General features: G+C 43.0%; 3 protein-coding genes and 1 long non-coding RNA gene across 7 annotated transcripts in view; 2 read left to right on the top strand and 2 right to left on the bottom strand.

Annotated features, from left to right (window-relative positions):
* Positions 1-23,243: 23,243 nt before the first annotated feature.
* Positions 23,244-24,329, bottom strand: LOC131723208 (uncharacterized). The gene is made up of 3 exons (XR_009320170.1): positions 24,301-24,329; positions 23,945-24,010; positions 23,244-23,343 (listed from the first exon to the last, which is right to left on the bottom strand). It is a non-coding gene; the product is annotated as an uncharacterized LOC131723208 (long non-coding RNA).
* A 297-nt stretch (positions 24,330-24,626) lies between these two features.
* LOC117432789 (E3 ubiquitin-protein ligase TRIM47-like) lies at positions 24,627-32,108 on the bottom strand. The gene is made up of 5 exons (XM_059016431.1): positions 31,460-32,108; positions 25,488-25,583; positions 25,098-25,331; positions 24,756-24,942; positions 24,627-24,631 (listed from the first exon to the last, which is right to left on the bottom strand). Exons 1-5 carry the CDS (start codon positions 32,039-32,041, stop codon positions 24,627-24,629), a joined length of 1,104 nt encoding a protein of 367 aa, XP_058872414.1. The 5' UTR covers positions 32,042-32,108.
* A 3,688-nt stretch (positions 32,109-35,796) lies between these two features.
* Positions 35,797-46,171, top strand: LOC131723192 (probable endonuclease 4). 3 transcript variants are annotated; one of them, XM_059016712.1, is made up of 10 exons: positions 35,797-35,913; positions 38,718-38,887; positions 39,061-39,234; positions 40,329-40,511; positions 40,971-41,180; positions 42,022-42,204; positions 42,340-42,471; positions 42,761-42,865; positions 43,752-43,945; positions 44,939-46,167. In XM_059016712.1, exons 4-10 carry the CDS (start codon positions 40,463-40,465, stop codon positions 44,942-44,944), a joined length of 879 nt encoding a protein of 292 aa, XP_058872695.1. In that variant the 5' UTR covers positions 35,797-35,913; positions 38,718-38,887; positions 39,061-39,234; positions 40,329-40,462; the 3' UTR covers positions 44,945-46,167. The 3 variants fall into 3 exon arrangements, with proteins under 3 accessions (XP_058872695.1, XP_058872696.1, XP_058872697.1); XM_059016713.1 differs by having other exon boundaries at positions 43,752-43,881; positions 44,939-46,162; XM_059016714.1 differs by lacking the exon at positions 42,761-42,865 and having other exon boundaries at positions 44,939-46,171.
* Positions 46,172-60,785: 14,614 nt separating this feature from the next.
* Positions 60,786-71,631, top strand: part of LOC117965749 (intermediate conductance calcium-activated potassium channel protein 4-like) — a 14,661-nt gene continuing 3,815 nt past the window's right edge. For both annotated transcript variants that reach the window (XM_059016684.1, XM_059016682.1), the window contains exons 1-5: positions 60,786-61,120; positions 63,944-64,039; positions 65,084-65,541; positions 66,136-66,271; positions 67,564-67,674. In XM_059016684.1, coding sequence (XP_058872667.1) covers positions 60,875-61,120; positions 63,944-64,039; positions 65,084-65,541; positions 66,136-66,271; positions 67,564-67,674 — 1,047 coding nt within the window. In that variant the 5' untranslated portion in view covers positions 60,786-60,874. The remainder of the gene's footprint in view (positions 61,121-63,943; positions 64,040-65,083; positions 65,542-66,135; positions 66,272-67,563; positions 67,675-71,631) is intronic.

Raw genomic sequence — 71,631 nt, 5'->3', positions numbered from 1 at the left:
TGTTCCATTTGCTTGTGTTGAAAGAATGTTCAAAATGTTTATAAATGCTATATTAATTGTGCTTTGGTACAAAATGAAGAAACACTCACTCCATTTCCATGCAGGCAGTATTTGGATAGTTGAGTATTCAGAATAGCAGCATTCACAATGCAACATTGTTTCCATGAGTGTAGGAATAGCTATTCCAAACGTATTCCACTGCGTTTACATGATGCTTCGTTCACAGTAGAAAACATAGCCTACTCCACACATGCATACACAGCAATACAAAATATATAGCAGCTTTCGCTAGCAATTTGTTGTTAAGAATTAAAAATGTATAAATTCTTCAGAGCTGTTTAAAGTATTGTAGTGTTATTCAGTGCATACAGCACATCAGCAGCAACAACTAGAAAATTGCCACAGAGGAATTCTGTATGCGAGTGGTAGCTACAAGTAGCCTGTTGTAAAAAAAAAAATAGGAAGATGTTGCCGGAGGGTGGAGGTGTATCTGGACTATGAGGAGGGGGAGATCTCCTTCTACAATGCAGACACCAGAGCTTACATCCACACTCTCACTGACACCTTCACCGAGATTCTCTATCCATTCTTCTACACCAGTCACAAAGGAGAAGGTGAATCTGCACCATTGATCATCTGCCCTGTCAGTGCTGGAGCTGAATCTGGAGTCAGTGCCTCATCACAACAGAATCAAAACAGAGGGGCTGGGGGGAGTTTAATAAACACACACCTGTTCATCTAGCTCCTGATCTCCCCATCATCATCATGTTCAATAATATCTATCTATAATGTTCAATTCCGTGCTTCAGGTCAAACCCCAGAACACCATTGACTGGAAATCAAATCCAGTTTATTAATGAGGAATGCAGGGAAGGAAACTCATCTGTCATTTCACCTGCTGGGATTGAAGATCTCCTACCTGGCCGCTGCAACAGGGTGAGAGGGGCGGGAGGAGGGTTTGTGAAAATGAAAAGTGAAATGCAGGGGGAGTACACAGTGGATTTATACTAGTGCTGATTAAACGATAAGGAAATCCTGAGGTGAGCATTCCATTTGGTGACGTAGCCAATGGGGGTGTGTCCATCTCCCCAAACCTAGTTCTCAATAAACCGGACAAAAATAAGGTTCAAATCTTGAAACAAAAGCTCTGTTACTTGTGACGTGGTTGGTGCAGTCCTCGTGTTCTTGAGTTAAGAAACGTGTTTGTTACATATGTTAGCAATGTTGTTCTGTTTTTTTATACTGCGTATTAGAAATGACATTTAAATAACAGGCGGCGCGTGTTACATATGGTGTCAATAATTACACTACAAGAAAATGATAATCTATATGCTGAAAATGAACATTTGTACATCCAGAATGCAGTCATTATTTGAAATTGATTGATAATATATTAATGTACGAGTTCTCATTACATAGAATGAATTCTTATACAAAATAAAAAAAATATTTGAAATAACTCCTCGCTGTCGGTGTCAATGTAACACATGAATATATTATGTAAGTGAAAGGATTTTCATCCAAAAAGAAAAAAATGGACCAGTATTGCTAACAGAAAGAGTTTTGTGAGTGCACTTGGTTGCAGACAACAAATAAATCGATACCAGCAACTCTCTGTCTTTGTAAACATTGTTGTCTATACGTTAAATAGGCTTCACTGCATGCACCCGGGCAGCTGTTTCTGAAAGCTTAAAATAGAAAACTGCACTGAGATCTGCCTGTTGTATTTCTACAACACTTAAGTTGGTGTCGATATAACAAGACAAATATTACGACCAGGTAGTGTTTGCGACATTATATAGAAACGCTACTTGTATAGTATAGTCTGCTCCCGACATCGTACTTGCCCGATACGCTTTCGTAAGTAAATATAGAACCGAGCCGCAGGACCCTGGAGCTGTGAGGCAGCAGCTCTAACCACCGTGCAGAGGTTTTCTATTTGCGAGGAAAATCTCAGACACACAATTTGAATGATTACACTGTGTAACAATTTTTTTTTTTGGTTCCTGGGTAGTAAGTGTTATTTCCTAATTGCTTATGCCTCAAAAGTATAGAAAATGGCTATTATTCCCCACAAACTTTGCTTTTGTGACCAGGACAGTGATATTTTGAAATTTACCTATTTTCCAGAACATTTCAGATAGATTCAGTGCTGAGTAAACTTGGAGTAACTTCTAGAACTTTCTAGAACTTTCCAGTAATATAAATAGTAGTATAAATACAGGGGCCTTAAGCCCACCAGTTCAGTTTAGTTCCAGCTGCCTAAGTGGATACATATCTGCATTTTTCTGAGATGGCATCAAGAGGCTACAAGCATCCGGCAGACGCATTTTGCTATGTCTGCGGCCAATTTATCAAGACAAGAGCAAAAAAGTACTCTGTGGAAGCATCTGCTAAGATGTGTGAGGCCTACAAGGCATATTTCGGCATGCCTGTCGGGGATCAAGACAAACCCTGGGCACCTCATTTCACCTGCGAGCACTGCAAAAAAACTCTGGAAGGTAAGATGGGCAATTGTTGCTCGGAATTTTATGTTATAAAATTTGTTAACATTTTTAAAATTGTAAAAGTTTTTAATTTTAAAATGTTTTACAATTTTCAATGTTATTGAAAAAATATATCATATATGAAAAATGTTGCGAGAATCTCTTACACATTAGTCATGGGTGAAATAAATGTATTTTTGTAGGATGGTACAGAGGGGAAAAGAAAGCCATGAAGTTCGCTATCCCAAGAATTTGGCGGGAACCCACTGACCACTCAAGCAACTGCTACTTCTGCGTGGTGGACCCTTCCAAACGTCGGACTGGCAAGAATGAACCTGCTATCATATGGGGCGCAGTTTGTGTCATGCACAATTTTGTCCACGAAAGGGCTTTTGTGCACAAAATACATTACAACATGTATTTCGTCCCACAAAACGAAAAACAAATGCATATAATATTGTCCACAAAAGGCAAAAGACAGTTTTTATTTTGTGGAAAAAAAGGTAAAAGAGAGTTTTCATTTTGTCGACAAAATGAAATTGAATGTTTTCATTTTGTGCACAAAATACACTTTTTCTTAGATCATTTTGTGGACATAATGAACAGTCAAGTATACATTCTGTCCACGAAAAGCAAAGTAAGTTTTCAGTTGCGTCCACAAAATCATTTAAGATAAAATTATCGTTTTGTGGGACAAAATGCTTATTTTGTGGGGCTAAAACTAATTTTGTGGGACGAAATACATATTATGTGTGACGAAATGCTAATTCTGTGCCACGAAATACAATTTTGTCGGACGAAATGATAATTATGTGCACAAAATACTCTATGTCGGACAAAATGCTAATTCTGTCCACAAAATACAATTTTGTGGGACGAAATACACATTTTGTGAGACGAAATGCTAATTCTGTGCACAAAATACAATTTTGTGGCACATAATACTCATTCTGTGGGACAAAATGCACTTTTGTGGGTCACATGACTTTCTATTTGTGACGTCACCATGGCGCACTGTCACATGAAAAGTGTTGCCCAATGTGCACACTGCTTTGTGGCGCGCATGCTTTTCTATGGAAATATACGTAATTTTATTCCAGACAAGACAGTAACTATGGCTGACGCTGCTGGTCGTGTGTTCATCGCCAGGTCTTCAATACAGAGTCTTGTTGATGGGATCAGCAGCCTAACAAGACTCGTTCAATTGTTAGCTGAGCCTCGAACTAGCGGTGTACAACAACCTGCTGTACAGCATGCCATTGCGAGTCCACTGGTACAAGTTCAACTGTCTGATGATAGGCAGCGGCCCAGCAGTGAATCACCTCTGCCACGGGTAAGTCTGATGAACGTTAGTTTATTTTATTTTTTTTAAGTCTCTCCCCCACCTTTTCGTCCGACTTTTCTCCTCCTCTTACAAATTCAATTGATGATTATTGGGTCATTAGTGTCTCAACGACAAAGCAGAAATGTGTTATTTCTGTGCTGTTATGTTTCACATCGTGTTTTTTTTTTCAAAATGTAACTTTGCTGTATCTTGCATGACACAATTTTGTTGTTTATATCCCATTTAAAAAAATCTTCTTCTGAATAGTTGAGTTATATAGTTTACATTAAATAAATACATATAAACACGACAAACTTTGATTAGCGTTCCCACAGTTCATACATCAGTCGAGAGACAAACGCATTTGAATCACGTTTAAAATGGAAATATATAATAAGATTCCACCTAATTTAACTCCTGCCACAGTTCACACATTTCTCCATTTTAATCTAGAAACAAAAACACATTTTTGGTGCTGTCAGGTCATTTTAAAAGACGACTAGGTAACCACTGGGAAATCATAAACTCTGGAACTTAGGGCTGCTAGTAAAACTTTGCTGTAAAGCGCGTTTGTTTCAGCATATGTGCAGATGTTGACAAATGCTGCTATCACGTTGTTTCAAATGGGAATTTTAAAAGGCAATTTTACAAAAAAAAAAGGTCTTGTGCATTAACATGTCTTGTGCATATATGTATATATATATATATCCTTTTTTAACCACTTAAATGATACATTTGTTGTGTTTTATTTGATTTAGATGCAGATTGGAGAACGACCTGAGCCCAATTTCTCACCTGAACCTGATGTAAGTCATTTATAAGTGTTACTTTATGTCTAAACTGATTTCCATTGATAAGCCACTGTCAGCTTCTCTGTTGTGCAGGTCATAATATTTTGGTCCTCGATATTAAAGATGTGGAAAGCTGTATCAGTTCGTATATTTTTTACATTTGACTACTGTGTATTACAACTACTGTAGTAATGTTATAGTGTATTATAAAGAATCAAATATAATTTACATAATTAATCTTTGAGGAATTATAAATCAGCTGTATTAACTTAATAGTGCACAGACAATATAAAGAAAGAACTGTCATTTGTTGGCCTAGCTTATTTATAATAGTCATTATTTTAAGAGTTGTAAAGGTGTGTGTGTAAAGAATAGATGGATGGATAGGTACTTATGTATTATCAATTATTTTTATTTTCCCAAATTCTCCGTAGGATGCTGATGACCTGGTTTCATCTATTGAAGACTTGCTCGCTCTTCATGTCAACATTGTTGATATAGCATGTCACCTAAACATAAGCCGTAGCACAGTGTATCAAATAATTCATTATCATAATATCCCATATAAACGTTTTACAGATATCTCTGATAATGATTTAAAGAAAGCAATTCAGGACATCAAAGAAAACCATCCACATGCAGGAGAGGTATATCTTCTGGGGCATCTTAGGTCACGTGACATATATGTACCTCGGAGCAGACTCGGAGATATTATTCATGCAGTTGATCAAGCTGGCATTTCCATGAGACAGAGTTCTGTTATCAACAGACGAGTATATTGGTCCCCATGCCCAAATTTTGTTTGGCACTTAGATGGACTACACAAAATGGTGCGTTGGAAGTTTGTGGTGCATGGTGGGATAGATGGTTACAGTAGGCTTATTGTCTTTCTCTCGTGTGCAACTAATAACAGGGCATTCACGGTACTTGAGCAGTTTAACACAGCCGTTGAGCATTATGGATGGCCATTGCATGTCCGCACAGATCATGGTGGTGAAAATTCACAAGTTTTGCATGCCATGACACATCACAATACAGAGAGGTCTGTAATTGCAGGTAGTTCTGTCCACAATGAACGCATTGAAAGAATGTGGCGTGACATAAATAGGATAGTCTCATCACAGTTTTGTGAAATGTTTTACCACCTTGAATCAGAGGGTACCCTAGATCCACTAAATGAAGCAGACCTGTTTTGTTTACATTGGGTGTACTCTGACCTCATTAACAAAATACTCTCAGAACATACAAGAGCACACAATCACCATGGGGTATCAACTGAGGGAAACTTCACACCTATGCAGCTCAATCATGCTAACATACACTTGATGGAATTTCACAGACATCAGAATGGAAGTCATATATCTCACATCCAGGACCGTTTAAGCCGTGGCACTACAGATATTGAACATGTTAGATTTCAGCCACCAAGCTCACTTCTGCAGCAGCTTAGACAAGAGATGCCATGTGATGAAGTCACAATGGCAAATGCTGTTGAAATGTACAGGAAAGCAGTTCATTTTGTAGGTACATACCTCTTGGAAAATCAGGGTTAGGTATTAATGTGAAGTGCAGTGGAGGGTTTCTGCAGCAATTCTTTGCTCTCTTCCAGGATTATTTTTAATTGCAATTTCTGGTCTAAGTGGTGGAAGCCAGGAATCTTGCTGGTGAATCTAGAGTAGGAAATGTTTTTGACTGTTGTATTTGCTGCAGTCTAGAGCAAAGTGTTTCTCTGTTTCTACCTCCCCACTATTGCACTGGCCAGATAGGTGCCTATCTCTTGATCTCCAGGTCTGCCTGTCAACCAGTTTCCTCTTCAAGATTGTAGTCGCTCATCCTGTATTTTGTCAGGGTCGGTTTCATTTTAGGGTCTTTTATTTCAGTTAGATATTCAGCAATGGAATCATTTGTTTAACATTTTGTAGCATTCTAGAGGTTTTTTTGTATTTATTTGGTCAGTCTAATAGTTAATATAATTGTTTGTGTGTTTGTTTTGTGGTGGTAGGAATCAGGGTCACTCTGTTTTAAATGTACCCAGTAGCAGAGTACTTTTTTTTCTTCTTTTTTTGATTTTGAGAAAAAGTGGTCATTGTCCAAGCTCTGCTCGACAGCCACTGTTTGCGGCATTTCTGTGGAGGTTCAGTAAGTTTTTGCAAAACTAAGTTTTTTGGGGGAAAATAAAACCTTTTGTTTTTTCTAAGTTTACCTCCATAGCCCAGGTTTTCAAATATTGTTTGAGTATGGCCAGTTTCTGTTGCAAGCCCTGCCCTGTGGGAGACAGTAAGAGCAGGTCCTCAGCATAGAGCAGGCACTTTAGATGTCATCTAGAGCAAATCCAGGAGTGGAGGACTCTTCTAGTTCTGTAGCCAGCTGGTTGATATAAATGTGTGATTAACTGCTTATTCATGGCTGTGGAGGCTACAAGCCTGTTAAGGGTTAACTATTATGAGTCTCAAGACAAGTGGTTATAGGTGTCTTCCTGAGGTGTAAGCATCTATATGTTAATCAGCCTCTTATGTTAATTGCCCACACACAAAACCTGTTTCAAGGTGTATGAGTTACTGTGGGAGGTACGAGCTGAATAATGGCTATTAAAGGGACTGGAGAAGAGAAGTTATTTCTATTTGCTTGTCTGGCTGTACCCGGCTACTTGGATCTGTACTAGTAAGTTGTGAACTATATTATTTACTCCAATAAACTTAATTAACCGGAATTGTCATTCCTGTGTACATTGATTTGATATCATACACCTTGCCTCCTATACCACTCTGGAGGATTTTAAGATAGAGCTCTGGGTGCCAGATTGAAGTCTTTTTGAAGTCAACAAAGCAGGCAAAGATTTTTCCTTTCTTTTTGAGAGATGTGTTGATTAATCAGGGTGTGGCTGTGATCTGCAGTGCAGTGTTTAGGGTGGCTTTTACACAGGACACTGTGCTCCTGTAGGCTCCTGAAGGGTAGTATTTGGCTATTCATGATGCTACACAACAGCTTCCCCAGGTTATTGTTATTATTATTATATATTTCTTATCAGACGCCCTTATCCAGGGCGACTTACAATTGTTACAAGATAGCACATTATACATTATTTCACATTATACAGATATCACATTATTTTACATACAATTACCCATTTATAGAGTTGGGTTTTTACTGGAGCAATCTAGGTAAAGTACCTTGCTCAAGGGTACAACAGCAGTGTCCCCCACTGGGGATTGAACCCACGACCCTCCGGCCAAGAGTCCAGAGCCCTGACCACTACTCCACACTGCTGCCCATCTTCAAAAATGTTTACATCATCATGCTCCGTGACTATGCTATTAAATAAACTGAGAGAACAAGTTTAACGTTTTTCAAATATTACACAGAGAAATAAGTGTTCTTGCAAAAAAAAAAAAAAAACACACCACTACACACTTATAGCAATGGTTCTCAACCCCGTTCCTGGTTCTCATTCCATTGGAGTGCTCAATTGAACCCTTAACTGAATTAACTTTAAATAAAGAACATCTAATCAATTACTTTTGTTCAATGAAGGTTTTACTGAAATGATTGAGAGATCAGCTGGAATGAAAACCTGAAGACAATGTGTCCCACCCTTTAAACAAAACAAAAAACACACTATAGAATGAGAATTGAACAATAAAATATTTATTACAGGGGCTCCTGAGTGGCTTAGCGGATAAAGTCACTCTGCCCGTTGTGCAAGGTGTGCGATATTGCCAGCTTTGGCCGGGAGTTTTGGGGCGTCATTTATTATTATTATATATTTCTTCGCAGACGCCCTTATCCAAGGCGACTTACAATTGTTACAAGATATCACATTATTTTTTACATACAATTACCCATTTATACAGTTGGGTTTTTACTGGAGCAAGCTAGGTAAAGTACCTTGTTCAAGGGTACAGCAGCAGTGTCCCCCACTGGGGATTGAACCCACGACCCTCCGGTCAAGAGTCCAGAGCCCTAAACACTACTCCACACTGCTGCGTCAGCACTCCCTAGCTATGTATAGACTCCGCCAAATGATACAAGAGCTGCAGGATACACACAGTGGACCTGCAGTGTGAAAAATATCCGACTTGGCAGGTGTGTGTCGCAGGGCATGGGCTGCCTTCCCGAATGGGGGTGCAGGGGGTTGTGTGATCCTCCACGGCGACCATAAAAAATGGTCCTTTACAAATTAGGTGAAAAAAAAAAAAAAAAAAAAGTATCCCATTTCAAAGTCTGCATTGCACATTGCTTACATATTCTTTACCCAACCATTTGGTGGTAATTAAATGTGGGATTCCTGGTAGCCCACCCCACTTACTGCCTTTCCCCTACATTCTTCATTGATCAATTGCAGCTAAAATATGCTTGTAGTAACACTAGACTGTCATATCATAGGAGCTATACCAACTAACCTCTCCATTAGAAATAATGTACACAAACATTTCACATTACCTTTCAGCACTGACTACTGGAGTTCTATGATGTAGTACATTCTGCAAGACCAAAAATGTACTCCCATTAATACATAAAACACTGTTTGTATAACCTACTGTAACTGGTAAGTCAAACTGAGAACAGCACCACAAGAAAAGTAACTAGTGTTTAAAGTGTGCAGTGTGGTTATTTAGCATGTATTGTGCCTGTTAAATCCTACAAAAGGATCTCACCTGATCAGTTTATTAAACCACTATTCCCCTTTTTCAGGAACTTAATTGCCTGGAATTAGTGATCCTGTATATATTATAGTTTTTGTTTTCCATAAGCGAAGAGTTTAACATCTAAGACCAGGTTACTAAACCCAATATGATGCAACAAGACTGAAGAGAGCAATAAATAACAGGGGTACTAATAAATATGTTTAACATCTCCTGTCCCTTATCTGTTCTAGCTGCTGAACATCATTTTCAAGATTTATTTGATGGGTCAATGAATTGGTAGAACTGAGGAAAGACAGAGTCTCCATATTTGGTGATTCATGTCCCAGAAACAAATATTTTAAGCAAGCTGTCAGGTATTTGTATTAAGCAACATTTCTTTCAAATGAAGGGATTACTGGAAAGGTGTAGACAGCAAGCCTCAATATGACGTTGTCCTTTATTCACATTTACACAAATATTAACTTGGTTTAATGTAGATGTTGCACTTGATGAGTACTTCATTGTACATATTTGTAGGTACAGTTATTGTTCCCAAAACAAGTAAAATTTACCTCACTTTCTGGCAAGTTGTGGTGACTAAGAATGTCCAGAGCTCCTTGTCCTGCAAGACTAATGACTTTGGCACCATTCCAAGAAAAACTGACAGAGGTGTTGGGTTTGATCAGTTTCCTTCCACCTGGCAAACACTAAAAACAGTTCAGAAACTTATAAATGCATGGAGTTGAAATTAAATTGTTCTGAAGGAAATAAGAGTAGGCTTATGTCAAGAAACTACTTAAAATAGAGGAAGATGTGTAGATAAACACTTACCTGTAAAAATGAAAAGACAAACTTCACCATCTGCGCAGAACGTTGTTTGGAAGAGTGATCGAATTTCATGTTGCACCTCCTGAGAATTCCATGTAGAGTCCAGGTTAAGTTTGCCTGTCAGCCCGACAGAAGCCAATTTCTCTTTGTCCTGACCTCTTGGTGCTTTCCAAGAATTATCCTCTTGCTGAGGTGTACGAAATGGCATACATAGTATGTCTCTAATCACCACCCGGGCCCTTCCAGCTACAGTTCTTCGCTTGGTAGAAGTATTTTGAGGCCTTGTTCTGCCACAAAACGCCGAGAGTAGGGATAGAACTCTCTGCAGAGAATGAAATGGTTAAAAAAAATCTGACTCTTAAACATAACTTTCTTGATTAATATTTTTTAGCAGACAAATACTGGTACCCAAGGCTGCACAACAGAGAAGCTGACAGTGGCTTATCAATGGAAATCAGTTTAGACATAAAGTAACACTTATAAATGACTTACATCAGGTTCAGGTGAGAAATTGGGCTCAGGTCATTCTCCAATCTGCATCTAAATAATCAAATAAAATACAAGAAATGTATCATGCACACGTACACACCATTTACCTGCAACAAACAAAGTAAACCACACAGGATAAATACAGCACTCACATTTTGACTGCTCGGGAACAGAGTGCACCTTCTGCTCCCTTCTACTCAGCAGCCCCGAGCAGACTGACTGCTGATCTTAAATACCCTGCCCCGGTTCCATATTACAATTGCCCCCAGGTGCAGGTGATAATTACCAACAAAGTAATTAAAGAAACGTGCATTCGCACATGTTTTTGGCAGGGAGGATATTAACCCCCTCCCTGCCGTATTACAATATATGCATAAGACTAATGTTTTGGGGTTTTTTTGTAAGAGTTTGTAAAATTGCCATTTAAAATTCCCACTTGAAACAACGTGATAGCAGCATTTGTCAACATCTGCACATATGCTGAAACAAACGCGCTTTACAGCAAAGTTTTACTAGCAGCCCTAAGTTCCAGAGTTTATGATTTCCCCATGGTTACCTAGTCGTCTTTTAAAATGACCTGACAGCACCAAAAATGTGTTTTTGTTTCTAGATTAAAATGGAGAAATGTGTGAACTGTGGCAGGAGTTAAATTAGGTGGAATCTTATTATATATTTCCATTTTAAACGTGATTCAAATGCGTTTGTCTCTCGACTGATGTATGAACTGTGGGAACGCTAATCAAAGTTTGTCGTATTAATATGTATTTATTTAATGTAAACTATATAACTCAATGTGACAGAAATACAATGAGTTCTGGTGATAAATCTTCCTCCCGACCTGTGAGGGCACTAAAGAACGGGAGGAGAAGTATCTGGAAGGGCTGGCCTGACAGTTCGTTTCCGGGACCGGAAAGTGGGTCAGCCTGGAAGGAAGCGAGACTCTGTTGTAAGACCGTATTGATTTGACAGGTAAACGAGGGGCAGCTGCAAGTAATAAGGCAGCTGCAACCGTTTACCTAGATATCATGCGGGATTACATATAGGGGCCAGGGTAACGCTGTTCTTTTCCTTCGTTTGGGTTAAGCCAAGGACCGAGAAGGACGTAATAACTGTATTACTCTGCAAAGAGTTGTGTGTGTGTGGGTTTGTGTTTGTTCGTCTCTGTAAACTAACTGTCTGTGTCTTTGAAATCACTAGACAGCTAAACGCACATCCGGAGCTGTCGCCTTGGGCAGCACAAGCCGGATCACCACTTCACGAACTGTCACGGAATAAAGTATATTCACGCACCACCATCACGACTGCACGCACCCGAGACGGGTGACCGTGTTTTTGTTTCCTTTGTCAGGACTGCAACCTGTGTTCTTCAGCCCCGAGCTTTACACATCGTTGTGTATTGCCGGGGCTTATTATTTGTGGTCACTAGACCAGGATTGAAAATAAAAGCTTGTTTCCTGGATTACAGTTGTCTGCCCGTCATTCCTGCACCGCATCACTGCTACACCTGTTCCCCCTACCACCCACTTTGCCACACGTGGTGTCAGAAACGGGACCATGGACCGCAACGCGCTGGCGGAGCTGCTGCAGGCACTGGAGAGCAGACGGGACGCAGAGGAGAGAAGGAGGGAGGAGCGCTATACAGCGCTCATTGAACGGGTAGGACTGGCCGTGGCTGCAGTAACGACCCCGACTACAACACCGTTGATGTCGCCCCCAAAGGCACGGGCGATGAAGATGTCGGCGGAGGATGACCCGGAGGCGTACTTGGTGGCATTCGAGCGGCTGGCTACCGCGGCGGCTTGGCCGCGGGAGTTCTGGGCCAGCCAATTGGGACCCTGCCTGATTGGGGAGGCTCAGGCAGCTTACCAGGCTATGAGCGACCAGCACGCCACCGAGTATGACCTAGTCAAGCAGGCTATCCTCCGCCGGCTCAACATTACTACCGAGACCCACCGGGCGCGGTTTCGGGAGTACCGGAGAGCCCCGGAGACACGCCCCAGGGTGGTTGCGGAGAGGTTGTGCGACCACATGGTGCATTGGCTGACCCCCGGGAAGAAGACCGCCCAGCAGATGGGGGAAGCCATTGTGGTAGAACAGTTCTGCCATGTGGTCGGCGCCGAAACCCAGGCGTGGATACGGCGCCACAACCCCGACACCCTGGAGGAGGCGGTCAAATTGGCCGAAGATTTTGAGGACTCCCTGACCTCTGCCCGGATTGGGATCCTGTCCGCCCCTGCCCTTCGGAGCAGCCGCGCTCTCTCTCCCTCTCCTCCAACATCATCACCACCACCCCCCTCGTTCCAGGGACCCAGACCTCCCAGAGCACCGACCCCATTGGGCCCCCTTGCCTCCCCCCCATGGAGACCAAGGTTGGCCCCCAGCTGGGGTAGAGGTGCTGCCCCTGCCCCGTTGCCATACCAGCAGCGGGACAGATTTCTAACCCATGCCCCCTCTGTCCCTCCTATCTGTTTTAGGTGCCACCAGCCGGGACATCTGGCCAGGTCATGCCCCGCTGCCATGGAGTGTGACGTGGCCGCGTGCAATTGGGCACCTGAGACTGGTAAGCGTGGGGAAAATGGTCGGGAGGGGCCTTGTCTGATTAATGTGGTGTTAGGGAATGTGAAAACCCATGCGTTAGTGGACACAGGGTGTGAGCAAACCTTGATTAGGACAGCTCTCCTGGGCGGTGTGTCGTGGCGGCCACGAGGTCATGTGGCCATCTCCTGTATCCATGGAGACACGGCGGCATACCCCACATTAAAAGTATATTTATCGGTAGGACCGATAAAACGTCACCTGGTAGTTGGGGTGGCGGAAAGGTTGCCACGCCCAGTTATTCTGGGCCGAGACTGGCCAAAATTCAAAGAATTGATGAAAAAAATGGCAGTCTCAGCCACACACGTAAACGTGGCAGAAAAAAAAAAAAGGAACGGATTGGTGATGTGTTTCCTTTTCACACTGAAATGTTTTCCCCTCTTTTCCGTCCTAGAAAAACGAATAAGGAGAGACGGACCGCAAAATGGGAGGGAGCGTTGTTGAGACAAGGCTGGGGTCTGGTGGGAGAGTGCTGCAATGGTAACAAACGCCAGTCGAAGGGAGTGGGAACGCAGTGTGACCGAGAGAGCGAGGTTACTGGACCGACTAGAGCAGATGTTATTCCAGCCCCTCTCAATGTACCGGACCCGTGGTACTCAAGCGCGGACCTAGTGTGGGGCCAACAAAACGACCCGTCACTGGTGCACGCTTGGGGACAGGTCCGGTCCATTGAAGGTAAGGATGTTGACGGCGCTGGGGCGCTGGTATATCCACACTTCAGTATCAAGGGGCAATTACTGTATAGGGTAAACCTAGCCGCGGGCACAGGACAGCCTGTAACACAATTATTGGTTCCCCCGTCTTGTCGGCTGGAGGTCATGAGGCTGGCGCATGATATCCCTTTTTCGGGGCACCTCGGAGCCGAGAAGACGAGGGAACGGATATTGGCTCGATTCTATTGGGTAGGTCTTCATACTGATGTGTCGAAATATGTAGCCACATGCCCAGACTGCCAGCGAGTAGCGCCGGGTCGAGTGCGCCCCGCCCCTTTGGTCCCACTGCCGATTATTTCCACTCCTTTCGAGCGCATTGCAATGGACATAGTCGGCCCTTTTCTACCTTCTGACTCCGGGTATACGCAGATTTTAGTAGTGGTGGATTATGCAACGCGATACCCGGAGGCAGTTCCATTGAGGTCCACTAGTGCCGCTGCAATAGCCACCGAGTTAGCACAGATTATGGCCAGAGTAGGGATCCCCAAGGAGATTTTGACCGATCACGGAACTAATTTTTTGTCCAATACGTTACAGCAGGTGTACAAAATATTAAAAATACGTCCCATCAGGACGTCCGTTTATCATCCACAATCGGACGGTCTGGTGGAACGTTTTAATCAGACCTTAAAGTCGATGCTGAGGCGATTTGTAACACAAGAGCAGAAACATTGGGCATCACTTCTCCCCTACCTCCTTTTTGCAGTGAGAGAAGTGCCGCAGAGTTCAACGGGGTTCTCCCCCTTTGAGCTCCTGTACGGCCGGCAGCCTCGCGGCATTCTCGACCTGCTGAGAGAGGGGTGGGAGGAGCACAAAGGCTCGTCTAAAAATGTAGTGAAGTATGTGCTCCTACTCAGAGATCGCCTGGATTTGGTCGGTCGTTTGGCCCAAGACAACCTCAGATCGGCTCAGCACCGACAAGAGCAGCATTATAACAAAAATGCACGGATTCGAACCTTTCGACCAGGGGATAAGGTAATGCTGCTACTTCCCTCATCAGAGTCAAAACTGTGTGCTAAATGGCTGGGGCCGTATGAGGTGATTCGGGCTATAGGGAAAGTAAATTATGAAATTAGACAGCCCGATCGCCGGAATGAACGTGAAATTTGCCACATTAATTTGTTGAAGCCCTGGCAGGCAAGAGAGGTCTTATTTATAGCCCCAGGCAATATGGAGGATGATTTAGGTCCCTGTCCAGAGACCCCGAGCACAAGAGCGATTTCAATGGGGGAACAATTAGTTCCGGATCAGCAAAGAGAGCTGCGTAAGCTTATTGAGGAGTTCAGCGATGTTTTTTCTGATGTGCCCGGCAGGACGAACTTAGTTGAATATGACATTATCTCTCCTCCAGGTGTCACAGTGCGAGAGAGACCGTACCGGATCCCGGAAAGTCGACGAAGCGGCGTTCGCAAAGAGGTACGGGATATGCTCGAGCTTGGAGTGATTGAACCTTCCAGGAGTGAGTGGTGCAGTCCTATTGTAATAGTGGCTAAGAAGGACGGCACCAACCGCTTCTGCGTAGATTTCAGAAAGGTGAATGCTATTGCCAAGTTCGATGCGTATCCCATGCCTCGGGTCGACGAACTTTTAGACAGACTGGGAAAAGCGAGGTTTATTTCCACTCTGGACCTGACGAAGGGATACTGGCAAATCCCTCTAACCCGCAGCTCCAGAGAGAAAACCGCATTTTCAACACCAGAGGGGCTGTTCCACTTTAAAACCATGCCATTTGGGCTACATGGTGCGCCCGCTGCCTTTCAGAGACTGATGGACCAGGTTTTACGCCCACATCATGAATATGCAGCAGCGTATATTGATGACGTGGTGATTTACAGCTCCACCTGGCGAGAGCATTTGGCTAGGGTTGCAGCCGTTCTTCAGTCTCTAAGAGCAGCCCGGCTGACAGCTAACTTGAGGAAATGTGCGTTTGCCAAGACAGAGACTCAATATTTGGGATTTTTAATGGGAAATGGAAGGGTGAGACCTGTGGTCACCAAAATCCAGGCTTTGGTTGATGCAGCGATCCCCAAAACCAAGACTCAGGTGAGGTCACTACTGGGCTTAGCCGGTTATTACCGCCGCTTCATCCCCGAGTACGCCACAGTGGTTAACCCGTTAGTCGACCTCACCAAAAAGAGTGCGCCAAATTTAATGAAATGGTCAGCTGAGTGTCAGGGGGCGTTTGATACGATTAAGCGTAAACTTTGCCAGGCCCCCACTCTTATTACCCCAGATTTCACCAAGAGATTCATCCTCCACACCGACGCCTCGGATGTAGGGTTGGGTGCAGTCTTGTCCCAAAAAGTAGCTGGAGTAGAACACCCGATATTGTACCTGAGCAAAAAATGTTACCTCGGGAGCGTAACTACTCCGTAGTCGAAAAAGAGTGTTTGGCCATTAAATGGGCTACTCACTCTTTACGATACTACCTGCTGGGACACTCATTTGATCTTGTCACAGACCACGCCCCACTCAAGTGGTTAAGCACAATGAAGGACAGCAATGCCCGGATAACTCGGTGGTATCTGGCATTGCAGCCCTTCATGTACCATATGGTACACCGTGCGGGGAAAGACCACCAAAATGCGGATTATTTTTCCCGGGAGGGGGAAGCAATGGGAAAGGTAGATTTAGCCGAGTGTTCCTTCGGCTCCACTCTGAGCGGTGGGATATGTGACAGAAATACAATGAGTTCTGGTGATAAATCTTCCTCCCGACCTGTGAGGCCGCTAAAGAACGGGAGGTGAAGTATCTGGAAGGGCTGGCCTGACAGTTCGTTTCCGGGACCGGAAAGTGGGTCAGCCTGGAAGGAAGCGAGACTCTGTTGTAAGACCGTATTGATTTGACAGGTAAACGAGGGGCAGCTGCAAGTAATAAGGCAGCTGCAACCGTTTACCTAGATATCATGCGGGATTACATATAGGGGCCAGGGTAACGCTGTTCTTTTCCTTCGTTTGGGTTAAGCCAAGGACCGAGAAGGACGTAATAACTGTATTACTCTGCAAAGAGTTGTGTGTGTGTGGGTTTGTGTTTGTTCGTCTCTGTAAACTAACTGTCTGTGTCTTTGAAATCACTAGACAGCTAAACGCACATCCGGAGCTGTCGCCTTGGGCAGCACAAGCCGGATCACCACTTCACGAACTGTCACGGAATAAAGTATATTCACGCACCACCATCACGACTGCACGCACCCGAGACGGGTGACCGTGTTTTTGTTTCCTTTGTCAGGACTGCAACCTGTGTTCTTCAGCCCCGAGCTTTACACATCGTTGTGTATTGCCGGGGCTTATTATTTGTGGTCACTAGACCAGGATTGAAAATAAAAGCTTGTTTCCTGGATTACAGTTGTCTGCCCGTCATTCCTGCACCGCATCACTGCTACACCTGTTCCCCCTACCACCCACTTTGCCACACTCAACTATTCAGCAGAAGATTTTTTTAAATGGGATATAAACAACAAAATTGTGTCATGCAAAATACAGCAAAGTTACATTTTGAAAAAAAAAACACGATGTGAAACATAACAGCACAGAAATAACACATTTCTGCTTTGTCGTTGAGACACTAATGACCCAATAATCATCAATTGAATTTGTAAGAGGAGGAGAAAAGTCAGACGAAACGGGGGGGGGGGAGAGACTTAAAAAAAATAAAATAAACTAACGTTCATCAGACTTACCCGTGGCAGAGGTGATTCACTGCTGGGCCGCTGCCTATCATCAGACAGTTGAAGTTGTACCAGTGGACTCGCAATGGCATGCTGTACAGCAGGTTGTTGCTACACCGCTAGTTCGAGGCTCAGCTAATGATTGAACGAGTCTTGTTAGGCTGCTGACCCCATCAACAAGACTCTGTATTGAAGAACCGGCAATGAACACACGACCAGCAGCGTCAGCCATAGTTACTGTCTTGTCTGGAATAAAATTACGTATATTTCCATAGAAAAGCATGCGCGCCACAAAGCAGTGTGCACATTGGGCAACACTTATCATGTGACAGTGCGCCATGGTGACGTCAGAAATAGAAAGTCATGTGACCCACAAAAGTGCATTTTGTCCGACAAAATGGGATTTTGTCCCACAGAATGAGTATTATGTGCCACAAAATTGTATTTTGTTCACAGAATTAGCATTTCGTCTCACAAAATGTGTATTTCGTCCCACAAAATTGTATTTTGTGGACAGAATTAGCATTTTGTCCGACATAATGAGTATTTTGTGCACATAATTATCATTTTGTCCGACATAATTGTATTTCGTGGCACAGAATTAGCATTTCGTCCCACATAATATGCATTTTGTCCCACAAAACGATAATTTTATCTTAAATGATTTTGTGGACGCAACTGAAAACTTACTTTGCTTTTCGTGGACAGAATGTATACTTGACTTCATTATGTCCACAAAATGATCTAAGAAAAGTGTATTTTGTGCACAAAATGAAAACATTCAATTTCATTTTGTCGACAAAATGAAAACTCTCTTTTACCTTTTTGTCCACAAAATGAAAACTGTCTTTTGCCTTTTGTGGACAATATCATATGCATTTGTTTTTCGTTTTGTGGGACGAAATACATTTTGTAATGTATTTTGTGCACAAAAGCCCTTTCGTGGACAAAATTGTGCATGACACAAACGGCGCCCCATACTATCACTTATCCGGACCTTCCTTCATCCATCGCCCCGGTGCCACACTGCCATGAGCTCCCCGTATCCACTCCTCCGGAGAGAGAGCAGCCGTCTTTAGAAGAGAGCAGCAAGTCAGAGAGCGAGGAAGACGTTGTAGATCCAGATGACAATTTCAGAGGTGGAGCTGAGGAGAGAAATCCCTACTACCCCAACCAAAAAGACCTCAACGACTTGATTAGAGATCTTGGTCTCACCAAGTCCAATGCCGAGCTTTTGACGTCTAGGCTCAAGCAGTGGAACTTGTTGGATGAAAGTGTGCAAGTCGCAGATCAGAGGAAGCGTCACCAACCTTTTTCCAGCTTCTTCATCTGTCAAGATGGGCTCTGCTTCTGCCACAATGTGACCAGTCTGTTCGAGACAATCGGAATCGCCTGTAACCAGAATGAGTGGCGCCTCTTCATTGACAGCTCATCCAGGAGCCTCAAAGCCGTGCTGTTCCATAATGGTAACAAGTACCCGTCTCTTCCCCTGGCTCACTCGGTGCACCTCAAAGAGGATTACAACATCATCAAGACCTTGCTGGACGCCTTGAAGTATGATGAGTACGGCTGGGAGGTCATAGGAGACTTCAAAATGGTGGCATTCCTGATGGGTCTCCAAGGCGGTTTTACCAAGTTTGGCCACTAATGAACCCCCGGAAGGTGCTTATGCCACCACTGCACATCAAATTGGGCCTTATGAAACAATTTGTCAGAGCTCTAGATAAGGAGTCGGCAGCCTTCAAGTACCTTCAAGACTTATTCCCTAAGCTGTCTGAGGCAAAGGTCAAAGCCGGTGTCTTCGTCGGACCACAGATAAAGAAGATCCTGGAGTGCAATGAATTCCCCAAGAAGCTCACTAGTAAGGAGAAAGTGGCTTGGAACAGCCTTGTCGCAGTGGTTCGGGGCTTCCTGGGCAATCACAAGGCCGAAAACTATGTGGAGCTGGTTGAGACTCTGGTGAAGAACTACGGCACAATGGGCTGTAGGATGTCCCTCAAAGTCCATATCCTTGATGCTCATTCTTGATAAATTCAAGGAGAACATGGGAGCGTACTCGGAGGAGCAAGGCGAGCGCTTCCACCAGGATATACTGGACTTTGAACGCCGCTACCAAGGACAGTATAACGAGAACATGATGGGAGACTACATTTGGGGGCTGATTCATGAAAGTGATTTACAGTATAATCGTAAATCTCGAAAAACTACTCACTTCTAAATCTTTTGTAGTCATTTTTGTATTACTTTAGTATAAATACATGTTAATTTGGATTCATATGTTGTTTTTTTCTGACTTTATGTGAACGAAAAGACACAAATTTGCCTGTTTTTTCATTGGAAATAGGTACATTTCAAAATATCACTGTCCTGGTCACAAAAGCAAAGTTTGTGGGGAATAATAGCCATTTTCTATACTTTTGAGGCATAAGCAATTAGGAAATAACACTTACTACCCAGGAACAAAAATTGTGTTACATAGTGTAATAATAATAACATGACTAAAAGGCATCTTGTACCTATTGCTTGCCTGTATAAAGGTATGTCTGAAGCCCCAGGGCTTATAGATTTGTCAGATGAACCTAGATCCCAAATAGTTCAGCTATAGACTATAAATATCTATAAATATCCATTTGATAGACAAAATCCAATTCGAAACAAGAACATGGTTTTCTGAGAACCTTGCCCATCATGTTTTTCAAACCTGCACATTTGAGACCTATGTAGCCAATGGAAGTGCAATATAGGAACACATTGTGGAATTATTAAGTTAGCTACAATCACATTAAGAGATACTTATCAGTACTTGCTGTGGGAATTCTAGCACTGTGCAGAGATGCCAACTAAGTCACCACTTGTTGCTTTTTATGTGTTTGTAATCAATAAATACTCAGGACATATTAAACATTTTATGCTGAAACACCTGTCCAGTTGTGAGTGTTTACAATTACAAAAACACTAACCTGACAGAGATTAAACAGTAAAAATGAGGCTGCCTGGACCCGAAGTGTAAAAACAAATAATTCATCTCGTTTCACTGCAGGTGGCGCCGTTTTACCCCCTAACTTTCATACAAAGTTTTGTCAGATTGAACATTCCCTTCACCCGAGGAGTTGAGAGGACAGACAGGGAGTTCAATACAAAGGTTTTTAAAACACAAAACAGTTTAGTTCAGCTGGCAGATTGTTACAGAGGAATCATAACAATGAAGCCTAAACCCAGGATAGAGCGGCTCAGTGAATGTGGTTTGGAATCTGTGCAAGAGAAGAGGATGGTTAGAGGAGAGATGGTTAGAAAAGTCAAATCACTGAGAAAACCTCCCTGCTCCCTTCTCCCTCTTCCCTGCTCAATCCTCCCTCCTCCCTGCTCCCTGGTCTCTGCTTCCACCTTCCTGGTCCTTCCTCCATGCTCCCTTCTCCACCCTCCCTCCTATATGCTACCTCTTCCTTCCTCCCTACTCCCTACTCCATATTCCTGGCTCCCTCCTGCTTCCACCTCCCTGCTGCCTCCTCCCACTTCCCTACTGTTCCTCCCTCCTCCCTCCTCATTGCTCCCTGCTCCCTCCTTCCTTCTCTCTCCTTCCTCCTTCATCCCTTCTCTCTGCTCCCTCCTCACTCCTTCCTGCTCCCTCCCTCCTCACTGCTCCCTCCTCACTCTTACACACTCCCTCCCCGATGCTCACTACTCTGCCTGCTCTGACCTGTGATGTTTAAGGTTGATAATCAATAGATTTGTTCTATAATTTTGACTTTGGATAAGTCTTCTCTTTTTATTTTTCTGTCTTCAATAAACTGCTGCTATTAATTAAACCCTCTTGCTGTTTGCTTGTTTTGTTCATTATGATTCCTTGATCTTATCAAACTTCTTTGATTGGAACTAATCAAATGCAGCTCTGCATACAATTACAGTTCACTTAATGTTCCTACAGGGTATGTGTTGCCATTTTACCCACTCAGACCCCTTGCTTACTAAATATCTTCAATAGAATATCATCCACTCTTCAAATATCTGTCTAATATTTTAATGAGCAATCCATCCCACAAGTGCAATGATACTGCAATATACATTTACTACCAGCACAGGATGACTGGGAGGGATAGCTGTTCATTTTACCCCACAACTGGTTTCACATGCATTGTACATGTATTAAAAGATGGGATGATTATCTATTCAGGGATACCAAGATATTTAGGGAGAGAAAGGTCTGAGTGGAAAAACAGACAACAAATGTCCCTTCCCCAGTCATTCTGCATGTATTCATCTGAACCAATACTTGTTGGAGAGGAGTGTAGATTAATGGCTTCACAATTACTAATAAATAATAATAATTGTTGCCCTCAAGCTCCACACCTCCCTGTTCTGTAGTGTTAGTGCCACACACACTAGTAGAAAGACAACCAGGTGACTATAGCATTCACAATTTGACTGCTCAATTTAAAACTTGTCTTTCTCTCTTCCCACAGGAACTTTGGATTCTGTGTCACCATCTCTAACCCCCAGAATGAATGAACCAAGTGAGTAATTTCATGTATTTTATTACAAATTATTTGGAATAATAAGTCAAAATCAACATTTAAATGTAAGCGATGCTAAATTATCCCCTACAGGTTAGTATATGCAATACTAGTACATCTTTATAAGTCTATCAAGTAAACGTAACAATTCACTATTCAACTGTTAAATGTGAGCATTACTAATACATTCTAACACAAGTATCTGTAATAATACTAAATAAACTTAGCACCACTAGCGGCAGTAATAACGTGTAGCTCTTTACGTATATACTATTCTAAAATACTAAAAAACTCTATCTAAAATATATATTAAAAATAAAGAGCAATATACAAAATACAATGACAGGACAAGCCTGCCACTCCCGGAGCACAAAGGGTAGGTACTTTAGCAAGGAGCACGCAGTCCTGATCAAATGGCTACTGAGTCCAGTCTCAGCACACAAGAGGAATGGGAGATGTTAATCCTTTACTTGGCAAGTGGTTACAAATCCTCTTCGGCCTCCAGGACCAGAGATCTTCACACCCAGGCAAAACCAAGGACCACTCAGAGCTCTCAGTCTAACAGGGGGAATCACTATCTTCTCAGTGGTCCTCGGTCCAGGGTGCCTATAGACAATTTAATAAGAAAGTCTCGAATTACAACACATACCAGCAACATTAAAGCAAATCATAAAGCCGTCCTTTAAATCATAATTGAAAGGATTTTCATACAGTCCCAGTACACTTTAAGCACAATAAAATGCTACACAGTCTCTGTAACCTCCTGCTTTATAAGTACACACTTTCCCTGGCACGTCCAACAGAAATGAAAGTTAAACTCTTCTAACTGTAACTTTGCTTTCATCTCTGTTTACACAATTTAAATAAAGCCTTCACTTCCCTCTTGCTCAGTCTATTTCTTTCTTTCTCTCTGTGTCTCGTCCTGAGTCCTCCTGTGCCTTGCTTTCTGGTTCCTTCCTCCGGTCTCCAGCTTCCTGCTCCAACCTTCTGTCTTGTTCCACCAGCCCTTTGTATCGTTCAAGCCTTTTGTCTCGCTCCAAACTGTCTCGTCCCAGCCCTTTGTCTCGTTCAAGCCCTTTGTCCCGCTCCAAACTACTGCATCGTTCCAGCCCTTTGTCTCATCCCAGCCTTTTGTCCCACTCCAAACTTCTGTCTTGTTCCAGCCCTTTGTCTTGCCCCAGTACTTTGTCTCATTCAAGCCCTTTGTCCCGCTCCAAACCTCTGTCTCGTCCCAGCCCTTTGTCCCGCTCCAAACTTCTGTCTCGTCCCAGCCCTGTTGTCTCATTCCAGCCCCGCTTCTAGAGTGTGGAATGTCTGTTTTTATAGGGCAGGTAATTAACCACAATGAGTCAAGATGAAAAGCAACTGTAATGCATTTGTGACTAATTTCAACTATTAAGTCCCCAGTGCAAAAACAAATCTCTAATTGAAAATAATATTAACTCTCCACCATCAACGGTGGGTAAATAAACCAAATAACACAGAAAATAAAAAATAAAAAGACAATTACATACATATCAAAAACAAGTGCAAATTAATGACATAATTAGTGAGAGCTTGACCCAGCGGTGGCCAACTTAGGCGCACATGTGCCTAAAAGCGTAGAGCATTTGTTACATTTTTGTTGTTGTGGTTGTTTTGTTTTATTATTGCTATTCCATATTGGACACTATTATATTAAATCCCGCTAATAATTGTTGGTCATAGTTTACTGGTGGCTCACGGAGCCCATTGAGATCCACCAAAATGGATCGCAGTGTTTGGTGTATTGGCCACCACTGGCTTGACCAATATGTGAAAACAAACATAATTCATTCAATCACCATTTTCTAATTTTAGTCACTTGTGACATTAACTCTTCTCTCAATAGAGTGACACATCTTTCAATCAAATGTTTCAGTGAAAACAGACTTACATTTTAAAAACTCAGCTCTGTTCCTTGGCTCTGGAGCCTGCAGACTGTAAACTGCAACTTCATTCACTGGGCAGAAAAAAAGAGAGAGAAATAGAATTGAAACATGTGGATTAATACACAACACACACAAGACTCCAAACAGCAATCTGCCATGCTCTTAATCTTTAAACACAAAGTGCATCTGTTCAGTTTATCAGTGTAGCAACGGACCCAGCTAACTGCACCCTCATCAGGAATCTTTCACACAAGAACTAATCTAATACATCTCCAGCCACTCTTTCACTGAGGTGTTAGGTCCTTCCAAAAAGGGAGAATGTCTCTGGAGATAAAATGTTTTACTGAAAGAAAAGCTTTACCTTTTAAACATCTGTCACTGCTCCTAGACAACTGCTGTTTCATTTGTTAAATAAAATACAGAAAACTGTTTTAAACCAAAGACTTTACTGTAGAGGATTTGGAATACAAACATGACCATGACCTCCAATTCCTATAAATCTTTGATAAGGAAAAGTGCAGGACTATAAGTTAGCATCCTATATGGAATGAATGTGTTGTTTAATGTGTGAATCCCTCTGTCTCTGTTTGAATGCTCTTGTGTTGTTTTCTCATGTAATATCTTTAGAAACTCTCTTCCTTCCTGCTCTCATCACTCGGGATGTCACTGTAAATGAGATGGGGCGTTTCAACCTGGGGAAATCATTTGAAATAAAAACAACTGTGATATTCATATAGCCAACAATCTACAAGAGGTCTTTATTAATGTCTTGCAAGTCCTGTCCCACCTCAGGCCATGGTCTATTTGAGAAATCTCTACCAAAGGAATCTATTTCACACCAACCTGTTTTGGTTATTTTGACTAATTCCCCCTTGCAGAAGTCCTCAATATGGTCTTTAAGTTCAGATACAGCTTTCCTCACAGCCCCAAAAGAGATGTCTGTATTGACAATAATGCTGGGTAAGTCTCCAGCTTCAGGAGGGGCACAGAGAGACTGGAAATTCTACAACAGGAAAGTGGAGAAAATGAGTTTTCAGTGAAACACAATTGGAGTCCAAAACATTCCTGGGGAAAAGCAAAGGTACATTCAATTGGAGAGGTCTGTCTGAAACCATCCCAGTTATGGACTTGAGATTTTCTGACAAGCAGTGATGTTACCTGTAGAAAATGGATGTGATCCTCTGTCTCTGAAAGCTGTTTCAGCTCAGCGTTTCTCCTCCTTAGCTCAGCAATCTCCTGCTCCAGTTTCTTCATGCGTTCTTCAGCCTGATTCACTGCAGTCTTCTCGGTAGCTCCAATCAGCTCAATAACCTCAGTGTGGATCTTCTCAATGGATCGGATCAGCTCAGTAAAGATCTTCTCACTTTCCTTTATTTCTATGCATGCAGATCTCTGAGTGAAAGAACACAGTAGAGGAGACATGGTTAGAATTGATATCAAAAACACAGCAGGCATAGACAGTAAACTTCTGTAGATGTCTTCCAGTCCATCTGTTAATAATAATAATAATAATAATAATAATAATAACCCCCTCTTGTCAATACCCACTTTCAGTGACTCCACAGCCTGTTTCAGCGCCTCGATTTCTTTCAGTCTCTCCTGGATTCTCTGTTGTATTTCTGTCTGTGTGTCTCCCAGCTGCTTCTGTGTAGAAACACAGTGACATTTCTGATGGGGCATTGAGTGATATCCTATCACACTCAATACAGACTATTTCAGAGCAGGCTGTGTTTTCACACCTCTCTCCCCTTCATATGGAGTTAGATTAACGATACACACATTATGCAAACAGATACCCTAATGGTTGAATGCACCAGCGTGGATTAACCACTAACCCAGATAAAATCAAGGATTATATTTGAATCATGTTGCACAAAACTTTAAAGCAGGTTTTATATGTAATCCTTGTTTGAAATGAATCCAAGGTTAAACATTTAAAAGAGTAAAATATAATGTCATTGCACCACTCATTTTAATCCATGTTTAAATGTGAAAGGTGAATTAAATTGAAAACTTCCTTGGAGGTGGTTTAAACTTGGACAAAGGCAGCAGTTTCAGACAACATGTGTGTATAGTAGTAAGATACAATACCATCTAGTGCACAGCTGCCAGCAATACAAAAAGACACTTGATCCACAGTAGCTGTCCACTAGATGATACTGTTTCATACTAGTAACAGTGAATGATGGCTGATCTATTATGTGTTACATGTTTGTTTTGTCAAGCACCTAAGTAACTGAAGCAGATTTCTCTTTAATGGGTTTTTAGGGCTTTTGATTTCCAGTTTTAATCAATAAACACAGAAAAAAACACTCCTGATACAAAACAATGAAATCAGTGTATACCGGTGACAGGATTGACCGAGGTTTGAGACTCAGAGACAGTATAAAGTTCAAAAATAAAGTTTTTAATAAACAAAAATACAAAATAAACCGGCACGAGGGCCAAACAAAAAGGTTTCAGACACAAAATAAACTCAACAAAACTTACAAATAAAGCTTCCAGACTGGGCGTTGCCTTCACTGGTTGCAAAACAAACTGAAAACACAGCACAAACAAAACACTCCTTCTCTTCTAGAACTCTCTTCAGCCAGGGCCTCTCCCCTGGCTTTTATCCCCTGTGGCTGGAGCCCAATTAATCAATAATTGCTAATTATTCAATTAGGGCTCCAGCCACATTCTCACATGTTTTCCTGGCAGGGAGGAATTTTAACCCCCTCCCTGCCAGTCCCAACCATGTTCATAAAGACGGGGCAGTCCCCCGTCACATATCACCCCCCTTGTGCCAAGCACAACATGGCCTAAATGGCCACCTCCCCCCTCAGTCTCAGTCCCGGAAGAGGGGGAAGCACAGTGTCCATGGGAGTGGCCATGGTGGGACGTCCGGCACCACCCAATTCTTCATGGCCGGCAGCTCCCTCTTCAGGGGCTCCGGCCACACACTATCTTGCCGCGAAAGTGCCGCTGGGGGAGCTGGTCTCCTGACCTCCCTCCCCCTCTTCATGGCCGGCAACTCCCCTCCGTGGGGCTCCGGCCATAGTGTAGCGACCCCAGGCGAAGCAGGATCCCTGGCAACCCCAGGCGAAGCAGGATTCCCGAAGACCCCAAGCGACGGCAGCAGCAGCGGACCCTCGGGAGGCGACGGCAGCAGCAGCGGACCCTTGGGAGGCGACGGCAGCAGCAGCGGACCCTCGGGAGGCGACGGCAGCAGCAGCAGCGGACCCTCGTGAGGCGGAGGCGGGAACGGCCGCCCGGCTCCCTCTGCTGGCGGAGGCGGGAACGGCCGCCCGGCTCCCTCTGCTGGCGGAGGCGGGAACGGCCGCCCGGCTCCCTCTGCTGGCGGAGGCGGGAACGGCCGCCCGGCTCCCTCTGCTGGCGGAGGCGGGAACGGCCGCCCGGCTCCCTCTGCTGGCGGAGGCGGGAACAGCAACTCGTCTCCCTCTGCTGGCGGAGGCGGGAACAGCAACTCGTCTCCCTCTGCTGGCGGTGGTGGGAGAGACAGCTCCGACTGTTCCCCCTCTGCTGGCGGTGGAGGTGGGAACAGCCTGTATTCTTCCCCTGCGGGTCCCTTCAGCCCTGGGCCTGTGGGCTTCCCCTTCTCGGGCCGTGGACGCACCGACTCCTCCCGCTCGGGCCGTGGACGCACCGACTCCTCCCGCTCGGGCCGTGGACGCACCGACTCCTCCCGCTCGGGCTCCTCCCCCTCGGGCTGTGGACGTTCGGGCCCCTCCCTCTCGGGCTGTGGACGTTCGGGCTCCTCCCTCTCGGGCTGTGGACGTTCGGGCTCCTCCCTCTCTGGGCGACGGCAGCGTCCCCCATTCTGGCTCTCGGGACGGCGGCTCCTCCCCTTCTGGCTCTCGGGACGGCGGCTCCTCCCCTTCTGGCTCTCGGGACGGCGGCTCCTCCCCTTCTGGCTCTCGGGACGGCGGCTCCTCCCCTTCTGGCTCTCGGGACGGCGGCTCCTCCCCTTCTGGCTCTCGGGACGGCGGCTCCTCCCCTTCTGGCTCTCGGGACGGCGGCTCCTCCCATTCTGGCTCTCGGGACGGCGGCTCCTCCCCTCTCTGGCTCTCGGGACGACAGCTCCACCTTCTTTATTGGAATAACTGGGGCATCTCCCATATCTACCGCCAGGTAATTAACGACCATCAGGGCCAGCTCTGCGAAGGACGCCGGGTGATGCTGTTCCTCCCACTTTTCCCACCTCCCCCCATCTCGACGCCACAGCGTGTGGATAACTATGGGGAGGTCGTGGAAGAGGTCCGCCTCAGGGTGCATCAACCAGTCCCATATTTCCTGGGATGGTGGTGAAGGCGGTGATGTGGTGGGGTGGCTGCCGAGGACGGGGTTTGCAGCTGCTCCTGGTCCCAATTGTGGGGGCATCCTGCCCAGTTGTGGCCATCCACCTCACAGCACCCACACCAGTCAGCTGGTGGCCCATCTGGACAGGACCTCCACCGATGATCCACCTTCCCGCACCAAGAGCACCAGGGAAAAAGGTTGGCTGGGTCTTCCAGCTGGGGTGGCTGTTGTTGCAGCAGCTTACATTTCTTCGGCTGCTGCATCTCCTGCCTTTGCCGCTGTCTGCTCTTCTTCCCCATTTAAATCAAGTTTCCAAAAAAAAAAAAAAAATTACTGCTCTGAGCCTCCAGGTGGCGCTATCCCACTCTGACACCAACTGTGACAGGATTGACCGAGGTTTGAGACTCAGAGACAGTATAAAGTTCAAAAATAAAGTTTTTAATAAACAAAAATACAAAATAAACCGGCACGAGGGCCAAACAAAAAGGTTTCAGACACAAAATAAACACAACAAAACTTACAAATAAAGCTTCCAGGCTGGGCGTTGCCTTCACTGGTTGCAAAACAAACTGAAAACACAGCACAAACAAAACACTCCTTCTCTTCTAGAACTCTCTTCAGCCAGGGCCTCTCCCCTGGCTTTTATCCCCTGTGGCTGGAGCCCAATTAATCAATAATTGCTAATTATTCAATTAGGGCTCCAGCCACATTCTCACATGTTTTCCTGGCAGGGAGGAATTTTAACCCCCTCCCTGCCAGTCCCAACCATGTTCATAAAGACGGGGCAGTCCCCCGTCACAATACCCAATAAACATCGGGAAAACACTGGACATGGTTACTCAATTCACATTGACTTCATCCCTTTCCATGTGAAAAAATACAATAAAATAACCTAAAACCAAAAAAAAAAAACCCCTTTCTCAATGCAGTCGGGCAATGAACCGCCTTCCTGACTTGAATCTATCATTGATTCGTTCTGAATACTTTAAACTGAGTGGCAGCACATTCCTGCATTTCTATTGGAGGATTGCACACGCTTGTGAGATTTAAAACAAGATTAGAATTAGAAACGGAGGTTTGTTCTTGCTCGTGGGATTTAAAGCTATATTACAGTTCAATGGGGAGGATTCACACACTCGTGGAATTTAAAACAGAATTGCTCAATTGTGAAGAAATGTAAAAAATGCCTAAACACACAAAATCCCCAGAAGAATGAGCCCGTGAGCAGAAGGACTTCACTGTGGAAGAGAGCAAAGGAAAGAGGAGACTGGTAGGGTGAGCGAAAGAAATTGTAGATTTCAACAAACAAATTCTAAAATAGGTTATTCAATTTCGTTTTTAACTAACTTAAACATATATGTTTTAATCATGTAAAAATGTGTTTTAACACACCAAATTCAGCTACTGCTTCTGCCTGGCGGCCATCTTGGATTTGAGTTATGCCCTTTACTGACTTTGAGCCTTCATAATTAAAAAGGTGAACACTTTACCAATAAAAATAAATTGAAAGATCAAACGTTTTAAGTGTACAAGCAAGCCTCCCAAAAACACACCTCTCACTGTGGGCAGAGTGGCAAGAACGGCATGGCACGGGCACAGCAGCTCTGCCAGTGCAGATAGATGAGTATGTGTCACTTTTAAAGGCATGGGCACAGCAGCTCTGCCAGTGCAGATAGATGCGCATGTGTCACTTTTAAAGGCACGGGCACAGCAGCTCTGCCAGTGCAGATAGATGCGTATTTGTCACTTTTAAAGGCACGGGCACAGCAGCTCTGCCAGTGCAGATAGATGCGTATGTCTCACTTTTAAAGGCATGGGCACAGCAGCTCTGTCAGTGCAGATAGATGTGTATGTGTCACTTTTAAAGACACAGGCACAGCAGCTCTGCCAGTGCAGATAGATGCGTATGTGTCACTTTTAAAGGCATGGGCACAGCAGCTCTGCCAGTGCAGATAGATGCGTATGTGTTACTTTTAAAGGCACGGGCACAGCAGCTCTGCCAGTGCAGATAAATGCAAATAGACACAACTGTCAAAGCGGTGGGGGCCAAGGTTGCCCCAATGGTTTCTTGAAATTTGGCTTGTGTTTTTGATATCTCCACTTTAAATGGCTGGACACTTTTGATAAGTTGGCATTTTTTCACGTTTCCAATGTGTTTTTGTTTCAGATATACATATGCATGGATAAAAGGGCCTGGGGTCTGCAATTTCTTTCTTTTTTCTTTTTTTGCCTGCGATGCGTGTGACAAGTTCATTTTAAAATATCAATAAATCGTTTAATATAAATGATATAGACGTCACAATAAGTGCGTTCACCAGTATATTTACATGTCCAGAAAATACGTTAATTGTCAAACTCGGATGTCCTGTAATATACATATGCGTGGATAAAAGTGCCTGGGGTCTGTAAAAAAAAAAAAACATTTCACATAAGATTGTTGGGAACTACAAATTAAAAGTGAAATGCTGCTTTTGTCTGATTTACTTTTGCTGCGACATTACCCTGAAAACATGTAAACTATCCGCGCTGTAGAGAGAGTCACTGGCAGTTCTCGCTGTAACTTCGCTTTCCTCTCAATTAATCTAGGTCTTTTTTTGCTTTTATAAATTAGCCTTTGTAGGGAATATCATTTTTAAACAATTTTAACAATTAAACTATAACATCTTAAACAATTAAACTGATATATGATTTTATTAAGTTACAAGATACATATAAAAACACTAGGAATATAAATCATGCTAATTTTACATTACAAATTCCAATGCACCACAAAACAGCTGAACAAATCCTTCTTACCCTGTGAGGCAGCGCTGAGGTCCTGCACGTGTAAATAGTGTGTTTGTGTTTGTAAATAATGGTTTTGCAAATTAAGTGTGTGCTAGATATGGCAGGGTCTTTTATATCTTTTATATCTGTGGCTGGATTCAACCCCATCCACACCAGCTTCACTTTCACTGGTCTCAAATAGTAAACAACAATGACAGACAGCTTTCATCCATCCGCACAAAACACAATACAATTATATCACCACCAATAATAATGCAATACAAATAATACTGTCATATTTACATAAATTATATATACAAATAAATCATACAAACAGAGCACAATATATACAGAGGGGTGAGGCTCCCCGTCACACCTAGTAAACAGACATGTTAAATATCCCTGGGAATTCTTATCTTCTAGGATAGCTACAATGAAATGGTTCAAACCCTTACCTGTTTCCCTGTCCTTTCTGCCTCAGCTGAGACTGTATCATGGCTCTTGTGTTCCTTGTCTGTACACCACCAGCAAATACACGTCTGATCAGTTCTACAGAAGACCTCCAAAACCTTCTGGTGTTCAGCACAAAGCTTCTGCTCCAGATCTCCAATTGCATTGATCAGCTTGTGCCTCTTTAATGGAGTAACCTCACTGTGAGACTTGACGTGTGTTTCACAGTAAGAGGCCAGGCACGTCAAACAGGATTTCACAGCTTTGAACTTTCTACCAGTGCAGAAATCACACGGCACATCTCCAGGTCCAGCATAACTTTGAGCAGGAGGAGGACTGAGTCCTGTCTTCTTTAATTTCTCCACAACTTCAGCCAGCATGGTGTTTCTAGACAGAACAGGCCTTGGGGTAAATGTCTCTCTGCACTGGGGGCAGCTGTAGACACCTGTATGATCAGTCTGATCCCAGCAGTTCTTAATACACCCCATACAATAACTGTGTCCACACGGAATAGTGACTGGGTCCTTCAATATCTCCAGACACACTGAACAGCTAAACTGATCCTCTGACCACAAGTTTAAAGCCATCTTGCTGCAGCGAGACAGAGAGACTGACGATTTCACAACAGAAACTTCACTGTGCTGATTTCGTGGAATTGTGTACAGCTCTAAGAGGCAGGGTGTTGGACTGAGGCCAGGTTTAGACAAGCAGGCTGAGCAGCAACTGCTGAATCAGTGTGAGAGGGGCGGAGAGGAGAGATTTGGGAGTGGGACTGTCACAGTAACCCTTCCTCTCTCTTTTTTCCATCAAGCCCCTCATTAAATAATGAAAGATTGATTCAGCACAAAATATTATATGATACCGTTTCTAAATCCCCCAACAAATATTACTATTAAAAGTTATACATTGACTGCACTGGGTTTTCACTTCTGTATGGGTTTGAATCCAACAAAGTTCAACAAAGTGAAGTGAGTGTTTGATCTTACTGGACATTAGTGACTGAACTGCTCCCTCCCTCACCCCCTGAGAGAAAGGGTGCTCCCTCCAGTCCAGGGCAGGCTAGAGGCATGGAGACTGAACTGCTCCCTCCCTCACCCCCTAAGAGAAAGGGTGTTCCCTCTAGTCCAGGGCAGGCTCGAGGCAAAGAGACTGAACTGCTCCCTCCCTCCCTCACCCCTAAGATAAAGGGTGCTCCCTCCATATATCCTGAGAAGCCAATATTGTTTAGCACAAGCTCAGTATTATCAGAGAGGGTATGTACGCTACGGACATACTGTATTTATTTATATAGTACTGATGTCATGAGTAATTCAACTATTGTATACAGAACAGACACTCAGACACAGGGTTATTGTTGTATATTATTATAATGAAGCTCTGCTTTCATGGCTTATTTGCAAAGCAGACTTTTGAGAGAAATAGTGAGATTAGGTTTCTCAATGAACATTAATTAGAAAACAAACACAGTTACATAATGCAAAACAATAAAACAACAAGAATAAATATGACATTTACCAGTAATGCATGGCAGTGCAAATAAAAAACAACATGAATTTATATGACAAAACTTTTTTAAAGAAATATTGCACAGATGTCAAGGATTTCAATCAATGTCTTCCCTCTGATCAGCAGAACATCATTCTCTCAAGTCCCTTCTTGTTTTGCTGTTGCTCGTTTTGTTTTCCACACTTCTTTATTTCCACTCTCTTTGACTCAGGTGAAGCCCGTTGATCCTGCAGCCCTCACACTGGTTTCCTTTCCCCGTTCACTTCCTTCCTTCCTGTGTTACAGGTAATAAGACCCCACCTCCTGACCTTCTGACAGATTTTGTTTTGATCAGATATTTTCAGATTACTGTTCATTTTGAAAAACTTATAACTGACCGTCTTTTTATTAAAATGCCGGACCTTAAAAAAGTCCAAAGCTATTGTCACATGACCGAGTGTCTGTGAAGACTTGTAGAAAAACCTCGACTCCGTTTGGTATTGATCTGCTTGTAAAGCTGATGTCTCCCAGTACTCAGTGTAGTTATCACGTCATTAACCAACCATCAACACAAAGCAAACCACACTTAAAATGACTGAGCTAGATGCTCACAATGAATAAACTAATACAGTGTTCATTACAATAAAGTGAGACTGGACTTCCTCACAGCCCCTAAACCCCGTCTCACAGTTTGGAAGTCCACACTGTAATGCAACACTTGCTTTTCAAATATTTAACACACTTCATTAAATCATTTTAATTAAACACATAACCATGGACAGAGCAGGGGTCTGTTTGACTGCTTGACAATCTTCTGTTATAATCAACAGCAATCCAATATTTCAAAAAGAACATTCTTAATAAAACAAAGAGGTAACCCACAAGACGAGGCACCAAGCCGTCTCTATCACAATCCTGCCCCAGCAGCTTGTGACACTGTCAATAATCTGATCTGAACTGTGTTAATAAATAACACATTTACCATGGAAAACAAGAGACTCAAAACAAGCCGTCTCTATCACAATCCTGCTCCAGCAGCTTGTGACACTGTCAATAATCTGATCTGAACTGTGTTAATAAATAACACATTTACCATGGAAAACAAGAGACTCAAAACATGCCGTCTCTATCACAATCCTGCTCCAGCAGCTTGTGACACTGTCAATAATCTGATCTGAACTGTGTTAATAAATAACACATTTACCATGGAAAACAAGAGACTCAAAACAAGCCTTTTTTTCTCGCCAGTTTGTTTTGCTGGTGGGAGACTCAGGGAGTGTGAACCAGAGAGACAGGAATGAAACAGGAAGCCCAGAGAGAGGGACTCTGTAAGCAGTGTTACAGTGGAGGGAATCAATGTGAGACGCGCTTCATTCTTCCCAGTATGTATCAAACACAGAGCAGTAATCCTGACACAAACACTCTCAGGGAGCTGGCAGTAAAAATAAGGAGGTTTCTGGATGAAAAGGGGAGAAATGTGCAGCAGAAATAGCTGCAGTTTCTGTAGCCTACTACCTATCGGGCAGCAGTGTGGAGTAGTGGTTAGGGCTTTGGACTCTTGACAGTGGGAGACACTGCTGTTGTACCCTTGAGCAAAGTACTTTACCTAGATTGCTCCAGTAAAAACCCAACTGTATAAATGGGTAAGGGCGTCTGCTAAGAAATAAATAATAATAATAATAATAATAATAATAATAATAATAATAATAATAATAATAATTAGAAGGACAGAGAAGATCCCTTGTGAGCATGAGAGAGCCTTATAAAAGTGTCCCACAGTACAAGCACAGCAAATGTAATACAGCACAGTGAAACCTAAAACATAGGGAAGCATTGTAAAGCACAGAGAGGTCTGGTAAAGCATAGGGAAGCATTGTAAAGCACAGAGAGGTCTGGTAAAGCATAGGGAAGCATTGTAAAGCACAGAGAGGTCTGGTAAAGCATAGGGAAACATTGTAAAGCACAGAGAGGTCTGGTAAAGCATAGGGAAGCATTGTAAAGCACAGAGAGGTCTGGTAAAGCATAGGGAAGCATTGTAAAGCACAGAGAGGTCTGGTAAAGCATAGGGAAGCATTGTAAAGCACAGAGAGGTATGGTGAAGCACAGGGAAGCATTGTAAAGCACAGATAGGTATGGTAAAGCATATTAAAGAACAAACCATGGTAAACTAACCCTTATAGAAGCTCCCTGTAGTAAAAGCACAGGAAATTGTAATACAGAAGTCTACAAATCCTGAGTATCCAAGGGCTGAGTGTGACGCTTTGATAGACGTCTGTGAAGCGAGATGGTCCCGCAGCGGCCCAATAGCTTAAGGGAATGACGCGTTTGTTTTATAAAGACATCGCCCGCTCACCCTTCTGGAGCATAGATACTCCCAGCGGTCCTGGAGCAAAGATCGCAATATTGTTTTCTGTTATAAATCGAAACACACAATGCCATGTCATTTTCTTTCTTTTTTTTCCCCTATGGTGTGGGTGCACGGCTACGCCATCTCAGGGTCTCCACAAGATTCACTCCCGGTGCAGCAGTTATTAGTTTATAATTAATTTTATTCACAGTTTCTAGACACATATCCATATATAATAATATAACAGATTAGAATTACATAAATTCGATTACTAATACATCCATTCAAATTATTCAAAGTTAACTTAAGATACATATTATAAATAAAAACGTTCGTTTTAATATAAGGCTATTTCATTCCCCTGATTAATATTCAGCAGGGGCTTACGTAATATTCATGAGAAAGGAGGCCAGTCGTGGTCTATGTGACGTAATTTTGGCGCTTCCGAAGAGAAGCACATTTTGAATTCAGCATCAACACAGCAAAGCTCGGTTTTTATTTTCAGCCACTAGATGGCAGTATACAGCCATTGTTTTGGGTAGAACAGCCATTACAATACTTGGTAAACGCGGAAACAAACTTGTCAACTCTGTGCGGCGCCGTGCATTGAACTGTAATAAAACCAAGGTAAGGGCTAGGTGCTGTACTGCAGTTAATGAACTCTAATCTTCAGTGTTGTCTGTTGCTGGTTTGAGCAACACGTCGGTTTGGTGACTTGCATTTTGATCTTTAACAGCTTGGATTCAATTTGCAAATACGGTCCTTCAGTTCGACTGGTAAATTAATAAGATCGTGGACAGCGTGTAATGTACCTGCGTGGAATGTCTAGCAGACAGCTCCGTGTGCAATGCTGTACCGCGTTTTACTGTGTATATCTTAATCGTAGTGTTACACTTGCATTGGTGATCCGGGCCGCTGTTATATATTCTAATAGCATGGCTGGTATATTTACAAGCCTGATTTTTACACTGTAATGATGTTTTGGACACATTTTCCTTTGTGCATTATCGTCCGTAGTAACGATGGGATTTTATGCGTCTGAAACGATGTTATACCGTGAAGACTGCGAACCAAAACGTTTACTTACACCTGGATGACTTACACTTACACTACACTACACTACAGTACACTACACTGCACTACACTACACTGCACTGCACTACACTACACTACAGTACACTACACTACAGTACACTGCACTACACTACAGTACAGTACACTACACTACACTACAGTACAGTACAGTACAGTACAGTACAGTACAGTACACTACACTACACTACACTACACTACACTACACTACACTACACGTTTATTTCTATATTTTTATATATCGCCCTCCCTTCATGCCATGGCACCCCAGAGCTCTGTACAAAGTTAAAAACAAAACCACAGAGCTCGTGTGTAGAACTCACTCTCAGCTACAACCAGTGATATAAAAGCACGTTTAAAAAGGATGTCTTCAGTTTAGACTTCAAAGCATCCGGTGTTTCAAGCTGCCTTAATCAACCTGGTTCCTCAAGCGAGGAGCACAACAGCGGAAAAGCACTGGGCTGGTATAGCCAGCTCCGCAATACATCTGCAAAAGGCTTTCTTTTTTCTGTTTTGCAATTTCCTCATCGCTGACTACTCATTATTATTATTATTATTATTATTATTATTATTAATTGGACAGATGCCTTTATCCCAGGTGACTTACACAGGTGTTACAGGGCAGTACAGACCGGGTTACAATGCAAGATTCATATTTAAATACATTGTAATCAGATAGGTGAAAGCAACCTTTAATTTCTTACCGGTACTGTACAGGTACGTTTTTGTAAGCTGCTAATTTATGGGGACCAAAGCTAAAAGGAGAGGGAAGGGCATTTTATTTAATAATGGTTTCGAAATATATACATATTAAAATATATAAATAATAATAATAAAAATTAAGGTTGTGTTTCATTTGGAATTATTACATTTGAACCTTAAATATACAGTTACAATAACATTTAATTAAAAAAAACAAACAAACAAAAAAAACAACTATTTGATTTATATTTGACTATTATTGTGAGTTTTGTCCAGTTGTTCTGTTTGGATTTTGGTGTCTGACCTAATTTCTTCCAGAGCTTTAGTTTCTTGCTCTGTTCATGTCGTTAGGGTTACCCGATTTGCAGAGTGAAAAACTGGGATGTTCTTTTTCTTCAAGTCACTGATGCTGTACCAACTCCGAAGGAGTTGAAATTGTGAATGAATGAGTTAGTCGTTTAGCAGAGGCTTTAATCCAAAGTGACTTCCAGGGACTAGAGGCTGAACTCTGCATCATCAACAACTGCTGCTGCTGAGTCACTTCCAACAGGAGCTTGTTTGTTTTACATCTCATCCGAAGGACTAAATAACAGTACTGTATATAATAACACAATAATAGTTTATAAATTAAACATCAGGTGTATTTATTGCAGATGATAACAGCTCCTTATTTTCTTTATATATCTTGTCATCTCAAACATGTTAAATGTACAGAAAGCCGGATTTAAAAAGTCGATCAGCTGTTAGTATTACCATTTAAACAAGATCAACACAGAATCAGAAGATTGTTTATTTTATTTTTGAATGGCGCTGACACACAGCCTAATAAATCACACTGCTGTTATCTTGCTGAGCACACAATGCAGTTCTGTACTTCGAAAATGTTGTACTTCCTGTTTCTGACCGGGACAAAAAACGAAGGCTGTTTCTGCTCTGCTTGTTTCTTCAGAATATGAACTAAACTACAAGTGAACTGTTTACTTGCGAGTGCAGTTCCCTTGTATTGATTGTGAAGCACCTCATGGTTGTTTTTCTGTTTGATATTTTTCCTTTTTAAAGAGCAGCGTATCTCCATCTATCATTCTACTAAATACCAGTGGAATAGTTGTATGATTTTGTCTTGGAAGATATTCACTTCAGTTCAGGCCACTCAGGTTTCATTTTGTAAGCTCAGTGTTGACAGGTCTGCTGAGCCCCCTTTGCAGTCAGCGTTGCTCGCTGTAAGAGTGACGGTTACTATGGCGATCACACCTCTGTCATCCTAAGTCACATGACCGGAACCTGAGTGACTTTGAGTTCTTTTGCTTAAACATCAATAGTAACCGGACAACCATGAAGAAGCCGGGAGGCGGGAAAGGACTTCAAATACAAAGAGCAAACGATGTAGCCTGAAAATACAATGACCGGTACAGAGTCCCGGTCAGTACCAGCTTACTGTCACCTCTGAGTGTCGTTTACAGTAAGTGCAATAGCACGACTAAAATACAATTACCCAACTCTCTAATAAGCATGTCTTGCCCATTTTACACTCACTAACTAACAGCTAACTGTTCCAGGACTTATAGCTTCCAGAGACTAGGATTCCTAATAAAGTGTCCCTTAAGCTTTCTGTGTGTGTGTGTGTGTGTGTTTCACAGGCTGTTTTTCGGGATGTCTGGCAAGGACAGGGTTAAGTCCGAGCGCAGGGGGAGTGGCCCCTTCTCCAGGACACGCAGTTCACTGCGCAACTCAGAGAGTGCGGAGTGAGGGAAGGGGGGAGAGAAGAGGCGGAGGAGTGGAGTTAGGGGCCGCAAGTGCTCTACTGCAGGTGAGTTGTAAGTCTTTCTGAGTGTCTTCAGTGTAAATTCAATGGCAAACGTTTCCACTAGAAGTCTTTCTCAGCGTCTTCAGTGTCAATTCAATGGCAAACGTTTCCACTAGAAGTCTTTCTTGGTTTTCAGTGTAAATTTAACTCAAGTCACTTTTTCGTCTTCAATACAGGGGAGCTCGAGGGCTCGGCTCATTCGATCAGACCTGTCCTCACTCCCAAACGAAAGAAGGGACAAGTGACGGTGAAGAAGGAGGGAGAGGGGAATAGAGAGAAGGTGAAGCCAAGCAGACAGAGGAGGAAATCAGTGAAACGTGGAGTGAAACGGGAGAGCGTGGATGAACCGGGTACGAGAATATGAAAACGGCTTTCAGTTCCATTGAATTAGCAGGAGATGACCTCATAACGCTGAAAGAGATTGTAACTAATAAATCTGAGGCTCTCTGGTCCACTGGTTAGAGAAAATGGTCTTGATACCAGGAGGTTCAAATCCCGGCTCAGCTACTGACTCACTGTGTGTGTGTGTGAGACCCGGAGCAAGTCACTAAATCTCCTTGTGCTCTGTCCTTCGTATGAGGTGTAAAACAAACAAAAGGTCCTACTGGAAGTGACTCTGCAGCAGCAACAGCAGTTGTTGATGATGCATAGTTCACCCCCTAGTCTCTGGAAGTTGCTTTGGATAAAAGGGACTGCTAAATAATAATAATAATATTAATAAAACAATTCCTTTATTCTCGCCTGTCCTGCTCTTCTATTGGCTAGTCAGTCTCAGAGGTGCAGTTCTGAAAGAAACACATGTTATAGTCCCATTTTCATTTGAATTCACATCTGGTTCTACACTGGGGTTAAAGGAAGTTCTCAGCTTGCTTGACTTGTCTTCCAGGAAGTCTGTCACTGCTTTACTTCCTGGTCACCCAACAGCAATGTCTTCTGGGTGCAAAGCATGTCAGTCAATAGGAGAAGCAGCAGCTGATTGGTTATTGACAGACAAGAAGCCAAAGAAGTTTGGCGATTTTACCCGGCAGGCGACCTAGGAAGTGACACTATCCGAAAGCATGGCTTGTGCAAACTGAGATTTCTTTAACCAGATATCATGGGTTTAAATAAAAATGACATATTAAAATATGTGTTCATTTCAAAACTGCACATTAAGACTTCTATAATGAAGGCCTGTCAATGGGGGGAAATGAATGGAATTATTTTGTCGGCTACAATTTGAGGCGACGATGAGTTCAGAAGCTGCTCTTCAGGTCTAATTACCAGCCATAGATGTGAGTAACACAGGCTGGATCAGCCACAGTGTCTTTATAGAAGAGCCAGCACCCTCTAGTGGTCTGCCACCTTGGATCAAGTTTGTTTTGCTAACTGCGACAGGGAGGAAGTGACATCATAAGACGAAACAAAAATAATTGTCTTGACGTCTGACTGCTTTGGTTACCAGACAGCGGGACCAGGCCTGTGAAGAAGGGAACGAAAAAACTAAAGAGCGAGGGAATAAAAAAGGAGGAAGAAGAGCCATTGCCTGTACAGCCCAGCTCATCAGCGGAGAGAGAGACAGAGAAAGGGAGTGTGAAAATGGAGGGAGGAAGAAGGAAGCTCATAGGAGCCCACATGTCCATAGCAGGTAGGAGAGAATGGATTTTAAAGATGGTCAGCACTCCTTTAAAGGGAGGGACCAGCGATACTGTTAATAAAGCTAATAGGAGTTGAGAGAATGGATTTTAAAGATGGTCAGCGCTCCTTTAAAGGCAGGGACCAGCGATACTGTTAATAAAGCTAATAAGAGGTGAGAGAATGGATTTTAAAGATGGTCAGCGCTCCTGTAAAGGGAGGGGCCAGCGATACTGTTAATAAAGCTAATAAGAGGTGAGAGAATGGATTTTAAAGATGGTCAGCGCTCCTTTAAAGGGAGGGACCAGCAATACTGTTAATAAAGCTAATAAGAGGTGAGAGAATGGATTTTAAAGATGGTCAGCGCTCCTTTAAAGGGAGGGACAGCGATACTGTTAATAAAGCTAATAAGAGGTGAGAAAATGGATTTTAAAGATGGTCAGCGCTCACAAGTCTGACTGTGTCTCTGCAGGTGGGCTCTGGAACGCTGTGCAGGGCTCCGTTACGATCGGGGGCTGTGTGTTCGGCATGTTCCTAGGCTCCCAGCGCTCATGGAAGAGCCGGCCCCTGGATGAGAAGGCATTGGCTCGGTTCCGCCAGGCCTGCTCCCAACACGGCTTCACCCCCGACCGCATACTTCCGCACGGGTCATACCTGCTCAACTGTGGGTCTCCCAAACCCGGTGAGTACCAGCCGTCTCCACCAGGGGGAGACAGGCAGGAAATTGCAGAGCGGTACCACCTGACTCCACCAGGTGGAGACAGATACAGGAAAGGTCTGTCAGTTCATATCTAGACCACCTTGAAGTAGCAACTCTCTCTCCTAGAGGGAGATTTCCACCAGGGGGAGCAAAGATACATGAAATTACCAGAGCAGTACTGCCTTTCTCCACCAGGGGAGACAAAGATACATTAAGTTATCTGGACTGTATTGCAGTTAATGGATCTCAGATTCCCAGTACAGTACAGTTACAGATCTGGACTTTCTTGCTGTACTGCCTGTATCCACTTGGGGGAGACAAAGATACAGGAAAGATCTTCTCCAGTAACATTGTTTTTTATTCAGACTGCAGTGAATTTGCTGGCTCTCAGATTCCCGTTACAGTGCAGTTAGTTCAGAACTGGACTATCCTGCAGTACTACCGGTATCCACTGGGGGGAGGCAAAGGTACAGGAAAGGTCCCGAGATCACAGCCCTATCACTAAAGACACTTTTGCTTATCTAGAATACATATATCTCTGGCAGGCAAATATAGCATAAGAGCAGCTTAACACAGACTTGTTAAAAAAACAAAAACTATTTGTGTAATAAATAAATAAATAAATAAATAAATAAATAAATAAAAGAAACACGAAATGACCAGTGCAGTATCGCCTGTCTCCACTGGGGGGAGACAAAGATACATGAGAAAAAAAAACACTGAATATTTGCAGTAAGTCACTCAGCATGATTTCAAACACCATAAAAGATATGAACACACACATACAATATGAGAAAATGTAATCTGATTATTTTCTCCTCAGATGTCTATGAGAAGAGCAGAGCCATGCTTATTGATGAACTGAAGAGGTGTGAGCAGCTGGGCCTGACCATGTTCAACTTCCACCCTGGCTCCACCCTCCATGACATCACAGTAGAGGAGTGTCTGGATAGGATAGCAGATTCCATAAACCACGCCCACCAGCACACCACCGGAGTCACGACAGGTACAATCAACAGCCTGCAGTTCCTCATGCTGCAAGAGTGGTGAGTGGGGGGCGCTGTTTCATTAGTTCTGCCGAGGGAGATGGTCATATTTAACATTTCTGTTTTAATGTCTGTCTCTTTATTTCCCTCCTCAGTTATAGAGAATATGAGCTGCCAGGGTAACACTGTTGGGGGCAAGTTCTCAGAACTGAGAGGGATTATTGATCGAGTGAAAGATAAATCCAGAATTGGAGTCTGTCTGGATACCTGCCATGCCTTTGCAGCTGGTAAGAGAACCTTGGATTTAAAACCAGACCAGTTTCATCTGTATAGCGTCCTTCAACATACTCATTGAATCTGTTCACCATAAGAGACAGGGAAAGGGGTCGACTGGACACTGCTGTTAGTGAGAAGACAGTAGTCTTTCACCATAAGAGACAGGGAAAGGGGTCGACTCGACACCGCTGTTAGTGAGACAGACTGGTCTTTCACCATAAGAGACAGGGAAAGGGGGAGGGGCAACTGTCCTATAGTATGTGACCCTTGCATGACCCCAGTAAGAGTCTCCTCCCCCAGGTTATGACCTCTCTGCAGTGGGCGGGGTTAAGAAGATGCTGGATGAATTTGATTGGACGGTTGGACTGCAGTATCTGAAGGCAGTGCATCTCAATGACTCCAAAGGTAGGGGGCGCTGTTTAGAATATCCAGTCACTCAGAACTTGATAGATAATGTATTGACAACTGGGGATGAAAAGTTGCAGTCTTTTATCTTAAAATATATATATATATATATTATTTTTTAACCTGCCTGGAATTAAGAATGACAAAGAAAATACATGAATAATTCGACCTGTATTGAATTCGCTGTGTCACAGATCTCCAGTACAGTAATGTTAGTTCACAACCAGAATAGCTTGCAATATTCCATCAGTAATCCATCATCCATAGTTGTTATATTTTATGACCATTGCAGTGCCTCTGTCTGTCTGCCATTGAAGATAATTGAGGGTATAGTTAGCACACTGTGGTCCCATTCTACCAGCCTCACCCCATTGTAGCTGCCCTATACTTGTGCTACCATTGCCCCTCAGTGTAATACAGAACCATTGCAGTGCCGCTGTCTGTCTGTCTGCCATTGTAGATCATTGAGGGTATAGTTAGCACACTGTGGTCCCATTCTACCAGGCTCACCCCATTGTAGCTGCCCTATACTTGTGCTACCATTGCTGCTTAATATTATTATTATTATTATTATTATTATTATTATTATTATTATTATTATTATTTAGTCAATTAGCAGATGTTTTTATCCAAAGCGACTTACAGTCCAAGTGGTGAACTTTGCCTCACAACTGCTGTTGCTGCAGAGTCACTTTCAATAGGACTTTTTGTTTAATGTGTCATCCGAAGAACGGAGCACAAGTGGGTTAAATGACTTGCTCAGGGTCACACACAGTGAATCAGTGGCTGAGCTGGGATTGAACGGGAACCTCCTGGTAACAACAAGCCCCATTCTCTTACCACTGGACCATCGAGCCTGTCTGTTGACCTCACATGTGTTTTTCAGGGAAGCTGGGCTGCCATCTGGATCGTCATGAGAACATTGGTGAGGGGGAGATCGGATTGGAGGGATTTCGACAAATCATGAACGAGCCTCGCCTGGACAACATGCCCATGATCCTTGAGACGCCCGTCAGGTACAGGGGGAGGGGCTGCCCAGTTCAAGGTTTTGATTGGCTGATCTGTCTGCTGTGTTCTCAGGTTAGTGGTGAGAAATTAAATCGAAATCTCAGTTATAAGAAGTTGAATTATAAGAAATTGGTAAATGTGTTCTTTTATTTAATAAGACTGCCTTTTTATGTTAAATTATCTCAAAGCAATTGTTCTGGCCTGAATTTCACACGATTAATCAATTACACATTGGACCACAGTGTGCTAACTATACCCTCAATGATCTTCAATGGCAGACAGACAGACAGCGGCACTGCAATGGTTCTGTATTACACTGAGGGGCAATGGTATCACAAGTATAGGGCAGCTACAATGGGGTGAGGCTGGTAGAATGGGACCACAGTGTGCTAACTATACCCTCAATGATCTTCAATGGCAGACAGACAGACAGCGGCACTGCAATGGTTCTGTATTACACTGAGGGGCAATGGTAGCACAAGTATAGGGCAGCTACAATGGGGTGAGGCTGGTAGAATGGGACCACAGTGTGCTAACTATACCCTCAATGATCTTCAATGACAGACAGACAGACAGCGGCACTGCAATGGTTCTGTATTACACTGAGGGGCAATGGTAGCACAAGTATAGGGCAGCTACAATGGGGTGAAGCTGGTAGAATGGGACCACAGTGTGTTAACTATACCCTCAATGATCTTCAATGGCAGACAGACAGACAGAGGCACTGCAATGACTCTGTATTACACTGAGGGGCAATGGTAGCACAAGTATAGGGCAGCTACAATGGGGTGAGGCTGGTAGAATGGGACCACAGTGTGTTAACTATACCCTCAATGATCTTCAATGGCAGACAGACAGACAGCGGCACTGCAATGGTTCTGTATTACACTGAGGGGCAATGGTAGCACAAGTATAGGGCAGCTACAATGGGGTGAGGCTGGTAGAATGGGACCACAGTGTGCTCACTATACCCTCAATGATCTTCAGTGGCAGACAGACAGACAGCGGCACTGCAATGGTTCTGTATTACACTAAGGGGCAATGTTTCTTTTCGTTTCTCATCAGGCCTGACATGGACGGCTCAGAGGAGATCCAGTTGCTCTACTCTCTGTGCCAGTAGAGGTGGCTTTACTTTCCTTGAGCCTCAGCTTCCATTATACTGCTGATCCACCCAGGCTGTGCGGGAGTTAACTGGAAATCCACACTATAGGGACTCAAGTCCTCAATTTGTGAAACATTTGGATAGATGAGATTAACGAGAAAGTAACGGGTTTGCGGAAAATCTAGCGTTCCACGTCCCCCCGTGATGCTACAGCGGCTTAAATAACATCCCTGTCATGTTTCATTAACATCCTGACAACTTTTTACACATAACTTTAAAGTCTGTTTCAAAGCTCTTTTCAATATGTCCGCTGTAGTGCACTGGGGTTTGATTTCTGTCCTCTGAATCAGTGCTGCTCAACCCCGGTCCTCTGGTTTTCATTCCAACTGAGCTTTCAATTACTTAATTAAACCCTTAATTAATAAACTAATAATTAGCACAATTAGGTATTTTTAATTGTTTTCAGCTTTTAAACAGTTAGAGATTTCAACTTCACTATAAAATGTCATTATAAGTAACTTAATCTGCAACTTATTAGGAGCCGAGAACAATTAAAACGGTCTAATTAAGCAAATGATCAGTTCAATTAAGGGTCTAGTTAAGTAATTGAAAGCTCAGTTGGAATGAAAATGAGGATACCGGGTTCCCAGAGGACCAGGGTTGAGAAGCACTACTCAAAATCACTGCAGGAAGAACAATGAAAAAACAAACACACACTCTGGCTTTCCTGTACCAGATCATGGATCGTTCTTGCTGTGTTACCTGTTTGACAATGTGGGCAAAATCCTGACACTATCAGTGCACTAGAGTGGCCATTTTGAAAAGACTTTGAAACAGACTTTAAAGTTAAAAGTGTGAAAAGTTGTCGGGACGTTAATGAAATGACAGGTACGTTATTTAAACAGTTGTAGCAGCACGTGGGGGACGCTGTATTTTTTGCAACCCCGCTACTTGCTCATTAATGGTCTGCATCTAAAAAAAAGATACTTCATCTCCACAATGATACAGCGTTCTGCATTTATATAGAATGTATAGTAGTTTTTATAAGAAAAAAAACCACTAAAGATGCTTAACTGTTGAATGAATGTTTATATAAATAACAAGAAAAGATCAAATAAGTATTTCCTATATTTGATGTGTATATTTTGTATAAAAAAAATAAAGGTATTGTTTTTAGTTTTTCCAATAAATATTATGAACTGTTTAAAACAACTTTTATTGTGATTATTGTTATGATGATTATTAAAAGAAACATTTAATTATGGGAAATATATTACAAGGAAAACACATGAGATATGATTTATAATAAATCAATCAATGCCTTTGTAAACTATTTGAAGGTGAATGAACCTCCAAGACAGCAGGTGGACACATTTATTAAAATCATTACAGGCTTTTCAGACGTTAACCAACATCCTCCATTCCCAAGGTGTTGGTTCCTCCGAGGTCAGAACAGCTGCATATCGCTTCGATCGTGCTGTAGCGTTGTGCAAGAGGCAGAAAACAAGAGGCAGAAAACAAGAGGCAGAAAACAGGAGAGACGTCTGGATTCTTTGCAATCCTTTTATTTGGACGCTCTCTCGGCACACGCCAGAGTCCACAGGGTTTTGAACAGTGACAGCTATGACACAGAGTGCCTGGAGGTGGCAGAGGCAGCTCCTGCTGCTCTGCTCTGCTGGTGGAAGCGGTGGAGGTGGCAGAGGCAGAGGCAGCTCCTGCTGCTCTGCTCTGCTGGTGGAAGCGGTGGAGGTGGCAGAGGCAGCTCCTGCTGCTCTGCTCTGCTGGTGGAAGCGGTGGAGGTGGCAGAGGCAGAGGCAGCTCCTGCTGCTCTACTCTGCTGGTGGAAGCGGTGGAGGTGGCAGAGGCAGAGGCAGCTCCTGCTGCTCTGATCCTGCTGGTGGAAGCAGTGGAGGTGGCGGAGGCAGAGGCAGCTCCTGCTGCTCTGCTCTGCTGGTGGAAGCAGTGGAGGTGGCGGAGGCAGAGGCAGCTCCTGCTGCTCTGCTCCTGGCGGTGGAGGTGGCGGAGGCAGAAGCAGCAGGTATTCTCTCTCTGCTGCTGGAGACCTATGTTCTGGACCTGTGGGCCTTCCCCCCTTGGGGTGTGGCCACCCGAGTTCCCCCCTTCTGGGCACTGGACGCACGGGCCCCCCCCTTCTGGGTGCTGGACGCACGGCCCCCCCCTTCTGGGTGCTGGACGTACGGGCCCCCCCCTTCTGGGCGCTGGAAGCACGGGGCCCCCCCCTTTCTGGGCGCTGGACGCACGGGGCCCCCTCTTCTGGGCGCTGGACGCACGGGCCCCCCCCCTTCTGGGCGCTGGACGCACGGCCCCCCCCCTTCTGGGCGCTGGACGCACGGGGCCCCCCTCTTCTGGGCGCTGGACGCTCGCGCTCCCCCCTTCTGGGTGCTGGATGCTCGCGCTCCCCCCTTCTGGGTGCTGGATGCTCGCGCTCCCCCTCTTCATATTGCGTGGGGCAGCTCCAGCCTTCCATTTTTATTTATTTTCTTTTTTCCCTCCAAACACAAAAAACACGATTTGAAAAAAAACGAACAAAAAAAACCACCCTTTGCTTTCCTGGTCCTGCGTTCCTGGAGGCGTTGTTTGTCCCACGCAGGACACCATATGTGACCGAGCTTGTTGTTGCAGTGTGGGTAGTGATGTCACGGAGCAGGAAGTAAACAAAGGCAAACAATGAATGGCGGTGGTGAAACTGAGCGCTAGGGCGCTCAGCTATTTTATTAAATAATAAAACAAAACAAAAGATTTAAACAAACAACAAAACAAAAAGGCACGCTGGCCAAACAAACAAGTATCGTGTTGGTTTTAAGCCAGCACGTCTAGCAATTGTTTTGGTTCTAAATCTCTCAGCCTTACGTCTCTCCTCTGACACTCTCCTCGAGGGTAGAGAGCTGCAGGTTTATATACAGTGACCATCTCCTGATTAGCAACAGTTAATCAATGAATTAACTCAGGAGATGGTCATCGTCTGCACGAGTTTCATAAGGATGCGTGACTGTCAGCTAGTTAAATAAATCACTAGCTGATCAGTCACGCATCCTCACAAGGTTTTTAAAAATACAAAAACAATAACAAATAACCAGCGCTTCGCCGTAATATAAAACATAAATCATAATATAAATAAATAATAAACAAAGGGGCGGGCACTCCGCCACAATCCCTCGACCACATTCTGCACAGGATTTTTAGTAAGCGTGATCGACGGGATGTAGTTTGGCACAGAACAGAAGCTAACATCGTCCCTGCTAAACTACATTAAACTACTCTACTTAGTCTGTTAATTGTACTATCAGTTCTGTCTCGGCCTAGGAGTGTCTCTCGTAACTGGCAGTGTTGAGGTCGCTCATAGTCTGGTAGGCTGCCTGAGCCTCCCCGATCAGGCAGGGTCGCCCAGAACTCCTATGGCCATGACGCGGTGGTGGCCAGATGCTCAAACTCGACCAGGTACGCCTCTGGGTCATCCTCTGCCGACATCTTCATCGCCCGAGCCTTGGGTGCGATATTGCTGGTGTTCCTGTAGGGGCTGGTGTTGTGGAAAGTGCCAGCCCTACCCGTTCAATGAGCGCAGTGTAGCGCTCCTCCCTCCTTCTCTCCTTTTCCTCCTCAAAAGCAGCAAGCTCCACTTTAGCATCCTTGTCCTTTGGCTCTCCTCTTCACAGCCTTTCTCGTTGGCTGGCTTGTCACCACTCTTGTCGCTCTGGTTCCTTATGCTGCAGCCCAACTAGGCTGCTCCAACTCCACCTTGTGGTGCCGCCTACTCTGGAACAGAGAAGATACCCACAGCCCTTAATGCAGGTTCTTCATAAAAGACTGGCTTGGATCTTTAAATACTGGTTACACCTGTGTATTAGTCACTTAAATGGTTAAATGTGTCCACACAGACAATATTCCACATGCTAATATAAAACAGAACCAAAGTGCTAGGTTCAGCACCCAAGGCCTGGACAAAAAAGGAAATAGAATGTGTTATGTTTGGTTGTTAATAGAATGTGTTATGTTTGGTTGTTAATAGAATGTGTTATGTTTGGTTGTTAATTGCTCAGCAGCGCCCTGTTTGTGTCTTGAGTTGTGAGTGTGTGCCATGCTTGTGTTGCTAAGTTATGATGCCATAAGGCAGTGTTGGTGTGTGCTTTACGGCAGTGAGACGCGATGTTCCAGATACTCCAAAAACCACACAATAAACCTCCTGTTGGGTTCACCTTACATAAGTTGTGAAAGTCAGTTATTGCACCATAACAGAATGACCTTGATATTTAGTTTGTGTTGATGTATTTAATGAATCGTCCTACCTTGACCCACACATGAGGTTGCAGTCAACATAAGCTCATTAGAGTCCAAAGTATTTGCTCAATTACAACAAGGAATTAAGTGATGTCCAAACAGAGGGCCTATTTACAATGCATACTCAATAATCCAAGTGCTCATGAAAAGGCAGGTGCTCCCAGTGCAAGTGCAGGTTGCAGTGTTGTGACAGTGTTGAAATCCTGGGTGCTTGTGCTGGCTTGTTAGCACTAAATCCCAATCAGTTTCCCTCTACAATATAAAACACAACAGTAGTGCCCTGGCTTGTTATTATTTCAGTCTAAGGGTCCCTACTCATATATCTGTGTCCCCTTTGTACTGCCAAACTCCTCCCCGTGATTAGCCCAGCGCCATGCTTTATCCAATCGCCGCACTCACCACAGCTGATCACAGTATAGTTGTTTGCAGTCTTACAGCTACGCCCTTTCGCCAAGATGGCCAACTTCTGGTACCATCCTACCATCGAGTCGACCCATCCCTGTGAAGGCGTACCACCAACCTTACTTAGCGTCCTTCCAGGTCAAGAGGTAGAGTTGCAGCACAGATTCATTCTCTCCCCATTCTCTCCTGTTCTCTATACCAGATGTTAATAAAGTTTGAAATAAAGTGAATGTTGCGTTTGTTATGTAACTGCACAAATATGTGAGATAACTCATGTGTCAAGTTAAAATGCATGGGACTTTGCATTCGGTCTAACACATTTCTTAGACACAAGGACAAAGGATGTCAAGGGACCAATGAAAGTAACACATTTATCAAGACAAAATAACAATTTGATCTGTTTTCATTTTATTCATTTCTTCAGTTTGCCCTTTCTCTACTGTTGCTCCTATTAAAGCTCCTACTAGAACATAAAAATATGAGACATTTTGGTAACAAGAATTAGCTTCTTTTGTCTCAGTCATGGCTCCTGTTATTCTCCTAGTAAAAGTCCTACAGTGGGCTAATTCACTAGCCTCTCATCCCTGCTTTTCACTTTCCTCTGGATGCCTGGGTTCCATTCTGGGGGGCTATGTGGCACAGACAGACAGACAGACAGACAGACACACAGAAAGACAGACAGACAGGCAGGCAGACAGACAGACAGACACATAAGCTCAAAGAGAACATTAGATGTTTCAGATAAACCCATGAAGACTGGAGCAGATGTGACGAAACTGGGATGTGATGTACGGTTAGTGTTGTTTAGTGTTTTAGTTGGGGCAGGTTCTGGTTAGCCATACTGTGCTGGAGTTCTGAGATATGCCCTGATATAAAATTGCCATCTGTGTAGAAAGGCATGTACAGTCCATGCACAGAAACACACAAGCACAGAAATGAGACACACACATATAGAGACACAGGTGAGAGGCACATTACAAAACACACACAGTTTACAGTAAAAGCAATTAATCTTCATTTCAATTTATATTTACAAAGGCTAAGGTTGTCAGTTTTAGGTACAAAAAAAACATTTTGAAATTTTGTAACCGATCCTATGTGGAAAAATTCTGCTCGGGTGCCATGTTGTCGAACTTAGAGAGTGGCCACTTCCTGTGAATAATAGGTTTTCCAAAAACATCCTGTTTTTTTCCCCACCTATAACTTCACAACAGTGACATCACCCTGTAATCAGTGTTATTCTATTCTGCTGACAGGGTGATGTCTTCATGGAATCAGTGTTATTCTATTCTGCTGACAGGGTGACGTCTTCATGGAATCAGTGTTATTCTATTCTGCTGACAGGGTGACGTCTTCATGGAATCAGTGTTATTCTATTCTGCTGACAGGGTGATGTCTTCATGGAATCAGTGTTATTCTATTCTGCTGACAGGGTGATGTCTTCATGGAATCAGTGTTATTCTATTCTGCTGACAGGGTGATGTCTTCATGGAATCAGTGTTATTCTATTCTGCTGACAGGGTGATGTCTTCATGGAATCAGTGTTATTCTATTCTGCTGACAGGGTGATGTCTTCATGGAATCAGTGTTATTCTATTCTGCTGACAGGGTGATGTCTTCATGGAATCAGTGTTATTCTATTCTGCTGACAGGGTGATGTCTTCATGGAATCAGTGTTATTCTATTCATGACAGGGTGATGTCTTCAGTGTTATTTTAGGGGATACCTTGGGACTCTCGCCATACTTTCTCATCAACTTAACATGATCCCTGGTAAGTGGAATATTGAACTGGCAAGTTTAGGGGCAACTGAGCAAGATCCGTGTCAGAGCTCAATGCATCCTAATGAAGATGAAGATCCGAGTCGGAGCTCAATGCATCCTAATGAAGATGCAGATCCGAGTCGGAGTTCAATACATCCTAATGAAGATGAAGATCCGAGTCGGAGCTCAATGCATCCTAATGAAGATGAAGATCCGAGTCGGGGCTCAATGCATCCTAATGAAGATGCAGATCCGAGTCGGAGCTCAATGCATCCTAATGAAGATGCAGATCCGAGTCGGAACTCAATGCATCCTAATGAAGATGCAGATCCGAGTCGGAGCTCAATACATCCTAATGAAGATGAAGATCCGAGTCGGAGCTCAATTCATCCTAATGAAGATGCAGATCCGAGTCGGAGTTCAATACATCCTAATGAAGATGAAGATCCGAGTCGGAGCTCAATACATCCTAATGAAGATGCAGATCCGAGTCGGAGCTCAATGCATCCTAATGAAGATGAAGATCCGAGTCGGAGCTCAATACATCCTAATGAAGATGCAGATCCGAGTTGGAGCTCAATGCATCCTAATGAAGATGCAGATCCGAGTCGGAGCTCAATGCATCCTAATGAAGATGAAGATCCGAGTCGGAGCTCAATGCATCCTAATGAAGATGAAGATCCGAGTCGGAGCTCAATGCATCCTAATGAAGATGAAGCTCTACTACATTCCTAAAGGAAGGTATCGAGGTGGGGACTGAAGGATCACATATCAATTGTACATAACATTGAACTGGACTCCATTGAACTTTTCACATTAATTGAAGATCGCTGACAATACAGCAAAGGGACATGTGAGAAGTTCTGAGGAGATGGAAATATGTTTTTTTCTGAGAAACAGACATCTGCAGATGAAGGGTAAATTACCGACTTGTATTTACAGATGTGTGAGAACAGAAACCACATACATCTGCTAGATCAAACTAGAACAAGCGCTCGTGTCGGGGGTAAGCATAGCAAAACTGAAAACCACAGCCTAAGTTTCGCAACAACAGGAAGTTGGCAAGGCGGAATTACAAAGAGTACATATTAAACTGGGTTGAGACTGAGTAATGAAACTAGTGAGAGACTGACCACAGACCAGACCGATACAATGAACAGCTGAGACACTTCTTCCACAGAATAGAAATCCTATACTTTGTCTCACACAGGATCGCCACACTATATTATTGATATATACAGTGCCTTGCGAAAGTATTCGGCCCCCTTGAACTTTGCGACCTTTTGCCACATTTCAGGCTTCAAACATAAAGATATGAAACTGTAATTTTTTGTGAAGAATCAACAACAAGTGGGACACAATCATGAAGTGGAACGAAATTTATTGGATATTTCAAACTTTTTTAACAAATAAAAAACTGAAAAATTGGGCGTGCAAAATTATTCAGCCCCTTTACTTTCAGTGCAGCAAACTCTCTCCAGAAGTTCAGTGAGGATCTCTGAATGATCCAATGTTGACCTAAGTGACTAATGATGATAAATAGAATCCACCTATGTGTAATCAAGTCTCCGTATAAATGCACCTGCACTGTGATAGTCTCAGAGGTCCGTTTAAAGTGCAGAGAGCATCATGAAGAACAAGGAACACACCAGGCAGGTCCGAGATACTGTTGTGGAGAAGTTTAAAGCCGGATTTGGATACAAAAAGATTTCCCAAGCTTTAATCATCCCAAGGAGCACTGTGCAAGCGATAATATTGAAATGGAAGGAGTATCAGACCACTGCAAATCTACCAAGACCTGGCCGTCCCTCTAAACTTTCAGCTCATACAAGGAGAAGACTGATCAGAGATGCAGCCAAGAGGCCCATGATCACTCTGGATGAACTGCAGAGATCTACAGCTGAGGTGGGAGACTCTGTCCATAGGACAACAATCAGTCGTATACTGCACAAATCTGGCCTTTATGGAAGAGTGGCAAGAAGAAAGCCATTTCTTAAAGATATCCTTAAAAAGTGTCGTTTACAGTTTGCCACAAGCCACCTGGGAGACACACCAAACATGTGGAAGAAGGTGCTCTGGTCAGATGAAACCAAAATCGAACTTTTTGGCAACAATGCAAAACGTTATGTTTGGCGTAAAAGCAACACAGCTCATCACCCTGAACACACCATCCCCACTGTCAAACATGGTGGTGGCAGCATCATGGTTTGGGCCTGCTTTTCTTCAGCAGGGACAGGGAAGATGGTTAAAATTGATGGGAAGATGGATGGAGCCAAATACAGGACCATTCTGGAAGAAAACCTGATGGAGTCTGCAAAAGACCTGAGACTGGGACGGAGATTTGTCTTCCAACAAGACAATGATCCAAAACATAAAGCAAAATCTACAATGGAATGGTTCACAAATAAACATATCCAGGTGTTAGAATGGCCAAGTCAAAGTCCAGACCTGAATCCAATCGAGAATCTGTGGAAAGAACTGAAAACTGCTGTTCACAAATGCTCTCCATCCAACCTCACTGAGCTCGAGCTGTTTTGCAAGGAGGAATGGGCAGAAATTTCAGTCTCTCGATGTGCAAAACTGATAGAGACATACCCCAAGCGACTTACAGCTGTAATCGCAGCAAAAGGTGGCACTACAAAGTATTAACTTAAGGGGGCTGAATAATTTTGCACGCCCAATTTTTCAGTTTTTTATTTGTTAAAAAAGTTTGAAATATCCAATAAATTTCGTTCCACTTCATGATTGTGTCCCACTTGTTGTTGATTCTTCACAAAAAATTACAGTTTCATATCTTTATGTTTGAAGCCTGAAATGTGGCAAAAGGTCGCAAAGTTCAAGGGGGCCGAATACTTTCGCAAGGCACTGTATGTGTTCATGGAACTGTGTATATATGGGGTCTCATAATCAAACACTAAATGACCATTCAATGTAAAACCTATTTGTTTAAATAATTTAAAATAATATACAGTCCCTATAGAAAGTCTACACCCCCTTTCAAAATGTTCATCTTTTGTTGCCTTAGTCTGGAATTAAAATGCATTAAAATATTTTTTTTCATTTATCTACACATCCTACCCCACAACCTCCAAGTGAAAAAAATATTTTAGAAATTTGTAGAAAATAAATTAAAAAATAAAAACTGAAATAGCTTGGTTGGATAAGTGTCCACCCCCTTTGTAATAGCAATCCTAAATTAGCCCAGATGTAACCAATAGCCTTCAAAATCACACACCAAGTTAAGTGGCCTCCACCTATGTTAAATTGTAGTGATTCATATGATTTCAGGATAAATTCAGCAGTTCATGTAGGTTCCCTCTGCTGGGTAGTGCATTTCAAAGCAAAGACTCAACCATGAGCACCAGGCACAGATCAGGGGATGGGTATAAAAAAATATCAAAGGCCTTGAATATCCCTTGGAACATGGTCAGAACTATTATTAAGAAGTGGAAGGTGTATGGAACCACCAAGACCCTGCCTAGATCAGGCCATCCCTCCAAACTGGATGACCGAGCAAGAAGGAGTCTGATCAGAGAGGCTACCAAGAGGCCAATGGCAACTTTACAAGAGCTACAGGCTTTTATGGTCAAGACTGGTCAAAGTGTGCATGTGACAACAATATCCCAAGCACTCCAAAAAATCTGGCCTGTATGGTAGGGTGGCAAGAAGGAAGCCATTGCTCAAGAAAGCCCACCTTGAATCCCGTTTGAAGAATGTAAAAAAACACTCAGGAGATTCTGTAACCATGTGGCAAAAAGTTTTGTGGTCTGACGAAACTAAAATGGAACTTTTTGGCAAAAATGCAAAGCGTTATGTTTGGTGCAAACCCAACACAGAGCATCACCCAAAGAACACCATCCCTAGTGTGAAGCATGATGGTGGCAGCATCATGTTATGAGGATGTTTCTCATCAGCAGGGACTGGGGCATTTGTCAGGATAGAAAGGAAAATTAATGGAACAAAGTACAGAGAAGTCCTTGAGGAAAACCTGCTGCCCTCTGCAAGAAAGCTGAAACTGGGACGGAAGTTCACCTTTCAACATGACAACGACGCAAAGCACACAGCCAAAGCTACACTGGAGTGGCTAAGGAACAAAAATGTAAATGTCCTTGAGTGGCCCAGTCAGAGCCCCGACCTAAATCCAATCGAAAATGTGTGGCATGACTTGAAGATTGCTGTCTATCAACGCTGTTTATCCCCAAGGAACTTGACAACTATAGATTGCTGTCTATCCCCAAGGAACTTGACAGAGCTTGAACAGTTTTGTAAAGAATATTGCCAAATCTAGGTGTACAAAGTTGGTAGAGACCTTTCCCAACAGACTCACAGCTGTAATTGCTGCCAAACGTGCTTCCACCAAGTATTAACTGAGGGGGCTGGAGACTTATCCAATTATGATCTTTCAGTTTTGTATTTTTAATATATAACATTTTTTCCCCTTAACAGTGTGTAGATAAGTGGAAAAAAATCCTCATTTAAATGCATGAAACTCTAAGGCACTGACACAACAAAATGTAAAAGAAGTTCAAGGGGTTGTTGGCTTTCTATAGGCACTGTATATGTTTAGCTTGATATATGAATAAATTATACACATGTACTGTATGTGACAGATTGTATTTTCTAATGTCAACTTGAGGCCTGAAGCAAGGCTAAATATATGTGTGAATGGATATTAAAATGTCATTTTTCTAACAATCCTTTTGATTCCAACTTTGCTTGTTTCCTTAGACATGCGTCATCTCTGCAGTCAATTGTGGAATTGTAGTCCTGGGCAAAATGTTGCAGCAGCAGAGACCAGATTTAAAATAAATACAAAAATAGTTACCTTGTGAAGATTAACTAGTCTGCTGTGAAGATTAAGTTGTTATGGATATGTTTTTAAAACACACACGGTTGTAAAGTGAAGTGAAATGCAACTGTCTAAAAATCATGGGACATATTGATTAGGCATGTTGATCTGTTAAACAATTTAACTGCACTTCAGTGCTGTGGTTATTTTTAATCCTTTATTCATAAAGCATGTATATCTGTCTGCACCTGCTGAAGTCTGTTCTACATTTTAGATGTGGCTAACCAAAATAAGAGTCCAAATTATCTTTGTTTTAAAATATAAGTTTATTTGTGAGCTTTATTTGTGCCACGGTGTATTGTCTGTAGCCAGATTCATGTTCCCCTAACTAAAATTCATTTAAAACAATCACAGTGTTTTCTTTTTTCTTTCAGTTTAATATATTGAGGTGTGTACCTACAGACACCCAGCTTTCTACACTGGCACTTACCTACAGACACCCAGCTTTCTACACTGGCACTTACCTACAGACACACAGCTTTCTACACTGGCACTTACCTACAGACACACAGCTTTCTACACTGGCACTTACCTACAGACACACAGCTTTCTACACTGGCACTTACCTACAGACACACAGCTTTCTACACTGGCACTCACCTACAGACACACAGCTTTCTACACTGGCACTCACCTACAGACACACAGCTTTCTACACTGGCACTTAACTACAGACACACAGCTTTCTACACTGGCACTTACCTACAGACACACAGCTTTCTACACTGACATTTACCTTATTAAAAGGAAAACCAATCAGTTAAGTAAACTTCTATTTGATTTCCACAAAATGTTGCCTTGGATAAAGGCGTCTGCTAAATAATAACCACAAAACTAAAAAGAACATGGATGACCTCCTCTCTACAGGAGATTTAAAATGAATATATGAAAGATGATGCTTTTACCTATCAGATGTAATACTACATGATATTTATAATGTATGTCGATGCTCTGTTATTATTTTTTTCACATGCTTTTTCATATTTTACTACCTAACCCACAACTATTACCAACATAAACTACCACAGCCATAAAAACACTGCGATCCTTCATACAAGACCCATACTGGACCTTTGAGCTCACCCGAAGATACCCTGGAACTCTTATGTCTGACAGAAGAAGGCCCAGACGAACAGGGATACCTCAGGGCTCTGAACATGATCCCAGGTAAGTGGAATATTGAACTGGTAAGTTTAGTGGCGTCCTTCAGATGAGAAGTAAACCGAGGTCCTATTGTAAGTGACTCTGCAGCAGCAGCATTTGTGATGCGTAGTTCAGCCACTAGGCTAGGGAAGTCGCTTTAGATAAAAGCGTCTGCTAAAAGACTAATTAATAATAATAATAATAATAATAATAATAATAATAATAATAATAATAATAATAATAATAATAATAATAATAATAATAATAATGAACTGGACTCTCTATTGAACTTTTCACATAACTGAAAGTGGCTGACAATACCACAAAGGAAAGTGCGAGATGTGAGGAGTATGAAAATATGGTTTTCTGAGAAAGAGACAAACAGACAATCTTGCACGTTTCTACATACATGCAAGAACAGAAACCACATGCATCTGATAGGTAAAAGCAGAACAAGCGGTCGTGTCGGGTTAAGCAAAGCAAAAGTGAAAAACCATAGCCAAAGTTCTGCAACAAAGAGGGTTACAAAGAGTGCATGTGAAACTAGGGAGGACTGAGTAATGAAGCTAGTGGAAGACTGACAACAGACCAGAGCAGTACAATAAACACCTGAGCCACTTCTTCCAGAGATAGAAATCCTATACTTTGTCTCACGCAGGATCTCCATGCTATATTATTGAAATGTATGTGTTCATGGAACTGTGTATATATTGGGTCTCATAATCAAACATTAAATTACTTTAGATTTAAAACTATTAATTTAGATACTTTAATATATATACAGTAAGTTTGATATATGAATAAATTATACAGATTTACTGTATGCGACAGATTGTATTTTCTAATGTCTACTTGATGCCTGAAGGGAGGTTAAATATATAAGAACATAAGTAAGTTTACAAACGAGAGGAGGCCATTCAGCCCATCTTGCTCATTTGGTTGTTAGTAGCTCATTGATCCCAGAATCTCATCAAGCAGCTTCTTGAAGGACCCCAGGGTGTCAGCTTCAACAACATTACTGGGGAGTTGGTTCTAGACCCTCACAATTCTCTGTGTAAAAAGTGCCTCCTTTTTTCTGTTCTGAATGCCCCTTTATCTAATCTCCATTTGTGACCCCCTGGTCCTTGTTTCTTTTTTCAGGTCAAAGAAGTCCCCTGGGTTGATATTGTCTATACCTTTTAGGATTTTGAATGTTTGAATCAGTTCGCCGCGTAGTCTTCTTTGTTCAAGACTGAATAGATTCAATTCTTTTAGCCTGTCTGCATACGACATGCCTTTTAAACCCGGGATAATTCTGGTTGCTCTTCTTTGCACTCTTTCTAGAGCAGCAATATCCTTTTTGTAACGAGGTGACCAGAACTGAACACAATATTCTAGGTGAGGTCTTACTAATGCATTGTAGAGTTTTAACATTACTTCCCTTGATTTAAATTCAACACTTCTCACAATATATCCGAGCATCTTGTTGGCCTTTTTTATAGCTTCCCCACATTGTCTAGATGAAGACATTTCTGAGTCAACATAAACTCCTAGGTCTTTTTCATAGTCCCCTTCATCAATTTCAGTATCTCCCATATGATATTTATAATGCACATTTTTATTGCCTGCATGCAATACTTTACACTTTTCTCTATTAAATTGCATTGTCTGCCCAGTTCTGAATGCTGTCTAGATCATTTTGAATGACCTTTGCTGCTGCAACAGTGTTTGCCACTCCTATTTTTGTGTTGTTTGCAAATTTAACAAATTTGCTTACTATACCAGAATCTAAATCATTAATGTAGATTAGGAATAGCAGAGGACATAACACTGATCCCTGTGGTACACCACTAGTTACCTCGCTCCATTTTGAGGTTTCTCCTCTGATCAGTACTTTCTGTTTACTACATGTTAACCACTCCCTAATCCATGTGCATGCATTTCCTTGAATCCCTGCTGTGTTCAGTCTGAGAATTAATCTTTTATGCAGGACTTTGTCAAAAGTTTTCTGGAAATCTAAATAACCCATGTGTGAATGAACATTAGAACGTCATTTTTCTAACAATCCTTTTGATTCCCACTTTGCTTGTTTCCTTAGACATGCGTCATCTCTGCAGTCTATTGTGGAATTGTAGTCCTGGGCAAAATGCTGTGGCAGCAGAGACCAGATTTAAAATAAATACAAAAATAAATGCTTTAAAACAAGTACACCCCCGGTTTAAGTAGAAATCAAGTCATTTATTTCATATGAACAACTGTTTTGATTGATCATATTTTATGACAAGAATTAAGGCTAAAAAATAGGAGGGATTATATTTAAGAATGGTGGCCAATTAGTTTTTTTCCTCCAAATTAAGAAATGTTTAATGTTTCAGCCCCGAGCCGTGGCGCAGACTCTTTTTGAGCTGCATGCTGCTTTCACGGGCACTGCCCCCAGCCAACCAGGACCCCCCCCCCCCCCCCCAATCTGGACAGCACTGGCCGAGCCTACATACTCAATTAGTTGCCTAGCAACGCATCTCCTGTTGCGCGTCCCAGCTACTTGCATGAAGGCACACATCCAATTAAGAACCAGAGACAGGGTAATCCCTGTCACACCTGCAAGGTGGAAGCTGACCTACCAGCATCAAGCAGCGAAAATATAAACGTCACCGCCAAAGAATAAAATAAAACAAGGCAAGATATTACATTATTTCTGCAGGAGCCACTGTCCACAACGAAGCAAAACCAATGACAGCTTCAAAAGCAGTGGCTTTGATAAGCATACACAAAGACAGAACTAACACCGTGAATGCTACAAAACTATGGACACGTTTATAGCAAAGAATGAGCGCAGAGAAGCCGGCTCTGGGTGTGATAGCGAATGTTTCTGCATTCGTCATATTGTAACACTATAGAAGACTGTTGAAACATGTTGAAACATTTGTTACCATTTCATGTAATTTGTGTCCGAAGCAGTAAATAACTGTAGAACTTAAATAGCTGGCTTTTAGGTAGGCTATAAAGATAAACAAATACTATGTAGACAGCAGTTTAATATTCTTTATAAATACATTATTTATCAATGTAAATCGTGTACATGGTCATTTAAAAAAAAAAAAAAAAACATTTATTTTTTAATTTATTATTAATAATATATATTTTTAATAATGTATTTTCCATTCATAGCCTGCTCGTATTAAATGCACGACGGAGCCACTATATCTGAAATACAAGAGTATGTTTGTGTGTGTGCGTGTGTGTCTCTGTTTGTGTGTGTGGGGGGGGGTGTGTCTGTGTGTCTCTGTGTGCCTGTGCTGCTGTTCAAGACTGTCACATCGCTATCATCACACTATACAGACCGATACTCAGATGTCGCTCTCATCGCTCGCTGTGCCCTCTAGTACCCACAGACGCAGCACCAGCTCGGTTGTCGGGGAAAAAGCAGACTTAGAACGAGAACGAGAAGGAGAAGACTCGACTGTCACCATGGAACTGATGACGACACGTTCTCGCACCTCTCTTGTGAACTCGAGCACGGGGAATGGGAACGAGGAGGTGCGTGCTGAAATCACCATGCCGGCTCCCGGCTCACCGAACCACTGCAAGCTGCGCGATAGGACCATTCTTTCAGAGGAGAAGCGCAGGCTGTGCGGCTGGGCGCTCGGCATTGCCCTCTCCGGGATTGTTCTCATGATTCTGCAAACCGAACTTTGCTGGTTCGTCTGCGGCAAGGTAGGCTGCTTCGAAATACTTCAAATAAAACAATTCAGTGTACATTTTTTAAAAACATTTCAGTATCTTCTAACGTAAGCTGCTGCAAAAGCGCCTTCAGAATTCTGTAACATAGTTCAGCTGTCGAACTTTGTCATTTTAAAACATTTTCCTTTCTCAGCGATAGTACGTTTTAGAAGAAAATTGATTATTTCGATTTTGTGTGTGTTAAATCTCATCCATAACTATCAAATGCCCAGTGTTGCTCACTTTAGATAAGCTATAAAGGAACTTAAAATGCCTGGAATCATTTGCCATTACATTTATTACATTTATGTTATTATTTCTACCAGGGTTGGGTTGAATTCCAATTCATTTTTAAAATCAATTCCCGATTCCCAATTCACATTCACTTTTAATCGATTCCAACGATGCAACGATGAGCAGCATTCTGTTAAAATGCGCTTCTCACGGCGGCCGCACATCACTTCCATTGAAGTCACCGTTTGGTAGTCGATTAAATTGTCTTCAGATGATAGCAACTGAACAATCAACAATTATGTCGTCTCCAAAATATCAATTGAAGTTCCTTCAAAGGAAGTGGGAATTGATTTTCAAGAGGAATTGGAATCGCAAACAGGACTGGATCCCGGATTCCATGAAGCACCTGTCCGTGGATATCCCGATCCTGATCTGAATCGTTTATTGAACCAATTAGAGCTGCATCCAGACCCTGCAGTGGTGCATGATCTCATTGTACCTGAGAATGGCCCTCCAGGACTGACCGGAGACCCCCGATCCAGGGTGATTTCCCAGCGTGCTCTAACATGCGCTAAAAGACAGCGGTGTTTTATATAGACAGAGGAAAAAAAAAAAATTCTATAGGCACCTGTCTTCACTTTGTTAAAACTTTGTTTTGACCGTAGCGGTTTAAACTCACGTCGGGACATATTTCCAAAACGTTTACTCCAGTCTTTAATTCATTCCTATTTTTAAAAGCGCTTTTAAAATATTATTATTATTATTATTATTATTATTATTAACACCTGTTAATTTTACAAAACCAGAACCGAACTAAGGGATGCATTTCCGGTTCTCTGAAGCGCTCTCGAAGTGTTTTGTGTCTCATTCTGTAGCCTGATTTACCTGATTTTTCTCCTTTTAAAAATAGGAGTTAATTAAAACGGGGGAAACGCTTTGGAAATACAGCCCGTCACTTTCTTCACCCGCTGGGGTGCCCTTGTCTTCATTTGTCATTTGGAGCATTTTTAACTGGCATCTACCTGCGTTTAAACGTTATCTAATATTGTGACGAAAACTTCCTAGAATTGTATTAACTGCACAAGTCAAGTCTAAATGCGATATGTCAAATTACATAAATAAATACAGATTGTGTTCGGAATTTTTCATACAAAATCCTTTGGTAGATAATTTTGTTAAATGTAACGCGCTGCTTCACGTTTGAAATAATCGAGGCTTCCAATTTAGAAGCATTGTGACGCGTGGAACCCTGAATGATTCTATTTACTGCTGGCTATTGGCTGCGTGTGAACGCATTGAATCCCCGGACGCTCAGTGTTCGGTGGCTGCTTATTCAAGGTAACTCGCTCTATCACTTGTAGCCTATTGCATAGCGTGAGGGTTACTGGTCGTTTAGAACATATTCATATACATTACTGATTTCATGTCCCTGGCTTTAATAGCACATTATTATTAGTGGGGCTTGCGAAGCAAGAGTCCCCACTTTAAATCTTCGACATACTTCTTAATATTATTCTTTGGCACGCTACTCCTCGTACACAGTTTATGCTACAAACGCCGTTCAAACTTTAAAACGTGTAGACCGGTCTGGAATAGTGTGCTTGTATACAATTTTTTGATATCTTTTATTCTTTTTAAACTATTAAGCTTTTTGTCCTTTTTTGTCCATCTTCATTCATTTTAATGGGACTTTTTTCAACATTCTGAAGCTCCCCATTGTTTTAAAACACCCAGACTTCCAGCATTCAATTTACTGTAAACGATGTAACCTGTGACACAAATCAGCTACTTTGACCACTTTCTCAACAAGACAAAAAGTTAGAGGGTATGACATCTTCCGCCACTAAGTCCGCTTTATTTTCTTTTCTTTCTCGGTATGCATGCTGCGTACCGGTTATGTGAACCCCTGTCTAAGTTGTCTGTCTTTTCTTTGCCTGCTTCCTTGGTATTTTCAATGGTGTTTAATCGACCATGTAATTCCCGCGCAGTTTAGACCTGGTTTTCACATGTTAATTAAAACGCTAACACTGTTGATGGTTTGCTAAATCGCTGCATTTGTATGTAAATGAGGACACGCCCCTAAAGTTCAGGCCATGTCCCGCGCTCACGCTGCCTTGCCGAGTGGGCACTAACGGTCACTAAATCACATGAATGGGCAAAGTCTGTTTGCCACACGTGCGCCTGATTTGTGGCACGCTAACTGTTCACAGAACTGTTCTGCGATTACTTTAGGGGTTTGAACGTTGCTGAATAGGGCCCACAGTGCGGCTCAGTGCTGTCTCTGTGTGGTACTGGCTGCAGGTTCACTGACAGTGCAGCTCAGTGCAGGGGCTGTGGAGGCTCAGTGCTGTCTCTGTGTGGTACTGGCTGCAGGTTCACTGACAGTGCGGCTCAGTGCAGGGGCTGTGGAGGCTCAGTGCAGTCTCTGTGTGGTACTGGCTGCAGGTTCACTGACAGTGCGGCTCAGTGCAGGGGCTGTGGAGGCTCAGTGCTGTCTCTGTGTGGTACTGGCTGCAGGTTCACTGTCTCAGCAGGACCGGGTGTAAAGGGATGTGATTGTGTGGGTCTGCTCTTGTGTTGCAGGATTCGGTCTCTGTCTTCATTATCAGATTGCTGATCAGCCTGTCCACTGTGTGTCTGCTGGGGCTGCTGGTGGCGTTCCACTACAAAGACATCCAGGTGAGTAGCCTTTCAACCCTTATGAGACTTTCCCATAGTAAAAGCACTGTAAAGTGTAATAAAGCACAGAGAAAGCATTGTAAAGCTCAGATAGGTCTGGTAAAGCATAGGGAAGCATTGTAAAGCTCAGATAGGTCAGGTAAAGCATAGGGAAGCATTGTAAAGCAGAGATAGGTCTGGTAAAGCATAGGGAAGCATTGTAAAGCACATAGAGGTCTGGTAAAGGCGGAGCCGTCCTTCAAAATGAGATGTAAAACAGGGGTTATATTTTTAGTGACTGCAGCAGTTGTGCTGTATAGTTCTCACCCTAGTCTAAGTCGCTTTGGATAAAAGCGTTTACTAAATGAATAATTCAGTTACTAATAAATAATATAGCTAGCGCTTATAAGAGGTATGAAAAAGGTTTCCAAAGCATTGGCTAGTGCTTACTTTAAATTGAGGTAGAAGGGGTTGATGTAGAAAGTGCTAATTAAAGGGAAGAGTCGATTTTAAAGATGGTCAGCGCTTCTTTTAAAGGAAGGGACCAATGATTCTGTTAATAAAGCTAATAAGAGGTAAAAGAATAGGTTTTAAAGATGGTCAGCGCTCCTTTAAGTGACTCTGCAGCAGCAGCAGCAGTTGTTGATGCATAGTTCACCCCCAAGTCTCTGTAAGTCGCTTTGGATAAAAGCGTCTGATAAATGACTGAATAATAATGGCATAATAATGCAGCCAGTGCTGATGAGAGGAGTGCCGAAGGGCAGGCTGGTGATTGCCTCATGTTGTGTTCTTCAGCCAAGCTTCGACAGGTATCTGGTAGCTCCACGGTGCGTGTGGAGTTTCTGAGGCTCGGGTTTCACCCGGCACAGGCTCTTTTTGCAAGACGGTGTTTAAGACGCTCGCTAGCGGTGCGAGGGGTTGCCAGTTAGTGCCCAGCCTCCTCTGCCCTGTTACAAAGGCAGTGCTATTACTAAAGGGAACAAAACTGGGATAGGAGTCCTTCTGTCCCCTCCTGATGTGACCCCTTGTCTGTCTGTCTGTCTGTCTGTCTGTCTCTCCACACAGGTGTTCATGATCGATCATTCTGTGGAGGACTGGCGCATCGCCCTCACTGCCCGGCGCGTCTTCTCCATCTCCCTCGAGCTGGTAGTGTGTGCCCTGCACCCCGTCCCACTGGCCTGGCTCCCGGGGAGCGGAGAGGACGGGGTGGACGGGGAGGGGTTGAGGAGGACGGGCTGGAACTCCACGCTCCCCACCCCTCCCACCTGCTCCCTGCCAGTTTGGGAGCTGCTGCTCAGCTCCATGATGTTCCTGCGGCTGTACCTGGTGCCTCGCTCTCTGCTGCTTTACAGCAAGATCCACCAGAGTGCCTCTTACAGGAGCATCGGCTCCCTCAACAACATCAACTTCCACTTCCTCTTCGTGCTCAAGCTGCTGATGAACACCCAGCCCGGCCTCACGCTGCTCGCCTTCATCGTCTTCCTCTGGCTCACCGCCTCCTGGATCCTCACTCTCTGTGAGAGGTCAGTAAGCAGCTGAAGTGCCTGTCTGCTGAAAGAGCACCTTAGAATGTGCTCCTCACAGGAATATAAAACAGTGAAAGCATGGGAAGCACAGAGAGGTCTGGTAAAGCACAGGGAAGCATTGTAAAACACAGAGAGGTCTGGTAAAGCATAGGCAAGCATTGTAAAGCACAGAGAGATATTTATTTATTTATTTCATAGCAGACACCCTTATCCAGGGCAACTTACAATTGTTACAAGATATCACATTATTTTTACATACAATTACCCATTTATACAATTGGGTTTTTACTGGTGCAATCTAGGTAAAGTACCTTGCTCAAGGGTACAGCAGCAGTGTCCCCCACCTGGGATTGAACCCACGACCCTCTGGTCAAGAGTCCAGAGCCCTAACCACTACTCCACACTGCTGCCCTTATGGTATGGTAAAGCATAGGCAAGCATTATGAAGCAGAGAGGTCTGGTAAAACAATACTTACACTGGCCTTGCCTCTCAGCTACGGAGCCTGCTCTTCAGTTGAATGGTCAGCCCTTGCCTCTCCATTCAGTTCAGTGGGCTGAGGCTCCAGTCTGATGAGCACTGTGCCCCTGCAGGCAGAGTGAAGGTGCTGTGGGCAGCATGGAAGATACGGTGTGGCTTGTCGCCATCACCTTCTTGACGATCGGATATGGAGACCTCACCCCCAAGACCACCTGTGGGAAGACAGTCTGCTTGCTCACCGGAGTCATGGTAGGACCACGCTTCCCTGCTGAGGGAAATCAGACTCCCACTGCATAACGGCTTCACCCATTCCGGGTTTTACTATGAGCTTGATTAGCTCAGATGTGTATAGGAACAGTAACAAGTTCAGGTGTGTCTTATTATTAAACTCATAGTGAAACCAGGAATGGATCAAACCGCTATGCAATGGGAATCTTATTCCCATCACTGCGGTGCTTCTTCATAGATGCGGTGTAACAATTCACTGTGTCGATGGATCTATCTCCTTCTTTCTGTCACTATCCCTCCTCACTCACGCTCTCTCTCTCCTCCCTCCCTCTATCTCTCTCTATTTCTCCCCACCTGTCCTTCTCTTTGGGTGGTGTTGGTTTGGGCTGAGCTGTTTCCTTTGGTCTCTACCGGTTGCCGATAAAGCAAAGTGACTCACTGGGATAATCTATAAACTACACAAGGGAAGCAGTGCGCTGCTCTAGAGACACAGGGGCTGGGGACTTAATGCAGCTCCAATACAATAACACAGAGAAGACTTGATACAGTCAGTTTAACTCGTTTCAAAATGACTTGGATTCAGTGTATAAAGCAGTGTGCAACTGTGTTAAAACCCCATTGCTTCTTTTGTTTTGAGTGGCTGTGCATATGACATCAGACCACTGACTGAAACATTGCGATCCCATTCTCTCTCTCTCTCTCTCTCTCTAAAGAGTCGGCTATACTTTGCTTTTATTATATGCATCATAGGTCGAAATGCAGCATTTGTGTGTTGTGTTTTAAACACGCAGTGTGTGCATTCAGGGGGAGGGTTAGCTGAGTGTATGCGCTCCTATTTCTTCAGCTTTTAAGTAAGCTACACTCTGTGCTGTGTTGTGTGTGTTTTTTTTTGTATGGATCTACGAGAATTCCCTGGTAATCTGTGCACCTGTTTTAGCCATAAAGGAGCTCTGCTCCTGTAAATCAATTTAACTCATGTATTAATATGTTTTTTTTCTATCGATTTTTAAGACACTTAATGTTGCAATGGATCTCCTTCTAGCAGCTGATGAGTTAATAGCACTGACTTCAGCATAAGAGCCGTACCTCCCTCTCCACTACAGAGCTGGCTCTTCAGTTGAGTTAATAACACTGACCTCTCCACTACAGAGCTGGCTCTTCATTTGAATGGTGAGGCGTTCCTCTTTGAACCGTGCGGTTCGCATCCAGCCCTCACCTCTCCATTCTCTTCAATGCGCTGGGATGCGAGTCATTGCAATGTGCTGTTTCTATGTGTACATTATGTTGAACCATCTGTCCTATGCTGTCTGTAGGGAGTGGGATGCACCGCCATGCTGGTTGCTGTCGTCTCAAATAAACTGGTGCTCAACAAGGCTGAGAAGCACGTGCACCAGTTCATGATGGACACAAAGGACACCAAGAAGGTAGGCCAGCATTGGCTATGTCATGTATTATTATTATAATTTCTTAGCAGACGCCCTTATCCAGGGCGACTTACAATTGTTACAAGATATCACATTATTTTTACATACAATTACCCATTTATACAGTTGGGTTTTTACTGGAGCAATCTAGGTAAAGTACCTTGCTTAAGGGTACAGCAGCAGTGTCCCCCACCTGGGATTGAACCCACGACCCTCCGGTCAAGAGTCCAGACCACTACTCCACACTGCTGCAATACAGGAACCAGGAATAAGTAACCAACCCCCCCCCCCCCCCAGTGGTGTTTTTTAGGCACTTTTAACAAATCTGTCTCTGTGAAGATTTGCAATCATCCTCCACCAACGACAGCACCAACCAAGCGAATGAGACAAGCAATCAACTCTGACAGTGACTAAAAAAATAAGAGCATACCCACTGAAACACCTTTTCCTTACAAAATAAGTTATTTTTGCAGTTCATACCCAGTTTAATTCACCGTTCCTATCAAAAATAAAAGTTATTATTATTCTTTAAATTCACTTCAATTTGCAATTTAGGAGGGGGAGGTCTGTCATGCAAAGAGTTCAATAGAAAGTGCGCTCTCAACTTTATTATGAGGCAGGCATCGAACACGTAGAACACGGCTTTTCAACTGGAGACCCGCAAGGGACCACCAAGTGACTGCCGACAGTTAACAAAAATTATAAAAATGTACTAAAACAAATATGTTAAAAAAAAATGTAACATCGTAATTCAATTTGTGATAAAGACGTGTTTTATTTTTGTATCCGGCAAAGTAATGCGCGCATCACACCGCCCCTTTCGAGTCACGAGCCACTCCGCGCGACTCTCCGCTTTACGCACTCTGTGGGCGATTTCAGTTTTTTATTCATGCTGCCATTAATTTTTTTTCTGTCTTTTTTTTTTAAAGTGATATAAACGTGGCTCTCTAGTCTAGCTGGTAAAAAGATAAAACGATGGTGAAAATCGTAAATTCAACAATGAGTGGACAAATAAATACTTATTTTACCAACTGTACCGAACGCAAAACCAGTGTGTTTATTGTGCAAGGGATGTGTGTCAGTAGTTAAGGAATACAATATGAAAAGGCGTTTTGAAACCAAACACGGAGCTTTTGGAAATACGTGTCCAGACGGCTCAGCAGTTAGAAGCTCAAATGTAGAGGCGCTGATCTCTTCCTACCAGTTCCTGTGCGATCGTGCGCTGATCGATGTGCTTTTTGAGATTTATTAAAAAGTATACCATAAAAAGGAGATGAACAGTTTGGTCAGAAACATCAAATGTCGTCATCTGGGAAATGAACCAAAACGTAGAAACAAGATTTCATTTTTGTGTCACATCTTTACCTTACTTACAACCACACTGTCGCACAGACTGTATGTTATAGTATATAATAGCATATATGATAGTGTAACCGTTGTACTATTGATATGTCACATACATTTTAAAATGTTTGGAATGATACTCCGTTAAATGTTCTCACTGTTCTATTATTAAAGTACTATTCATATGGTAACATTTTTAAGTCTTGTTCAATATACAAACATATTGTAACGGTCACCCTACACAGCTGATAGGCAACTGTACTGTCCTCCCTTAGGAGATACTACTGGCCAAATAATTAAAACTAAATAAGTCAGTAAGGGTGACTGACAGTAAAACAGGGTCGTCACAATGCGTCAATTTAACTACACAAACACTGGTTTATTCCGAGGAACACAAAGCTTGACAAAAAGAATAAGACTAAACAATTACAGAAGAAAACAACTCAATTAGGGACAGAGTGACAAGGAAGAGAATATAGTGTAAACAAACCCAGGAAAACAGATTATAAATGAAGATACACAGCAGAGCTTAAGAATATAACCACAACCATTTAACAATTACTGACACGGAGGATGATTAATATACAGAATGAATAAACAATGCAACACAAAATATAAATCAACAAAATAGTAATGAAGTCCCAAAAAGTAACAAAAGAAAAAAAACAACAACGATGACAAAGTCAACGGAAAGAGCTCACCAAACCGGTATGGAAGTCCAGTTAATTAATTGGGATGAATGTGAACGATGATGTAGAGTTCTTCAGGAGATGAAGAACTCTACCAACTATGCCACCCAGCTCCTGGTCCAGGCCCTGGTACTCTCCCGCCTAGACTACTGCAACTCCCTCCTGGCTGGCCTCCCTGCGTCCGCCACCCGTCCGCTCCAGCTCATCCAGAACTCTGCTGCCCGCCTGGTGTTCTCTCTGCCTCGCTTCGCCCACGCTACTCCACTACTCCGCTCGCTCCACTGGCTCCCGATCACCGCTCGCATCCAGTTCAAGACTCTTGTACTAGCCTACAGATGCCTTGACCAGACTGCACCCAGCTACCTCCAGACCCTCATCTCTCCCTACACCCCCACTCGACCTCTCCGCTCCGCCTACACTAGAAGACTGGCTCTACCTCCGCTACGCTCCCCTGCCTCCCGAGCCCGCTCCTTCTCCACCCTTGCTCCGCAGTGGTGGAATGACCTTCCTACAGATGTCAGGACTGCCCAGTCCCTGACCACATTCCGGCGCCTCCTTAAGACTCACCTCTTCAAACAGCACCTGTAGAACTCCTCTGTTGTATCCTGGGACACTATCACCCTTCATTTAAATGTGCTTTATTTTGCTCTTATCTGCCCCCTATTTTACTGCATTTAATCCTGTACTTCAGAATATTGTAATCTGCCAAGTGTTTAACCTGTAGTATTTTGTACTTAATCATATCCTGATGTAACTATCACTATTTAATCATATCCTAATGTAACTATCACTATTATCTGCTGTATTATTGAATTGTGGTTTGTCACACTTGAACAAAAATTAGTGTATTTCTTGCTCTTATTGTATTACTTGTATTGTAACACTTGAATGTATTTGTATTTGCTTGCGATTGTAAGTCGCCCTGGATAAGGGCGTCTGCTAAGAAATAAATAATAATTGAGAGCGATGAAATGGATGTTTGATGAAAACTGAGGTTGCAAACAGTCCAGAACAGATGCACACTCCAGCAAAAAAACACAAAAGAAACTACCCCACCTAATTAAGCAAAAAACGATAACTAGACAATAAACTAAAGCAGCAGACAAAAAGAAAAACAAAGGCTAAAGAATAATATCTAGCTAACAGTATAAAGATTAGGTTTCAAAAGGTAGACAGCCTCTCTCACCAAGGTGCTAGCTACAGGAAAAAAACACACTCCCAACCCCCCACAATCAGAGAAATAAGAGACAGGTGAAGATTGTGAGAGGATTGGTGGATGAACTTTTGAATGGACCAATGGGGTGAAAGAAAGAAAGAAATGGATACTGGGAAATGTAGTTTTTATAGGTTGGCCTGGCCAGGCTACTGCCTTTACTTAAAGAGACAGGTGAGTGAAAATTACACCCACATATGTAGCAACAGTGCTACAATATATGTATTACATTGTTAAACGTGTGCAGAGTAAAATACTTCTGTCCCGACTAACTTTTTTCTAATTAAAAAACTAGTTAAAGAGCCCTGGCTTAGAAACATATGTTTTTAAATCTAAACTAGATGGTAACCTTACAAGTAAAGTTGTGGGGGTTGCTGTATTGGGAAAGTGGTCAAAGTAGCTGATTTGTGTCAAAAGTCAGGTTGTTTACTAATTGTCTCATGCTTGGAATGTGCTAGAATTTGAAATTTCTCAAAGTTCTATGGCAGTTAATTCAACAGCGGGAAGCAGCCTCCTGAAAGAAGTTGAAGTTTACTAAAACAGCTATTCCCCTTGATTGGTAAAAGTTATTTCTGTTTTGATTTCAGATTTGAATAGCAGAGAAGTAGAGGAAGATTCCATATGCTCTAACTTTTTGTCTAGCTTGTTGGGAAAGTGGTCAAAGCAGCTGATTTGTGTCAAAAGTTACATCGTTTACAGTAAATTGAATGC

Source organism: Acipenser ruthenus, chromosome 53 (assembly GCF_902713425.1).
Source record: "Acipenser ruthenus chromosome 53, fAciRut3.2 maternal haplotype, whole genome shotgun sequence".
In the NCBI taxonomy this organism is placed as follows: Eukaryota; Metazoa; Chordata; class Actinopteri; order Acipenseriformes; family Acipenseridae; genus Acipenser; species Acipenser ruthenus.
This window is presented reverse-complemented; position numbering and strand designations above follow the sequence as displayed.

Excerpts from the sequence above, each read along its gene's own strand:
- LOC131723192 (XM_059016712.1), top strand. The coding sequence starts at position 40,463 with ATGGAGGGAGGAAGAAGGAAGCTCATAGGAGCCCACATGTCCATAGCA. Across the intron at positions 40,512-40,970 it reads AGCCCACATGTCCATAGCAG|GTGGGCTCTGGAACGCTGTG; the intron begins GTAGGAGAGAAT and ends GTGTCTCTGCAG. Across the intron at positions 42,472-42,760 it reads CTGCCATGCCTTTGCAGCTG|GTTATGACCTCTCTGCAGTG; the intron begins GTAAGAGAACCT and ends CTCCTCCCCCAG.
- LOC117432789 (XM_059016431.1), bottom strand. The coding sequence starts at position 32,041 with ATGGCTTTAAACTTGTGGTCAGAGGATCAGTTTAGCTGTTCAGTGTGT. Across the intron at positions 25,584-31,459 it reads CAGAAAGGACAGGGAAACAG|AAGCAGCTGGGAGACACACA; the intron begins GTAAGGGTTTGA and ends GTTTCTACACAG. Across the intron at positions 24,943-25,097 it reads ATCACATCCATTTTCTACAG|AATTTCCAGTCTCTCTGTGC; the intron begins GTAACATCACTG and ends TTCCTGTTGTAG.